Source organism: Hibiscus syriacus, unplaced genomic scaffold (genome assembly GCF_006381635.1).
Source record: "Hibiscus syriacus cultivar Baekdansim isolate YM2019G1 unplaced genomic scaffold, ASM638163v2 tig00111127_pilon, whole genome shotgun sequence".
Lineage (NCBI taxonomy): Eukaryota > Viridiplantae > Streptophyta > Magnoliopsida > Malvales > Malvaceae > Hibiscus > Hibiscus syriacus.
This window is the reverse complement of record NW_024062988.1, coordinates 42,794-114,882: the sequence shown is the minus strand read 5'-3', so window position 1 is coordinate 114,882 and position 72,089 is coordinate 42,794. Positions and strand designations below refer to the sequence as shown.

Sequence of the window (72,089 nt, the reverse complement as noted above, 5' to 3'; positions counted from 1 at the left end):
TGGAGACACCAGAACCATTTGCAGTTACTAGGCCAAGGAGAGAAATTTGTAGACATGCTCGATTTGTTAATATGGTGGCCTATGTTCTTCCAATTGTTGATGATGATATCCCTATCACTTACCAAGAGGCAATACAAAGCTTGGAAAGTGATAAGTGGAAAAGTACCATGGAAGAAGAAATGCAATATCTCCGAAAGAACAACACTTGGAAACTGGCAAAATTACAGAAAGGTACAAGAGCAATTGAATGCAAGTGGGTATTTGCAAAGAAAGATGGATCTCATAGCAAGAAAGATATTCGCTACAAGGCAAGGTTGGTAGCTAAAGGCTATGCTCAAAAGGAGGGAATCGACTACAATGAAGTATTTTCCCCTGTTGTGAAGCATTCCTCCATTAGAATATTGTTGGCCTTGGTAGCACAGTTGAATTTGGAGCTAGCTCAACTTGATGTAAAGACGACTTTCTTGCATGTGATTTAGAAGAGGAGATCTATATGACTCAGCCATAAGGATACAAAGATGGTGGTTGTGAGAAATGGGTTTGTAAGCTGAACAAATTGCTATATGGATTGAAGCAATCTTCGAGGTGGTGGTACAAGCGATTTGATAGCTTTATGAGGAGGCAAAAGTACACTAGAAGCAAATATGATCATTGTGTGTATTTGCAAAAGCTCAGATATGGATCTTTCATTTATCTTCTCTTGTACGTTGGCGATATGTTGATCGCTTCGAAGAGTCAAAAGGAGATAGACAAATTAAAGGCTCAGCTAAATCAAGAGTTTGAGAAGATATATTTAGGTGAGGCCAAGAAGATTCTTGGTATGGAGATAAGTAGAGATAAACATAGAGAAAAACTTTGTTTAACACAGAAGCAGTATCTGAGAAAGGTATTACAATGTTTTGGCATGAATGAAAATATCAAACATGTAAGTATCCCACTAGTTTATCATTTTAAACTTAGTTCTCTGTTATCTCCTAAAACTAATGAAGAACCAGAGTATATGGCAAAAGTTTCATATGCTAATGCAGTTGGGAGCTTGATGTATGCAATGGTGTGTACGCGTCCTGACATTTCACAAGCATTTGGAGTTGTGAGCAGGTACATGCATGATCCTGGAAAAGGACATTGGCAAGCTGTGAAATGGATTCTACGGTATCTCCAACAAACCGTGGATGTTGGTTTAGTTTTTGAACAGGATGAAGCACTTGGTCAGTTTGTGGTTGGATATGTTAATTCCGACTATGCTGGTGATTTGGATAAGTGTCTATCAACTACTGGGTATTTGTTTACTCTTGTTACCCCAGTAAGTTGAAAGTCTACTTTGCAATCTACAGTGGCTTTGTCTATTACAGAGGCAGAACACATGGCAGTTTTCAGAGGCTGTGAAGGAAGCAATTTGGCTTAACGGGTTGATGGAAGACTTTGGAGTTGTTCAAAGTCACATTAGTCTCTATTGTGACAGTCAGAGCGCTATTCACTTAGCGAAAAATCCTCAAGAACTAAGCATATCGATGTGAGGTATCACTTTGTGCGTGAGATCTTTGAAGAATGAAATATTATACTTCAGAAAATTACAACGGCAGAAAATCCTGCAGATATGATGACCAAGCTGGTAACAATTATCAAGTTCAATCATTGTTTGAACTTGATTAACATCCTGAAAGTTTAAGCACCTTCGGGTGTGTGACGCTTGTGAGTGCAATTAGAGGCGCTACATTAAAATAACTTCATCAAATTTGGGGAGTTAAAGAAGTTGAGTAGACTTGATAATATCAAGCCAAGGTGGAGTTTTGTTAAGTATGACTTGCAAATTGGCAAGTTGAAGGCTTGCAAGTTGACAAGTAGCCAACTTGTGTACATAGGATAATTATCTTTGGTTAACAAGTGGCCAACTTGAGCACATGGGATAATTCATCCTTCGTTGGCAAGTTGACAAGTGACCAACTTGTACACATGAAAATTTCATCTTTGGTCCCTAAAATATTAGGTTATTTATAAGTTTAGTCTTTAAAACTCAAATATAAATAGACCTAATTATTTACATTAGAAATCATTCCAAAACAAGTTCTTTCTTCCAATTGTATTCTTCATTCTCTCAGGGAATTCTAATGAAAATACTTAGGCTTATTTATAATTGAGTTTTAAGGACTAAACTTATAAATAACCTAATATTTTAAGGATCAAAAATGAAATCCTCATGTAGACAAGTTGGCCACTTGAAACAAAAGATGAATTATCTCATGTGTTCAAGTTGATCACTTGCACAACTTATCAACTTGCAAGCCTTCAACTTGCCAACTTCTCAATTTGCAAGCCATACTTAACAAGCTGCATTTTATTTATAATGCCAAACAAGTGGTCCACTCTTGTATTTACTCAATGTGGGATATTGCCTCAGGATAAAATATCGCTTTACTCAAACTACTGCAGTAATTATTTTTCCCTTGACTTACGACTCCATGATCTGACTATATTCACTTGGATTCCGAGGTAAATCCTCAATTAAACCTAAAATATCATCAAATAATCAATTAAGACTATCCTAGTCTTTGAATTTTGAACCTAAACAGGTGGTCTTCAATAAGTTATGCAGATCTGATCACCAACTCCCTCATGTAGGGGTTTGATTCACCAGGAATCCAACAATGAGCCACTAATATAACCATTGCTCAAAATCCGGTAACTTGATGTCCAAGAGGGTATCTGTTCCCTTCGAGCTGCTTCAAAGGTTGTACCATAGTCCCCCTTTACTTCTGCGAATCAACTTACTGCTGATTTTTCTGCCATTTGTAACTTAAAGGCAGTTAGAGGGGCTAGACAGTTCGATTTTGAAGGAAAAATTAAATGCCACTATATCAAATGGCTCGAGCCTAAACTTGTAATTTGGCTTCAAGCCTATATCAATTAAATTCAACATCTAAACTGTACACGACAGAACAAAACAAATTAAGCAGCCACATTTTTTTCTTCAACAGGAATTCAAAGTATAGCTTGTACGTTTAGCCGGTTTCATTTTTCCAACACACTAAATTAAGTGGCCATGCGCGTTTTATGTGCCTTTGACAAGCATAGACTATCAGAAGGCTTGAAATGATTATAGGGGTGAAACATCAGAGGGGGAAAAACATATAAAAGCATGAGTGACATTTGCATTAACTATCTATTCTCCTCTTCCAAATTATGACATTAATATGGATCAACATGTCTATATGATTAACATTGTGTTTAGTGGTGTCGAGAACAATGTTTTGAAGCAGGTTTGCATTGGCCTGTCTTCTAAATGTAAAAAGGTTGATTGATGATTGATAAATATTGCAAGTCTATGTAGACAGCTTGGAAATAGTAGTAAATAAATTACTTTGACTCATGTTTGCATTATCACTGACGTTTTCTGTTTTAATCTCAGCCTCATGTTCCCCCTATCCCCAATTTTTCTCATTTCTTTTTAACGTGGTGTCCTAGATGCTGCAATTATTTGTAGCATTGCATGCTCTATATGTCGTACGTTTCCTGAGTTGGGCCTAAAAATGCTATTCAACTTCAAGGTATATTTATAGGCTCTTTGAATTGTGAGAGTAGCGACAACTTCCAGTGGGCATGTCAAAGAATCTTAAAAATGGTTGCAGAGATTTTACCAGGGTAGAAATTCAGGGAACACCTCAACTCAGACTCACCATATCACGACTTTTCTGTCAACTTCTGTCCCTTTTATCTTATCGGCTAGGGGCTCCTTCAAATGGGCATATTATTATTATTATTTCCAGGCTGGGTGTTCATTGATTTGACAGAAAATAATAACAGGTCTTTGTAGATTATGAATTAAAAACTAGCTGAGATCCTAGATAAGAGTTGTTTGGCTCCAAGTTCTGCCTCCATTTTACTAGAACAAACATGCACTGTCTTATAGAATTTTGCAACACTCGGTGGAACTGACGTTAGTAGGAAAATATTGTCCTCCCGATAATGCCGGCATCCCTTTTCCTTTGGATTTACCATTTACATTATCAAATAATTAATTAACTGTGATTACAAAGAGATTTGAATCTAAGTACAAATTATCAAACGTAAAACAAAGAGAAAAGTAGATCAAGTGTCAACAACACCATGAATCTCCTAAATTGATTATATCTGTACGGACCTACATATATACATATGTATTCAAGATTCTTAATACAGTTTGTTATTACAGTGAATTTACGATGTTAAATTTGATTTCTCAAACAACCCAAAATTTTAATTATAATTTTTTTATTTAAAAGTCTCAAAAACACATTTAAGAATATAACATAATTCATGGTATCAGTTTGACATAAAACAATTTATATAAAGTACTTTGACTCGACATATTTTAAATAAAATATTGTAAATTATTATAAATTCAGAATTAAGACTGAACATAAATAACGTCTACATGCAAGGCCGATCCTGGTATTTTAAGGGCCTTAGGAAAAATAAGATATAATAGCACTTAAAAAATAACTTAAAATTCAAGAATAAATTTCGGTAAACGCCAAACAAATTTTTCATTAAAAATTATACGAGTAGATTCTATTACATTAACCAGCATTATTTTACCAAATATAAAAAGAGACATCACAATTTTCACTCAATTTACTCCTATTATGTCTTCAATCATCTCTTAAAATCGTTTCTCTTAATCGAAAATTGACGTCTCTCACCTACAAAACAACATACACAAATTCTCATAAGAAACGGTTTCTTCTAGCATTTTGAGATGCAAAGTAATTGATAATAACATCAACATCAATGTTTCCTATCATCTCCTTCTCAATAGCTAAAGTTGCTAAATCATTCAACCCTTCTTGTGACATTGATGACCTCAAGTACGTTTTTATTAATTTAAGCTTTGAGAAACTTCTTTCGGCTGAAGCTACGGTCACAGACACAGTTAATAAAATCCTATGAGCAATTGAAGCATTCGGATAACAATCTGTAAATTTGACAAACTTAAGAATTTCAGTGGCAGATAACAATTCTGTCGGCAAAGTCATTTGTAAGACTTTCAATTCAGAGAAATTATCATCTAAGTCAACATCCGATGAATTGCCATGAGAAAATGTAGAATGAAAATGAGCACAACATTCTTTCAACTCACATCTAATGACTTTAACTTATTCAAATCTTATAAAAATCCAAAAATACTTTCAAATGTCTTCAATTGCTCAAATCTATTCTTCAAAGAAGTAATTTCCATATCTACCACAACAAAAAAATAATTGACTCTAAATGACTCTTCAGGTGATTCAACTTCGTTATCCTCATTATTCTCTCCAAAAAATTTATTCCTAATTACACGACGTTTTGTGGGAAAGATAGGCTCCACATCCATTTCAAGTGCAAGACTTTTAGCTACATTCATACTAGTTGTAAAGCCTTCATCTCTATATTTTTCAAAGTAGGACATCACACCTTCTAATTGCCTTATGGTAGTATCAATGCACATAGACTTAGATTGTAATTTCTTGCTTACCATATTAACAGTAAATAAAATGTCATACCAAATCACAACACCAAGCAAAACTCAAAACTTGAGAGTGCATTCACCAAACTTTCAGCTTCACTTTTTGACTTTGCATCATTTTCACAAGATTCATATAATTCACATAAAGCTAATCTTATTTGGGGACATTGAAATCTAATAGCTTTGACACTTTTAATTCGACTCTCTCATCGAGTATTTGATAAATATTTCACAGTTAATCCAGGAACATTATCAAGTAAAATTTTTCATCTCTTTGTAGAACCTGAAAACAATGCATATATGCGTTGAACAACTCCAAAAAAAGAAATAGCTTTAACACAAGAATGTGCCATATCACCAAGAGTGAGATTTAGACTATGACAAGCACAAGGCATGTCTAATGTTTTTGGATTAATTTCAAGAAATCTTTTTTGAACACCTTGGTGCTTTCCTTTCATATTAGAACTATCATCATCAACATTAAGATCAAGAGACTTCAAAACATTTTGTAGTTCATTAAAGAGTCCTAATCTAGATGTATCATCCACTTTTAGAAACTCCAAAAAGAACTCCTCAATTTTAACTTTGTTATTTAATATATTAACACATCGAACTATGAGGTTCATTTGTTCTTGATGGCTCACATCAGGCGTACAATCAAGAATTATGGAAAAGTATTTAGCCTTTTTAATGATCTTAATGATATAATTTCTCACACTTTGAGACAAAAGGGAAATGAACTCATTTTGAATTTTATGTCCAAGATAATGATAATGAATTTCAAGATCCTGAATACGTCTAACATGATATATTTCATAATAACATCAAACTCTACAATCATTTCAATCAATCCCAGAAAATTACCATTGTTATCTTGATATAGTTTTTCATTGAATCCTCAAAATGCAAGATTATGTTTAGCAAGACATTTCACAACTGAGAATATTCTTTGTAACACTTGTCTCTAACACTCTCTCTTTCATAATCTCTTCTTGCAAAATTTTATCGATTGTTTGATTTTTATCCAATCTTACTCTTAATTCATTCCAAGTATTCATATTAGTCATATGTTCAACACTATTTTCATGTTGTTTAAGCCTTTGGCTAATATGTTTCCAATCACTTAAGCCATCATTTGCTAACAAATTTACATTACTAATCGATTTGAACAACTTGCAATAAAAACAATATACTTTGTTAACATTTTTGGAATAAACTAACCATTTGCTATCACTAGTCTCACCATTGCTTACCGTTTTAGAATAACATGCATATAAGAAATGTCTATAATATTTATCAACAGGAAATTTAAGTTCCATTTATCTTATGGGCCCTTTTTCAACTAATATATCCCTCGCATTATTGTCAAGATTCTCCCAATTTATAGGATCATATATATTTAAATGAGGAAGTGTTTCTTCACCAATGCCTAAATTTTCAACATTTTCATCAATTGGCACATCATTAAAGTCAATTGGATCATTCACTTCATCATTCACATTTTTAGAAATTCCAGGATTTTCAGTATGCAAATTTTCAGTTGATTGATTCAAAGTTTCATGAGAATCAGCCTTTTTAAACACAAATTTATCAAGAGCACCTTTTTGTGACTTCTTTAACTCCTCTCGCTTCCTTTTTTTTTCTTTTTTCACTTCCAGACAAATGTTTTTTAGGTAACATCTCATCAAAGAGTCAAACACAAACCAATTCTAATAAATAAGTATAAGAAAATAACAATTGCACCTAGATTCTTCAATTAGAATTGTAACCCATTGGAGTAAGATCAAATCCCAAATTCCGAATTTGATAATTGACACTGTTGACATAAATATTATTAGTTATAACATGAACACCAAAATAAAAACATCAAATAAGAGTCTAAATAACTACTGTATACATTTGTTTTCTCAAAAAATATACTGTACAAAATAGGCATGTGATAATTACTTTAAATTTTATAATTTATAATTGTAAGTTTGTACAGAATTTGAGAATTACAAATTTACAATTTGTACCATAGACAAAACTGTTGAAATATTTTTATATTTCGATATAACAAACTAAGTATAAATGAATTTTAAGATTTTACAAAGATTTTTATAAGTATATTCGATTCAATTAATCGAATATCAAATTATTACTCAAAGTCTTTCAAGATCAATTTCAAACCTTACGAAATGTGTAAAATTGTGTTTTATAATTAATATATTTATGAAACAATTTTCACAAAGTATTTTGAACCGAAATCAAGCCTAAAATCAATTTTTCAAAGGGATGCACCGATGCACCAATCCATGCATCGATGCACCAATGAATAAATTGAACATCGAATGCAGTTTATGCATCGATGCACTCTCCATGCATCGATGCACTCAGGTTTAATGAAAACATCGAATGCATTTTATGCATCGATGCACACACCATGCATCGATGCACACACCATGCATCGATGCACACACCATGCATCGATGCACACACCATGCATCAATGCACTTAGGCTTATTCAAAACATCAAATGCATTTTATGCATCGATGCACACTTAGTGCACCGATGCACTAAGTGTTCCAACTGTCAAAATATTTGAATTTTACACTTGATTCACCGATGCACCTTGTGTATGCATCGATGCACTGACGCTCCTAACTTATTTATTAATTGTTTTCACACTTAAACGACTCTATTGACTCCACTAATCATACCCAACGTTCAGAATCAATTGAAGGAGTATTTAAACAAGCTTAGAAGCCATTGATCAATAACAAGAAACTAGAATCAAGAGAAAATCAAAGAGAAAGCATCAAACTTATTGTTTGAGCACTTCAAGCCTATTTTTCATTCAATATTCATTTTTCTTTCAAGAACACTACTTGTACTCAATTGTATTCATTCTTGAGTGTTCTTTTCTTTGTTCTAGAATTGTACAAACACATTTACCTTGTGAAGTTTTTCATTAAGTTTGCAAATTTGTAATCTTCTCTTTGAGAAATAGTGTTCTCAAGAATTGGGGTATATTATTGAGGGAGTTGTAAGGTTATCTAGTTAGCCTCAAAATAAACAACAAATTAGTGAATTTGTTGGAAAATCCTTAGCGTGGATAGCTAAGGTAGTGGACGTAGACTTTGGTTGAGATAGTTAAACCACTCTAAATCGCAATGCAATTACTTTAAATTTTCTGCAAAAGCTTCTACCAAAATTTTAATTGCCAATTCACCCCCCTCTTGGCCATATTCTTCGATCGATTAACTCAATAATTGGTATCAGAGTCTCACTCATTTGAAGGTTTAGTCACCTCTTGAGTCGATTCGGGAAGAGTTATATCGATAATCAATCATCAATGGCGTCTACTTCAGACTTCGACTCCGGTCTCGATTCGATGCCCGTCAACAAGCCTCCTTTCTTCAATGGAGCTAACTATGCCTATTGGAAGAATATGATTACGTATTTCATTCAAGGAAGTGACATGGGAGCATGGAATGTTGTAGAAGTCAGATATATCAAGCCTCTCACTCATCCAAGATTGTGGAGTGAATGAGAGACAAAAATGTTCCAACTCAACTCCAAAGCCATTCATATCATATTTTATGCTCTTGGACCAGATGAATACGGAAGGGTTTCATCTTGTACAACCGCCAAAGAAATATGGGATAAACTACAAGTCACTCATGAAGGCACGAACGAGGTAAAAGAATCTAAAATTAGTCTTCTAACACATAGCTATGAAAATTTCAAGATGAAACCAAATGAAGATATCAAACCTATGACGGATAGATTTTCAACGATTTTCAATGGTCTCAAATCATATGGAGAGATCATTCCAAACGAAAAGATTGTGAGGAAGTTAGTTTACTCACTTCCAAAATCATGGCAATCAAAGAAGACGGGAATCATTGAGGCTAAGAACCTAAAGTCCTTAACTCTTGAAGAGTTAATCGGTTCCCTCCTCACTAATGAAATGATGCTTGAATATGAGGTGGACCTCGATAAGATTGACTAGACACCAAAGGAGAAATAGAAGAATAAAAACATTAGAGTTGCTCTCAAATCCACAAAAGATGAGAGTGATTCGGATGAAGATGACAATGACGAGGAAATGACATTGTTTGTCAAATGGTTCAGAAAAATGATGAGGCCTAACCGAGGAAGAAAATTCAAACGAAATGAAGGCTTTGAAAATGAACCAAAAGAGAAGGACTCGATCATTTGCTATGAATGTAAAAAGTTGGGGCATGTCAAATATGATTGCCCACAATTGAAGAGAAATGGTCAATCAAAGAATAAGCACAAGGTCCATGTAGCTACATGGAGCGATGAAGAAGGTTCCGATGAAGAGGAACAAGAAGTAGCAAACTTGTGCTTGATGGCATTTGGGGAAGATTCTAAGGTAACCTCTAACTCATTTGATTTAGATGATTTATCTTATGATGAGTTATTAGAGGAATATAATGGGTTGGATTCAGATTATGAGAAATTGTTTTTAAAATACAAAAATGATATTTCAAAATTGAAAAATAAAAATAATCTCATATCAAAGATCAACAATGATCTTGAAAGTAAAATCAAAGATTTACAAATCAAACTAGAAGAGTTTGAAAATAAAATTATTGATTTGCAAAATTTACTTTCAAGAGTCAATGATGATCATCAAAAGGAAATTGATGATCTTAAAGCTTCTTTTGATAAATTTTCTTTTGTTAAATTTGAATCAAAACATTTTGAAAAAAGAGAAAATTCAAAAATCAACTTTGTTAGAAAAAAGTTTTAGAAACTACTATCATAGAGGTCCCGAAGAACCTCTAATGAAAAAATTGTTAGAAGTATATGGGTTCCTAAAGAACTCATTACTATTAAAGATAAGGATATCCTACACAAATGGATGTATAAGGGGACTAGAGTTTTGGAAACTAATGAATATGGACCCAAAAAGAATTTGGGTACCAAAAATCAAAAATTAATCTATGTTTGTAGGAAAATGAGCATTGCTACATGGCACGGGAAACAAACTCAAACTCATGGTACCTTGATAGTGGATGCTCAAGACATATGACCGGAGACAAAAGCTGGTTGATAGAGCTCAACGCCAAAAATGGAGGAGAAGTGACTTTTGGTGATAACTCAAAAGGTCACATTGAAGGTATATGCACTATAGGTAATACCTCTTCCATACTTTGCACCAATTAGCGGATATCTTTACAAAACCTTTAGACAAAGAAAAATTTTGGACACTTAGGAGAGAATTAGGTTTAACTGACCTATCTTCACTTAGTGTTTAAAATATTTTTAGCACTTTTAAGAATAAATGAAAAATGCTTATAATAATAATTTTTATTGCATTCTTTGCTATTAGTTAGGGGGAGTTTATGTTCTTTGGTGAAAATTAACTTTATGTTCAAATGTAGTTTAAGGATTAATTTGATTGATTGAACATGATTAATTTTCAATATATGAGTTGCCAATACCACTAGAGCTAATTAATTTAGCATTTTGAGTGCTTAAAACGGATTTTTGACATTTTTGTGCTTAATGCATCGATACACTTAATAGTGCATCGATGCATCCCTTTGAATGTGCATCGATACACCATGAAGGTGCACCGATGCACTCTTTTAATGTGCATCGATGCACAAGGCCATGTATCGATGCATCCGTCGGGTTTTGGTTAAAAACCCTGTTTCTCTTCTTTGTCTCAAAACCCTTAAAACACCTCTTTGTCGCCTCTGTCTCTCTCAACTCTCCATTTGTCTCAAATCAACGTATTTTTGACAGATTTCAATCGTTCTTCAACTCCAAATCCTGCTTATATCATCAATTCGTGCAAAACAACATCACATTCCTCTCAAATTCGTAATTTTCAAGGTAATATTTCAAACTTGACAATCTCATTCCTCTCCAAAACTAAATCAATCTCACCTCGTTGAAGAAAGCTGATTAGAAATAGGACGAGGAAATTGGTCAATGGGTTTATCGACCCTCTAAGCAAACTCCGGGAGCGAGTTCTTCACGAGAACCTCCTGCTCCTAGCTCTTCTCGTGCCCCTCCTCCTCCTCCGGCACCAGCTGCAAATGATGATCCCGAACTTCAAAGATTATTTCAAGACATTGATGATCCCGACAATGCGCCGGCACCACAAGAGGATCAAGTGCCTCCATATTTTTGCTCGTTTTTGGAGACATTTGATCTACGGTTTGCTTCCATCGAATCCCATTTGACTGCTAACAACGAAGCGATGAATCATCGCTTAGACACTTTGGAAGCTCAACAAATGGATTTTTAACGGCAGATGCTTGCACGTATGGATGCTCTCTCTCTTGAGATGCAAGCACGATTTCCTCCTCCTCCCGATCCTCCGATGGAGTAGATTTATTTTTTCTTGTTATGTTTTCTTGGATTTAAAACTTGGATTGATTTTGACGTTTCTAGATTGTTTATTTTGGATGATTTAATGTTTGGATTATTGTTTTGGTTGTTTTGGCTATAAAAACTTAATGCATATATGTTTAGTTTGGTTTGAATTTTCTTATTTTTTGCATCATTAGACATATATGACCAATTTACCATTTCACATTCGATATGAATATTGATTATGAAATTAATGGCTAATCTCTCTTTTGATTATGATCTTAGTAGCTTAATCTTATTATTAAATACATTGGCTAAAGTTTTTAGAGTCTTTTTTATTTAACAAAAAGGGGGAGAAGATGTATCATAGTAAGGGGGAGTAATTTTCAACTTTTCAAATTGATTTCAAAAATAAATTTTTAACAAATCTTAAAATTACTCAAGTATTTTGTTATATCAAAAAGGGGAGATTGTTGAAAATATTTTTATGTTTCGATATAACAAACTAAGTATAAATGAATTTTAAGATTTTACAAAGATTTTTATAAGTATATTCGATTCAATTAATCGAATATCAAATTATTACTCCAAGTCTTTCAAGATCAATTTCAAACCTTACTAAATGTGTAAAATTGTGTTTTATACTTAATATATTTATGAAACAATTTTCACAAAGTATTTTGAACCGAAATCAAGACTAAAATCAATTTTTCAAAGGGATGCACCGATGCACCAATTCATGCATCGATGCACTAATGAATAAATTGAACATGGAATGTAGTTTATGCATCGATGCACTCTCCATGCATCGATGCACTCAGGTTTAATGAAAATATCGAATGCATTTTATGCATCGATGCACACACCATGCATCGATGCACTTAGGCTTATTCAAAACATCGAATGCATTTTATGCATCGATGCACACTTAGTGCACCGATGCACTAAGTGTTCCAATGGTCAAAATATTTGAATTTTACACTTGATGCACCTTGTGTATGCATCGATGCACTGACGCTCCCAACTGATTTTATTAATTGTTTTCACACTTAAATGACTCTATTGACTCCACTAATCATCCCCAACGTTCAGAAACAATTGAAGGAGTATTTAAACAAGCTTAGAAGCCATTGATCAATAACAAGAAACAACAAGAAACTAGAATCAAGAGAGAATCAAAGAGAAAGCACCAAACTCATTGTCTGAGCACTTCAAGCCTATTTTTCATTCAATATTCATTTTGCTTTCAAGAACAGTACTTGTACTCAATTGTATTCATTCTTGAGTGTTCTTTTATTTGTTCTAGAATTGTGCAAACACATTTACCTTGTGAGGTTTTTCATTAAGTTTGCAAATTTGTAATCTTCTCTTTGAGAAAGAGTGTTCTCAAGAATTGGGGTATATTCTTGAGGGAGTTGTAAGGTTTCTCTTTGGCCTCAAAAAAAAATTAGTGAATTTGTTGGAAAATCCTTAGTGTGGATAGCTAAGGTAGTGGACGTAGACTTTGGTTGAGAAAGTCGAACCACTTTAAATCGCTGTGCAATTACTTTCAATTTTCTGCAAAAGCTTCCATCAAAATTTTAATTGTCAATTCACCCTCCTCTTGGCCATATTCGTCGATCGATTAACTCAACAAAAACATGTACAAAAATACATAATTACTATACATAAAAGAAATTTACAGAATTATTAGACATCATTGTAGATTTGTAGAATTTTTTAAATCAGGAATATTATTATAATTATAAATTATAAGTTATGTTTTAATAATTAAAAATAGGAAAGAGGAGGGAGAAACAAGCATACCTTCTAATTTCTCAATTAGGTCAGTTCGCAATCACCAATTACCCTCCACAAGACCGCGAGTCAAAAAAATTAGAATAGTAAATAAGGAATCTAATATTTGATAGATGATTTGTGATTGATGAATCCATTCTTCTCTATTTATATAGGGAATTTTATTCCCGTTGCCACCATATTGATTGGAAAAACTAGGAATTTGGGAAAAGAAGAAGAAAAATTTAATGGTGTTTAATACTATGATTAATAATTAGATTGTTGTAAACTTGAAACTTGAGCTTCGGAGAATCAGTTATGGTGGACTGAACTATTGAAGGTCGCAAGAAGGAGATGAAGCGTCAAAAGTTTTTGAGAATCTGATATAATTGTGATTCAAATGTCAAAAGTAATGTTTTATTTTTTTATTTTTTAAATATGCGTGGCAGCTAGCGAGCATTAATTGAGGAAGTTCATTTTCCTTGTTGTGGGCTTGTGGCATCCCGTCATTCAACTTTGCAGTAGATAAGAATAATTTTTTTTTAAAGTAGTAGCAAATTAGCAGATTAGGAAGAATGGGCCCCCTCTAAACCTATGCCCTAGGCAGTCGCACTCCACGCCTAGGCTCAGGATCGATCCTGTCTACATGTATACACATACCCTCTAAAAAAATTAGTATTGTACTTTGAGTTTGCAATGGAATTCCTTGTGGACATTGCTCCTAGGGGTGGCAACGGGCTGGGTTCGGGCCAGATATTGGTCTCCCCGTCCCCGTCCCCGTTTAAAAAAACTCATACCCGTCCCCGCTTAAAAAATCGCGGAGATTTAAACGGGGATCCCCATCGGGTAATCGAGGAAAACCGCGGGGAAACAGGTATATCCGTTTAGCATAAACGGTTATTTAAACGGGTATCGGGTCGGGTATATATATTTAAATTAAATATATAAATATTATATATATTTTTTAAATTAAATTAAATTTATTAATATTATATATATATATATAATAATTATTTTTAATATTTATCGGGCCGGGGATTACTAAACCTGTCCTCGTCCCCATCTCCGTTTAACATAAATAGTTTTTCCTCGTCCCCCGTTTAGCATAAACGATTTTTCTCCGTCCCCGTTTAATTCGATTTTCAATTTTCCCCGTCAGGTTCGAATTTTTTGCCATCCCTAATTGCTCCCTTAATCAACAATCTATTATTGTAAAAAGAGTAAACAATCAAACATCGAACTTTACGAGCTCAACATCACACATATTCCAAAGCAATTCATATAATCATAAATATAAGCAAATATGATGTATTTAATGCAAGAGAAAGCAAATTAATCATTTACAAGAAAGAACTTAGTTTTAGTCAATGCTACTCGAAACGAGGTCACCTTATTCCTCGATGAAGAAAACCCAACCTTGCATCTTCTTCTTTAACGACCTACTCCATCAAAATTTAACAAGTATATTATATACTTAAATATCACACAGGTCATATGTTGAATGAATGCCATACACGTCGTTTAATCAAGTTAGTGTCATACGTGGTCATATAAAGAACATATGCCGCATAGGTCGTATAGTTAGTTTTATTATTTCTTTGGCATCCCATTATGAGTTGTCGTTCTCGCTATCAACTGACAACTTTGCTTTAATTCGCTCTTATCAAAAAAATTTATTTGTTCAAAAAAGTATAAAATCTACCAATAGTCATCTCTATGGTATTGATACTTTATAAAAATAAAAATATCAAAAAATAATTTAAAGTTCGATTGATATTAATACTCATTTAGAGATAAACACGTAAAAATAATTCTAAAAATACTAAAATTACAAATCGGACATGAATACGTAAATCAAAGTGAAACATCTGTTTTATCATCTTAAATTATGAATTCAAGTACCAAAAATATTATACAACATCAAACATAAAAAATACAAAAACCAATCACATAAAAAGATATTTACTATTCCTAAAAAAGAAGTGAAATAAAAGACCATTGATACCATGTAAATCGACAAAGCAATAGATAAAAGAATCTCTTATATTCTCAATCGAATGGTTATAGCTTTAGGGATGATATATTTATATTCACGAGTCTTAATAGGTATATTTGTGGGCTTAAAAGGAAAGTTAACTATACCATAAATATGAAAATGCATATAAATTAACCTATAAATTAGAAATAAATCTATCAACAATCTTTCTATATCAAACCAAAAAAAAAAACTAGAAATGATAAATATACTAAGTTTTTTTAATTTTTTTTCTTAGCTTTCACTTCAAAACAACAACAATAAATCAAAACAGACATTGAAAAAACACATAGTTGCTCTTTCCCAACCAAACTCCATTTAGCCTCATATCCACGTGTTATTCAGCCAAAGCGTTTGCACTTAAAAACACAATTTCTTCACTTTCTTTCCCACCGAAAAATATAAAAAAACGATATAATATTTATTATCCTAAAGCTTTGCAGTCTTAGTGGCAAAAGGCGTCTTTATTGGGCGTGGTTGCTTTGGTGATTATTGCTGATTGACTTCACATTAACAAAGATATCATAAAAGTGCAAAGATCGACTTTCCTATTAGACATATTTGAAAGACATGAAAAGTGATTAAAAAAGGGTTTGATTGGGTAAACGAGAGAAAGTGTTCAAATTGGGTCGGTTCTTTTTTTGAGGAACTGAAAACTATAGCTCCAAACAAAACAATAGTCTTTTAGAAACGTGTCCATCCCTTACTGCATGTACCCTAGGAATATATATATATGGATACATTTGGGCAAAGCCATTGCCATAACAGCTCACTGCTGCTGCTTTTTGGCACTTCTTTGGAGACCATCTGAATGCCGCTGGATTGGCATATTTGAAGGAGAAGCATAAATAATTGACACTACCCAAAATAGCTATAGCTGCCTAGCTAGGGCTACCTTTCTTCTAAATTCGTTTATTGGTCAGCACCGCATATTTTGACCCCTTGCAAGCCTGGCCATTTCATTCACTATACATATAAAACAGCCCCCCACCACCCCCCTTTCCCTATGTATATCTTAATTTTAATTCAAATGTTGTGTGCATAAAAGATATGCTTTTAAAATTCATGTTCCCAATAAAAAAAGCCATACCATACGTCGAAACCATGCTCATTCTCCCAAGTTGATTGACTTTTGGTTTGCGTTTGTCTATACGGGGAAGGGATAAATGATAACATGGCATGCATAGACCGAAAGGTTACACTTAGATGTAGGGTTATGCATGCAATCCCAATGTGTTGTTGTCCATGACTGCATGAATTATTGTGACTCTAGGAATATTTACAAGTGTAGGCTGGAAAATGAAAAGCATATAGTATCAATAATGTGGATCATTGAGGATAAGATCCCTGTTTTGAAGGCTTTTGCAGCTTTCCTCATTGAAAATAATTAAAAATATTCTCAGAGTAGTAGGGGTTTTTGACACAAATTCAGAGGCCCTCGAAACACTTGCTATGGTTTAAAACATAGTGGCCACTGTGGCATAGCTTGGCTTCATTCCCTTCCATTTCACTGAGAAAAATAAAACAAAGAAAGGCAAGGGTCGACCACTCACCATAGCTTCCGCCCTAAGAGGATGATGACGAGAAATGGCTTATCTTTGAAAAGACGTTCAACAAGCCAAAAATAGGCTAAATGGCACATACACCTTTACCAGTTTTAGGTATTTAATTGTTGTGTGGCCTAATCTATCTGTTTATATATTCATATTAGCACTTTTTTTATATAAAAAAAAACCTTTTCACAGGTGTTGTGTCTTCTTCTTTTGTCACTTCCTTTAGTGCATTAACACTCTACTCCACTCTTTTCAAGGAATTGGGGCGGTTTGCTTTTCTTTTTTCTTTTTGTGTTGGCTAGACCTCTCTTGTTTTGCGTGGGATTTTTATGATTCTAAAATATGTTTTTTATTAGTCTAATTTAATTATAAGGTAATATTTTTTTGAATTTTTAGTTATTTAGCGATAAATACTTAAACATTCTTACAGAATATAAATGACATGTTCAAACCTGAAACAGACCGAGAATGCCACTTTCTAGTACAGACATCTATCCAATAAATATTAAATATTTTTTACCAACAAAATTGGGATATTAGTTATAATGAAAAGTAGAATAAATATATTTGATTTATAGTTTAGAATAATACAATGGAACAAAATGATGGCATGATATATATATACCCCATAATGGGTGCATTGTGAACTGATTCACCACACCACATATTTTATTCATATAAAATTATATTAATACTTATTTGATTTTATTTAAAAAATCAATCCAAATATTAATAATTAAATAGACAATATTGAAACATTAATTTCTTAGACCAAAATTTAATTTATAACAGCTGTATTGTGCATATAAACTATAAAGGAAAACTGTATATATATGTAAGTATGAGCTAAACTAATTCCATTTAAGCACCTTTTTTATATAAAATATGCAAGTTCTTATAAAATTGGCTTGAAATAAAAATTTACCTAAGTTTAGGTGAAACCTAATCGAATAGTTTGGGGATAATTCTTGTTTATTCAAGTGCTTAATATTGGTTTATTCAAATCTAATAATGTCGTATTATATAATTGTTAACCATTGCATAGCCCACTAGTTGAGATAATATTCAAACACTAATATATATAATTAACGCATGTTTAATATTTTTGATGAAATCCGTACATAAATAGAGAAAAAATCACTTAAAATAAAAACTAGACACATAAAAGTTATTGAGTGAAGGATGCAATGATGTATAAGTAATTATTTTTAATTTATATTTTAATTCAATTTATATCATTTACAATATTAAATATAGTTTAATAAGTCTAACATTTCTTCATTAAATCAATAAATGGTTTATTATATTATAATATTTTAATGCATTATAATACACTTCAATTCGGTTCTCCAAACAAATATATAACATAATATAGTAAGGATAAAATCAAATACAAAATATTTAGAAATGGGCTCGTAATTAATATACAATATTTTGTTTTATCCATCATGACTAATACCTCACATGATAACTAGTTGATCTAGTGGACGAGGCATTAAATTCCTTAGGAAGGTCATAGAGAGATTCAAATTTTGACGTTTGAGTATGAAATAAATTGGATTAGAAGAGCGTTCTCATGTTAGACTTTTAGAAAATTTGATCTGAATTAATCGGTCAATAATTCATATATAAATGATTAATTCAATATATGTCAAGGTCACTTTAAAATAATAATATGTCAAGTTGTGTACTTCACATATAACATATAAATTAAATTATCAAGACGATGAGGATATAGTTTTGTTGCTTTCCAAGAAGTACTTTATACGACCAAAAAGTCCAAAAGCTACAACTTTTGGAATATATATATATATATATATATATATATAGGAAAACTATTTTTACAAGAATAATAATTAAATTTTTATAAAAAATTAATAATAGATATTGTCATTGAATTTTGAGGAGATTAACTCCAAAATTAAAAGAAAATTAAGTCGTTAAAGTAAATTTGTAAAAAAAAATTATGCTATTATATAGAATATATGTTTTTTTTAAATATGTACAGGTTAATATAAATTTTCTAAAATTTTAGGGGATCAAGACCCTTATGTTCTAAAAAGTTTCATATTTATTAGATTAAATTAAAAATATGTCCAAATTATTGAAATATAAATAACATAGACTACATGCCTAACTATACTAATTTTTAAATTATTACGTCAATGTTAAATGTTATTAACATCATTTAAATATTCAAATGATCTTATTAAAATATTTAATAAATCAACAGTTAAAATCGAATATTCTCATAATCATTGTTTTGAAAATCGGACGGATCGGCCGGTTCAACCGGGAACCGTTGCCTAGTCCAGTTCAATCTAGACCGGTTGAACCGCTACTAGTGAACTGGCCAGAACCGTTGAACCGTTCAAACCGGACCAGTTGAAAACCGGAAAAAATCGTCAATTTGGTTTTTTTTTTTAAATTAAACGAGCCAAGTCGAACTCGAGTATTGCTGAGCTCGACTCGAACTTGAAAAATTTAAAAGTAAGCTCAACTCGATTCAAACTCACGAGCTAAAAATTATGAAGTTTAACTCGAACTCGAAATATAATATTGAAATTTGAACTCGAAAATGCTTGAACTCAAAAAAAATTTAGAAGCTCGATTGAAGCCTAAAATTCTAGCTTGATTGAAGTGAAATAATAGTTCACTCAATGCTTACCAAAATGCTCCATGATTTTGAATGTCAAATTACCTCTATTATTTATAGAAGTTAATTGGGATGATCTTCTATGTTTCTTAGCCATATGGGATTGTTTTTTAAAAAAATTAAACCAAACAATATCATTTTGTTATGATTTTTTTAGCCCCAATTTTTTTTAATTATAGTTATATAATTATATTTATTATTTAATATATCTTACCTTAAATATTATGTTGCAGTTAATTTGAATCATTTTGTTTCACTTGATTTTATGGTTTTTAACTTATATATGTTATGACTTGCTTTGAATATGAATTGTGATATAAAAAATTATTTTTTATTAAATATTTTTGGTATTTTTATTTAATTTTTTAAATAATTATAACATCGTCCGGTTCTTCCGACCGGTCGGACTGATTCGACCGATTGAATCAATAAACCGATAGTATGACCGATTCACCAACCGATCTGATTCTAAAAACCATGCTCATAATTAAGTGGCAATCTCTATAATTGATTTTTTTTATTTATTTAATTACAGTCGTTTTAACCTGGGACATGTCGGATATGGAAAACAAGTTGGGTGGAAACTGCCAAAAAGCAGAGGCAGCAGTTTGTCATGTGAGAAGCAGACAGAGGTAATTTATTGGTAGACTTTGTTTCTTCATTTGAAGCAGAAACCAGCCCCCCTCTCCTCCTCCTCCTCCTCCCTCTCTTCCTCTATTCTTTTTTCTCTATGACTAATTTCCAAACTCACTAGATTCCATTTGTACTTCAATTTAATTTAATGCGGTGATAGCAATTAATATGCCCAATTTTTCCACTCATAATAAATGCCTATACAAAACTTGAACTGCCTTTTTTATATTAAAACATAACAAGTGTATTAAATAAATACTATCATTTATTTTGTGTTATCATAATATCATGTATATTGATTAGATATTGGTTTTTCCACATGCTTAAATATAATATTTTTAATATATTTAAAGCTTAACCCTTTATTTAATTTCCTCTGTTTCCGTCACTTCTCAATTGGTCCAAAAAAATATAGACTAAGATGAATAATTTAAATATTTATATTTCATGCTACATTTGTTATTAATACATCATAGAGGCCTCAACTCCATACATGAACTATGATACGGAAGATTAAAAAAGAAAAATAGGATAAAAGGGTGTCTTCTGTTGTAGGGTAGAAATTAGGGCGGGAAATTTACTAAAAACAGTTATAATTTTCGGGATCAAAGTCCTTTTATGAGATGGTGGGGGCAAAAAATATGAAGGGTCGGCAAGCTCCGATTAATGCTCATCAATGTGCGTGTTAGATAAGAGAGGGCGCGTTTCAAGTACAGCAGGGTTCACAAGCTCATCATTAATGCACAAAATGATCTCTTCAACGTCACCCTTGTTACTTTCCTTTGGATTAGGTGAAATCAGCAATGGAGGAACTGGTTTATTGTTACTTGTTGTTTGCGTGAGCACTCTGGCTCTATCCACTTGAACTTTCCAATCTCTTTTCCAGAGTACTACTAGCATGAGGGAAGCACACGATGCTTGAGCTGCAAGCAAACCGAGCCAGAGTCCGGCGAACCCCATTTTGATCACGAACCCCATTAGGATAGCTACCGGCATCCCCACCAGGTAGAATGAACCCAAGTTTATGTTGGCTCCGGTGGTCGGCCTGGCGCTACCCCTCAACACCCCACAACCGGTTGTCTGAGGGCAATTACCGAGCTCGCAGAGCCCCGCAATCGGTAATGCAATGGCAGTGAACTCGAGGATTTCCGTATCGTTTGTGAAAAGCTTGCCCCATTGGTGTCTCATCAAGTACGTGAACAACATCGCCGATAGGCCTATTGATACGGCACAAACGAGGGAGACGATCATGGAAATACGAGCTTTCCCGGGCCGGTTTGCACCGAGTTCATTCCCGACTCTTGTGGAAACTCCGACGCTTAAAGCCGAAGGGAAGCAATAGACTAGAGAGGTTGTTTGGATAAGGATCCCCATGGAAGCAATGGTAGCCTTGGGGTTAACAAGCAAACCACACATCAGTATCATGAACTCGTACCACCACCATTCGAGGCAAACCGAGGCACAAGTCGGCACAGCAAGAGCAAGCAGAGAAGACCATCCTTTAAGACAATCGATGCTGGGAGTCACCCAAGAATCTTATATACACCCGACAAGTAAACGAAGGAAGAGAGGAAAAGGAAGACGTTGAGATTAGTCCACACCATGGATATAGCCACCCCTGCTACACCAAGCTTGAAATGGAAAACAAGAAGGTAATTCAACGGCACGTGGAGAATCACTGAGATTGCCGAACAGTAAGTTACGGGCAACGTAATGCTTTGAGTCCTGAGGTAGATTCGAAGCGGGTGAAGAAGCGAGAGGAAGAAAAGGTCGGGAATGGAGAAAAGAATAAATGTATGAGCCACGGATGATATTTCTTGGTTTTGACCACACCTAAGAAGGATAGTTTTCACGTTCACCCACATGAAACAGATGGGGACAGAAGCTGAGAGGAGGAGAAGCACCGTTCTCTGCAGTGTTAATCCCAGGAGTTTCCATTGTTTGGCTCCATATGCTTGTCCACAAATGGGTTCCATTCCCATGGCTAAGCCAGATATTACAGAGTAGCCAGTTATGTTTGCAACACCTATAGCAAGAGAGCCACCAGCAAGCTCAAGTTCACCAAGATAACCAAGAAAGAGCATGGATATCATTGCTCTCGAATATAGAAGTAAACTACTGATGGCCGTCGGGCCGGAGATCTTCCCTATGGCTTTCATCTCTTCCAGAGCCTGAATACAAACAAAGCAAGCTAAATACTTCATTAGATGAAATAGTGATGGAAAAAAAAGTTACCCTTTTATATGATTTAAGCTGTTTTTATACCTCAGAGAGAGTAGGCAATCTATGAAGTTCATCATCATTACTGATGATGGGAAGATTCACAGTTTTGTTGAAACGGGTTTTTGTAGGAGGGAGAAAGGAGGATGTTGGAGAAGATGGCTTTGGGTTATACATAGCTAGTTAGCTTAGCTAGAAGTTAGCTTAGCTGCCTTTAAATTTATGGATAAAAGAAGTTATGGGAGAAAATGAGAAAGAAAGGAAAAAAGAAGGGAATGGATAAGTTCAAAATGAAACAGAATTGCAATGGTAAAGAACGTCGACGATCCTGTTTGTGCTTATTATGGGGTTTGGAGATGGAATGAATGTCGATATTTATACAGAGATGGTTGGGGCCTACGCTTTAGGTTCTCGGAAAGTGTCGATCTAACAATAAACCGAAGCCAATGCTGAAAAAAAAATACTTTGGAAGTTGGAAAGGGGGGCGCCCATCCTATCCTTTCTTTAGCTTTTCTGCTCTTTTTCTCTCTCTATCTCCTAGCTGAATGTGAATGTTAGTCACTTTTTGAATTCTCCTTATATGTTCAACAAGTGAGGCGGAGAGAATTCTTTGAGAGAAAGATAGCAAGATTTCAATGTCTCATCTTTTTGTTTATTATAATATGAAGGTTTGATTTTGTATGCCCTTTGCTGTCAATAGAAATTTGTTTGGGACCCTTTTTTGGTATTTTTTTTCTATTAACATGTATAATCTATTTGTATTTCTACAAGTTTACCTTGAATTTATCCAAAACTTGTTCCTCCAGTTGGAGAAATGGCAGAAGTATATTGGCTGAATAAATATTTTATATATTAGACAATGGATATATGGTACTAGATGTAATTTTGTAAGCAGATAAACTGTTTTTTGCATTTAACTTGTTCCTTTCTCGCACGTCCCATGTGATATAAACCCATACCAATTACCAGTGGAGAACCGAACATCGATCTCTCGAGACTAGTTGTTCAGTATGAGAAGTGACAAGCTTTTGGCTGATATTAGCGTTTCTGGTCCCATCTGTTGTGGCTTTTATCTCTTCACTTCATTCGTTTTTTCAGGGAAATGAATGAGTGAGACTGAGAGAGGTAAAGTAGATAACTGAACCAAATAAAAAAACACTTTAATGTTCCCACAGCATGAACTTGTGGTGGAGTTTCTTTCTCTGACATATATGGCTATTAAGTTCGCGGTAACTGCATATATACAATGAGGGAAAAAAGGAAGAAAGAAATGGTTGTTGTGGTTCCATGAAGAGATATTTACAGCAATTGAGCCTTTTTAAGTTCATATTATATAGTAGCTGCTGCGGCCTGCCACCATATATCCATTTTGCTGCAGTGCAAGTTGCAAAATCTTGTGGACGAGTCGTGTTTTTTTCCACATAGGGTAACAAAATCATGCTTTGATAGCGGGAAACTAATAGAGAGGTCTGGAGCAAATATTAAACGACGTGGGGATTTATGGATTTGAAGTGTCATATCCAGTGCCTCATTTTTTTTTACAAACAAAACAAAAGGAAAAGGGGGAGAGAATGGGTTGTTTTGTTGTTTAAAAAAAAAGGTTTTCTTTCAAGGGTATGTGGAGGTAGGTATGTTTCATGAAGGGGACCACCAAGTGTGTTAATGGAGATATGGCTGTATGGAGAAGCAGCAGCTGGAAGGAAGGAAGGGAACACCGATACACAATTACGTGCTCCATTTGCAACCTTTTATACCTTTTTTGCTAATTAACATGCCCGCTCTGTGAAGCCAAGTCTTTTTGTTTTCTCATTTTGCAGACTATACTTGACAGCTTCGAGAATCGGTTTTTACTTATTATCAGACTCCATCCGTCTGCTGCCGACGAGAGAAATGTGTCATGAAACGCAAAAACCCAACCGGACAAATGTTCGTCTCAAATTATTAATTAAAACCAAAAAAAAAAATGTGAACCCAACTTCGAATCTAGCATTTGTAATGGGGAAGTGGGGGTCCTAACCTGTAAAAATAGGAATCGACATGATGTTCTGAAATGACGAGGATGCTATTCGTTTTCTAGCATTTAACCACAAAAGAAGAAGAAAAAAACATTTCACTTTTATACCAACTAGTTGTTGAAGCGGAGTGGAGGCAGAATTTATATTGGCATATCAACAAGAGCTTTCGTACAATACCCCAAACGTATACAAATTTCATTCAAGCAAAGGATGTGCAACAGCCAACAGTGACATGACCTTTCAGTATCTGATGTTGAGATTTTTTATATATATACTTGTTGTCTAGAAACTCGAACAAATTCATAGATTCCCTCCCAAATTAAAAAAGTCGATGCTTGCTTGTTTAGTTTCAATAAGCCAAAAAAATCGAATTGATGCCTTAATTAGCAGTTGCTACACCTTCATCTGCCAATAAATTCAGCTTGACGAAACATGAATGAACAGAAACTCAAAAAGAAGAATGCAAAAGGTTTGATTTTCAGTTTTGTTCTGGACGAGGAAAAGTAATAAATATTCCAAAGTTTTATTAATACTGTTTCCAATGTTCCGTCCAAACGCCTCAGCTGCGTCAGTGATGAATAGATGGCACCAAAATCAATGCATTGAGGGGAAGTACAAATTTTAACGATATTACTTGTCATGTCATGTCATGTCATGTCAGGTCATGTCAGGGTGTTTTTAATATTTATCAGGTTGCATTGATAAAACACCAACTTGTTCCGATGTTCAGATGGCAAGCAAGCAACAACAATGGTGCCAAAATATATGGTAAAACTTAATAAAACAGAATAATCAAACAGAGAAGCGCATTTCTTAAAAATCAATTGAGGGCGTAAAATAACATGTCTCTATCAAAGATTTCCAATCAGCACAACTCACATACTGTTTGTTGGCCACAAAGCACAATCCACCTCCTTCATTCAACAAATTCCGGCACAAGACAATGCATGAGATTCCAATACATCATGACCGAACCAGAAATGGGCAATTATAATGTTTCATTTCACCCAATAAAAATTCTTTGTACAAAAAAAAGTTGATGTTCTCTAAAGAATAGATCCCAATCAGCAGTGCTAAGAGAAGTAGTAGTCCGGGACTAATTCTCGAATCACTCACTCCACGCTTTCACCAGCATTACGACCAGGTGGGCAGATTTTTCATCCCAAAATGTATTCCCCTCTTAATTTAGATCGACTTGTCTCACCCAGAATTCAATGAAAGCTACAATTTATCTTTCTTTTTATCAACACAAACTTCATTGAAAGCTACAAATATTAATTAACATTATAATTAAGTTGACATCATGATCAATATGCAAAATAATGCCCCGTCGGTATTTTATTTTCCATCATTTCCACTTTGAAGGGCAGCCTCAACGAATAATTCCGGCAACTTATTGTTCTAGAGACAATCTTGTTCTAAGTTTCTGGTTTTTAATCTGAAAAATCTAAAAGCTATAAACTTACTATTTGCAACGCAGTACACCAATAGCATTTCAAATGTTGAAAAAGAAATTATGTATTGGCAAACAAAACCTCAGATTGTAATTATTTTATCGATCAATAAAGTAACAGCAGCCTACATACAAATTCTTGATATCTGAACAGTTTAATATTTTTGATGGCATACAAAAAATAAGGTACAACAAAATACCTCATGGGAGGGCCCTGGTCTTCTGTGGAGTACTTCGAGGGATAGCCAAGATTGCCATCAGTCCACTCATGAGGGACGCAACACCAGCTACAGCAAAAGCAGGTGAGTTTCCACCCCCAAATAGTTGATCCCATGGTCCACTTCCAACAGACACCAGAACCTATTGGTAAGAACCCAAGTTTCACAATTTAAATTTGAAGATAATACAATAATTTCTATCAATGAGAACATTATATTATATATACCACATGAAGTTGGATTAATAGATCCACTCGTTTGCCCGGGTCTTGAGTGTTGTTTTTCCACATCTATTAGATATTTAATTACCTACAGTCTTAAATTCAAGTTGGACCCCTCCCTTTATTACCAATTGATTTTAGGTTGGATGCTTAACAAAACAATAAAGCTATGTTACACGAAAGGCTCAAATCCAGTCAACTTGACTTTTTAAAGGGGTTGTACTAATGAATGAGATGAACATTTCATAATACATAAGACAGCCTAATATTTTAATGACATCAAGAACAATGAATTGTTTACACCCCACATAAGAAATTTATAAGAGAAACTGAAAATCCAGTCCACTTCAATTTTCAAATGTGCATCAATCAATGAAATGATCATGTACCAATCAAGTTTGGTTTAGCTCCCATCTAGAAAAACACAGAGAAGGAGCAAGAAAGTAAATCTTAATAAAATGAGTTCAGGTGCAAAGCTATACCTGTGGAATAACAATAGCAAGATTTAGGACACCCATCGACAATCCTGTATGAAACAACACACCTTAATCTCTTATCCAAAAGCTAAGAAAAGAGCAACATATCATACAAAAATAAAAATATTGTCTACCTTGACCAAGTCCCAAAGACTCAATACGTGTGGATATCAAGGCATATGGAACACTGTAAGTAATCTGCAATCCAATACCAATAGCATCAGTTAAATACTAAAAGAAAATTAATTGAGACTTTGACAGAACAAAATTATCTTCAGACCCAGTCATTAGTTTGGACCTGTTTTAAGATGCAGCTGTCATGGTAACTGTATTGACCAGTAAATTACATTAAATAGGGGGTTAGGACAGCCACGAGTTGATGATGCTTTATGGTTTGAACCAAGAAGATCATTAAGTTGAGATTGATTAAACTGCAATTTTCTCAACGGCTATACAGGCATTGTGGAGAAAACAACTACAATCAAGATGCATTTATGATTGAAAAATTCAATTAAAACATCAAATGATATTCTGTAGGAAAAGAGAGAGCAGCTTACCGCCAACGGAAAGCCAAGAACGGAAAAAATCAGTAGCGCGGCAATCACAATGCCAGCTGGGGGTGGATCATGGCCAATATAATCCATATGGTTTGTCACAAATGATAGAATGAGCATTGAGAGAAAGCACAGGGCCATGAGAATGCTTGAAACACCCCAGATAAAACCAGCTCCTCTTTTGCTACAAAGCTTCTCCATAAGCACTGACGTAATTCCCAGAACAACGGAATTCAACATCAATCCAAATGAACCCATTCTGACCCCAGTAGCATAATTGGACCCTTCATTTGGCTCACCACCATAGATCTCTCGACCCATCCAGTCAGTGTCAAAGAGAAGAAAAGGGAACCATCCAATCCAATTCAGCGCAGTAACAGATAAGATTATCCATATAGTCCCTGAGAAATATTTAAATGTTCCAAATAATTCCCATAGAAAAGCTTCTTCAGCATTGCCACCTGAGTGTTCAGGTCCCTCTTCATTAAAGGTTGTAGATATCTCAACTGAACCTAGAGGCACTTCCTTAGCAGCTAAAACACTCACATATGTTGTAATTGAAATGAAAATAATGTCTAGATAGAAAGCAGACTTGAGATTTGCACAGTCAACATTGCAGGCAGCTGTCCGGGTAAATGGAAAAATCTTAAACCAACTACTGTAAGATCCTGTTGCATAGCCAAGAATATTGCCAATGGCCATGAATAGTGAGAAGTAAGCATTTGCCACTCGAGTTCTTCGATGATCCTTTTCTGACAAAAAAAAAACAGAAGATAATGTCAATTTTTGGTTGGTTTCATTGTTTCTATATTATACATTAAACAGTTGCAAACATGATTGTAAATTTAATTTGTTTGTGCTTACGATTGCAATAGCTAAATGTAAACACAGAAGTATCTTCACTTTCTTTGCAGTTAGAGTCGCATATCTTCAACATCAACTACCGTGTTTCTTTTATTTATTCTATATGATGGAACTCTACGTATTATTGTCATGAAATGTTATATGACAGGGATAAGTTCTAGAAAACTTGTCGACAGAGAAACTTGGCTCTATGCACATAAAATACATTCCAAGGAGTATCCCATTAGAAACTATAAACATGAAAACAATGACGGAAGTGAGATTTTATGTTAGGGGCGTCAAACTTATAAAATTCTAGGAGACGAAAACAAATTATCAATAGAAAATACAAAAAAAAACTAAAATATACTAAAATTTGAAATTTCAGGGACAACTGCCCACCCCGTCCCCTGGGTACATCACTGCATGAAGATATATTTCCTACAAGGCAATTTTGTCGAACAAGCTCGGAAGTTTATTTCCTTTTTTTTCTCATCGAGCTTTATTACTTTATCCATTCTTGAGGGGAATGAACTGATTATATAATATAGTTAAATGATCCGAACAAGCTCCATTGACAAATCCCCAAATCGGTAACAGTCCAATACTTAAGAATTAAGATAGCATTGCATTTGCAAACAAACCCAACTCAATTAAATCAATCAAATAGGCAACTATCCGTACATAAAAAAATTAAAACAGAAAAATTACCTTCATATATATCAGAAAACGAAAGGGCACAACCATCCACCGAAGTTTTGTTCTGAAGGGCTAAATTTCGAGGAAAAAAAATTAAAGGAAACGAAACTAACCAGTTAGGTCAGCAAGAAGAGCTCTACAAGGACCTTGAGTTACGTTATTAGCAACATCAAGAATCCAAAACCCGAAAACAAACGCCACGATAGCTCTCGGCCGAGAAGCGTCGGTATCGCCGAACAACCATCCGATATCGGCGGAGTGACCGATGATCAAAACGGCGACGATAATAGAAACAGCACCTGCCACGATAAAAGGTCGGCGACGACCAAACCGGCTGTTGCATCGGTCGCTCATGTGACCGACCAGAGGTTGTACCACAAGGCCCGAAAGCGGACCGCAAAGCCATATGATGCTGGCCCACTGGTGAGGTATGCCTAGCTCTTGAACGTAAGGTGTCAAGAGCGAGAGCTGTAAAGCCCACCCGAACTGTATCCCGCACGCCACGGAAGCGACTCGGAACAGTTGCCGGAGCCGAATTCTAGCTCGTACCGGCGGTCTACCTCCAGCTCGATGGCGGTTTACCTCGGGGGTGGCCATCCCTTTCCTTTGAGTTTCAGGATTTTTTCCCCTTATTCCTTTTTCTCTCTATAATCGCTACTGTTTCTCTCTCTAAAACCGGATTTTCGGGTTCTATGATCGTTGAACTTATGAGATTCCGCTTACACAGAAGTGGCGGTTCCAGCTGCCAGAGTGGACAGTAAACAGGCAGTTTAGTGTGACAAGAGAAAGAAGAAGAAATGAAATGACCTTGGCATGGAAGAAAATTACTAACAAAGCCACCCACTATTAAAAAGGTAGAAGATTGACTGAAATGGGAATTTGTTGTCAAAGTTCGAGGGCAAAATTCGGATCACACTTTTTTTTCGGTGCTTTGGACAGTATCCGTAACAAAAACTCGGTTGCTAAGATTTTTCTTTGGTTTTTCTCTTATACTAAGATATCCGTTTCGAAATTCCAGGACGCATCTACAAATGACGAAACTAGCCTTTAGAAAATACAAAACCAGATGGTTATTTTGGGGAAATCATAAACAAATATCAATGATTAAAGATTAGCTTCTTAGCTTTTGGGGTTGTTAAAAGGAGCATGTGACTAATTGCCAATCATACCCAATGGATCGCTTCAATTTATTCCGATTTGTATTGTCAGTTTATTAGTTCTCTATAATTGTTTTATTATATTTTCTTCTCTAGTCTCTCTCTTGATATCTACTATTAATATTGAGAATAATAGCTTCTGGTTTACATTGTTTTTTAAATAATTAATTTATAATATTAAAAATAAATATATTTTCTCCCAATCAAGGTCCAGAGTTCAAATCGTGGCATTCGTGAAATTAGAAAGTTAGATTAAGAGAGTCGCTTTCATTTTTTCAGTATTCGATCTGAATTAATTGATCAATAGATCGAAAATCAATGCTTATACAATAAATATATATATATTTGATATCTATTTTTTATTTAATGACAAAATTGGTAACTTTACCTCTGTGGTAGATTTAATTTATTACTTTTATTCATATTGTATTTTCGCATTAATTTAGTCTTCAAAATTTCTCAATTGTATCATTCTATATCCTACTCCTAACTTAAAACCCTAAATCATAAACCCTAAACTATAACCTCAAAACTTTTAAACCTTAAATCATGACTTAAGGTTTATAATTTAGGATTTTAAGCTAGGGGTAAGGTATGGTATGACACAATTAAATAATTTTGAGGGCTAAATTTATACAAAAATACGATAGGGCGAAAATGTTAAATTTGGTCTACTACATGGACGAAGGTGACCCTTTTAATTATACATTTAAGTTCAATTTTTAGATTCAGATTAGTATCTAAATATAATTTAATGGTTTAAATGTGTTTAAATAAATTATTTATTATTTATTTATATAGAAAATAAAAACGAATACAAAATTTGAATCATTAAAATAAATTTAGATATTTAATTAAAAATAAATTCAAATCATTCATTAACACTAAATTCAAGTATTGAAATAGACTTTTTACCTATATATTAAAGCTTTTTATTTTGGGTTGCTTTCGTGCCTGGTTGCTCTTCCTTTCGTCTTCTATACTTGCCTTAGTCCATTAAGTCACTAATTTGGTTTTCAACTCACCCATAATACCTTTTTTTTTAATAACCATCGGTATTTAATCTATTGTTCGATTAATTATAACAAGGTAATGTAGAGATAAGGGTTGTAATGCCGCGATTTTCGTATTAGAAGTTTTGGGCTAACCCGAGAGAAGATTTAATAAACTCAATAAGCTTGCGAGAAGCCTTTACCCAAAGGGCTTGGTTAGAGCCCACCGTGGCTTAAAAAGGGTATTTTTGTGTTGGGGGTTAAACTAGGAAGGATCAAATCAGCAATTTAACCCTTTGTCTTCATCCTTTGTCTTCTTCTCACCATTCAAACTTCTTCATTTCTCCTTCTTGTGGCCATGCAAAGGTGGAGACTTGTAAATCTTCGTACCTATTCCGGGTTAGTGTATGTAAGTTTATGGGTCACATTGGATGTAAAATAAGTTCATGGGTCACATTAATTTTTTTTATCAAAAGTTCATGAGTCTCATATATGATTAAGCGAACTAAATCTAAAAATTCATAAAAATATATTTTTATAGAGATTAATTTGTTCGAGTTCAAAATTGAAAGGACTAAAAATATATTTAAATTTATTAATATTAATTTTATCATTTGAAATTAAGTCTAAACTGCTGATTTTTATAGTAGAGAGATAAAAATAATAATTTTTTAGATATAATATAAATATTAAAACATTTTTTATAATTAAAAAGATAAAGTAAACTTATAAATTTAGTCCGCTGACCTCTAAAAACTTGAGTCTTCTTCCTCTAATATTTGGACCATCAAATGTTCAAACTCCAAGGTCCAGGCAGTGCAGGAAGTAATTACCAAGTCACAAATTCAGCCAGTGTTTAAATTCCTATATGTTTTTTTGAATGTCCCTCTTTTAAATCTAACAAATAATTAAGAATCAGAAACACTTGAATTACTCGATCTCATCTATCTTGTGTTGCAAAGTAGGTTAATTCATGGATTTTATAAAAAGTGAGGCTTTGTTAATTTTCAAACTATTTCACAAAATATTACATAAGAAAGAGAGGCAAAGAAATTGACAGACTAAAACGGCGAGTCTCACCAGAAAGGGAACAATGATGAAGTTGAAAATGGCTTTTCACCGGCCTTTTCTTTAAACCCTACAATAATGGGTTTTTCTTTTAAAACAAGGGTAAAGTATAATAATGGTCACTAAACTTTTCTAAAGCTTTCCTCTAGGTCCTCTAACTTTTAAAACTTGCAATACAGTCCCTCAATATTTAGTCCGTTTGCAATATGGTCAGCCAACAGTTAAATTGGGGACCATATTGCAAACGGACTTAATGTTGGGGGACCATATTGTAAACGGACTAAATGTTGGGGACTATATTGCAAGTTTTAAAAATTAAGGAACCTAAATGAAAGTTTTAGAAAAGTTCAATGACCATTACTATACTTTACCCTTAAATTAATTATTATTTTTATAGTTTACTTATAATTCAATTAAAATTAAATTTTAATAAATGATTAATTTTAAATAATCATTATATTTTTTAATATTTACATAATAAGGATAATTTTTTTAATGGAGTGTTTTAATGTGTCATTTTAGTGGTGTGTTGAGATCTGCGACGTGTATGGTAAATTTTTTCTTTTTGTTGGTATCTTAAAAAAAATCATCTTTTGCTGGTTCAAATGCACGCAGGAAAGTTACAAAATTCTACGAATTTTGAGATTGCAATGGCAAATCCTGATTTCGTTGTTCATAACAACATCAAACGCTTCCATGATAATCACGATGACCCTCATAATGATGAGGTTTCATTTCTTTTCATGATTTGCTATATGAGTTTCTCAGGTTTGTAATCGATAACGTGGATTTTTTTCCCCAAAAGCCTGGATGGATTGTCATTTGTACGCCCTTTGTTTCCTTTTCATTAGCTTATCTTGATCCTGACAACTTTAAGCCATTAGCCATTGTCACTCCCTTTCCTTACATATTAATCTTTTTGGTAATTTATCTGATTGATGTCATATCACACAATGGAAACTGATTTACAAGCAGGAGCCAACCATGGATTTGAGGTAATATGTTGAAGAGTAAGCCTTTGTAATATTCATAAACGTATTATAAAGGCTTACTCTTCAACATGTTACATGAATATTATAAAACCTTACTCTTCAACATATTACCTCAAATCCATGGTTGGCTCCAGCTTGTAAATCAGTTTCCGTTGTGTGATATGACATCAATCAGATAAGTTTCAAAAAAAATTATTAGATGTCTCTAATGAAACAAAGAAATTAAGGCCTACGAACAACAAAAACTTTCTCCATCCAGCTTTCTGAAAAGCATGCCATCAGTTACAAACTAAATATATGAGCAGGTTATATATAAAATCCTGGAAAAAAAAAAGAAACCTATCATTTGGGTCATCCTGATTATCATGGGAGCGGTTGCTGCTGCTAGCTTGGGTGGGGTTGAAGATGCAAAGGCTTGATGTTTTATTGAGAAGGAAGCACGGTTTAAATACAAGTAATAATAAATTCTCAGGAATTTCTTCTACATTGTTGCTGCTGCTGCAAACTTCTCATCTCTCACTCTCTTTAACTTTACTCAATTTTTCAATGCATAATCTTTCTGCCTATCTAACTTGTTAATAGCTATGCGGTTGCTTGATATGGGGAACTATAGAAGTCACCCAAAACAGATACTAAAATTAGTGCACAATCTTTCTCAATCTACCTAGCTGACAGCTAACAACATATATTTATTTTCCCCTAAAATATGGGAACTTTATAAACCCACCCCAAAACAAATACTAAAATTAATGCATAATCTTTCTCAATCTGCCTAACGAACCTGTAAATTTGTATATTTATTTATTTACATGTACAGTAATCAAATTAAAATTATATATATATATATATATATATATATATATATAAAGTTACAACAATATTCATAAGCACACTCAAATTTAATAATTCAACCAAATTTATAAGTTGAAATAGAAATCAATATTTCACACATATGGTCAGCTTTCATGAATACATTCCTACTCACTATTTTTGGTCATGTCTCAATATAAAGTTATATATATAAGTACACATATATTGATACTTCTAACCACGTTAGAGTAGACCACATCTATATTTTTTTTCTTTTCTAAAGAAAATATATTTGTTATTTGCTTTATTCAAAATATTGAATTATTATTTGTTATAATATTAAAAATATTAATATTTGCATATCCCATGTCCAGTGGCCAGCTTCAGCTTGGATGGTTTGAGCTTACTTTAACGGATAGGTAGCCAACTATTGGAATATATAATTAATGCATGTAATAAAAATATCAATTTCATTTTGTATCAATAAAATTTCAAATAAAATAAAATTAAAGTTAAAAAATAAATCTACTCACATGTATTCATATAATATAATATATAGGGTAAAGTATAGTAATGGTCATTGAACTTTTCTAAAGCTTTCATTTAGGTCCCCCAACTTTTAAAACAATACATCCCCAATATTTAGTCCGTTTGCAATATGGTCCCCCAACAGTTACATCGGGACCATATTGCAAATGGACTAAATATTGAGGGACCATATTGCTAACAGACTAAATGTTAGGGGATTATATTATAAGTTTTAAAAGTTTTGGGGCCTAAATGAAAGATTTGAAAAAGTTCAGTGACCATTACTATACTTTACCCTTAAAATAATTATTTTTACTTCTTCGCAATTCCCATTTTAGACATCAGCCTCGCTTTATCTTCCTCTCCTTTACTGTTTCTCTCTGGGAAAAAGAGAGTAAATAATTAGCTCTTTGGTTTCTTTAATAGTCTTGACCCAGGAGCAATACCTTAAAACCTGTTACTGTAATGGCTGTTGAGGGTTTCAATGACCAATGGGCCCTTGGTCTTCAAGCGTTACCTTCTCTCCACGGTCTACATCATTGCAAATCGAAGGTCATTTTCGTGCATTCACAGGGGAGAGAGGACAATGTAGCTATGTTCCTCCCTGTGTAAAACAACTCCCTTCCCTTGTTGCTTGCAAAAAGGCAGACAGGATGGAGCCAGGCAAAATATAAATATTTTCACATATAGTTTTTTTCTTGCTAAAAGTAAAATCTCATTCCCCCCCCCTTTTAGGTTATATTTTTTCCTGGGTGTTTTTCTCTTGTTTTTTTTCCTGGTGAGATTTCAAAGGTAGAGGAGGAGCTTACAGTTCATCATCAATCATGGGCTTTCGTACTCGTACGTTGGAATGCATTCAGGAAGAAGATGGTGGGATGCCGAAGCATTTTCTTCATGTTGTCATTACTGTTTATTTCACATGTATGTGAAAAGTTTTGCTTTGTTTCAATGTTTTCAGCGACCCTGATGGTGATGATGTGTGTTTTCCCCCATTTTCCATAAATCGACTTTGATATAGAGTCTAGTTGCTCTATTTCTGGTGTTTGCCCACATTTTACTCTCTCTTTTTTCATGTATTTTTTGTATTTTATTTTCAATATTTGCTCCGTGGATGAATTATATTAGGAAATGTTGGTGATTCTGATGTTGGCATTTGAATGCAAGTTGCAAAGCCACCTGAGAATGGAAAGTTTTTCTTTTGCCTTTAATGGCATTTAGAAAATTTGTTTCTTTCTTTAGTTTCATTGCTGCATTTGACTTCACTCTAATGGAATGATTCCATTTTGCCTTTGATGGCATTTACAAAGTTGTTTCTATCTTTAGTTTCATTGTTGCATTTGACCTCGTTCTACCAGTATTATAATGGTCCACTGAGAACCAATTGCAGAAGAGTACTGGAAAATTAATCATTTTATTTGTTTTGTGGTCCATGCATGTAACAAGCCTGGATGTTTTCTTAACCATTTCTCTTGGTCCTCGACATGTATGCTTTTGTTATGCCTTCCTGATGGATTCTTTACTAGCAAAAAAGGGGAACTTTTAATTTATCAACGCTGAGGCATAGGAGACTAATACAATTCACTAGCGTTGAGTTTTCATCGGTGCATGTTAGCATCTCAAGTAAACATTGCTGAGACAAAGTATGGGCTGGTTGTGTGCTTCCAAATTCATCTACCCTTGTTGCCTGTGTGAATACTGCCTTTTGCCTTCAAAATGTGCAACTTACACTCTGCGTGTGCAGAAACATTTCTCATTCGTATACAGAAAACAAGTTACCTAGGTTCTAGGAAATACTCCAAACAAGTCTATACATTTTGATAACCAAATGTTTTCTTCTTATTCAAAATTTGGTTTTGTAAACTATAGGCTGGAAATCTTCCCAAACTTTATATGCCCTTGTATAAACCATGTGGAACAATGCTTGATTAGAGCAATTTTTCTTCTACTAATGATAGAGAACATTTCTTTAATTAAATCATGGATTTGGTTATGTGAAATGCTTTTTGTTTCCCCATTCTACTTTATGTTACATCATGATTGCTATTGTTTCCTAAGTACATTAGTTCCCATGAAAAACTCCCCTTTCCAATGCATAGACTGAATATAAGTTATACTTGTTCCTGTGATCTTTCATCGATGTCTCCTAAAACCTTTTCATGCAACCTACTTGTGCAGTAATCAGCTTGCCGAACAAGGTAGCATCCAAACATGTTATTCTTTCACCTTGAGAAGTATTTTTCTCCAATAGTCTACTACTTATGGCTTCTTCATGGTATCCTTCCTAATATAGATTTTTTTAGCTTTCTCTTATTATTTAGATTGCTTTGTCTAGGCTTGAATTTCTTCTTCCGATGCTGTTTCGTTTGCTGCCTTCAGTTGCATGCTAGTTTAGGCTTCTCATTTTTGTGGCATTAGTACCTTTTTGCAGCCTTTAGTTGCATGATAGTATGTTTGAGATCAATTTTGTTCTAATTAAACCTCAGTTAAACATGGCCTACATCATTTTCCACTGCAAGTATGATACATGTCCTGTTATACGAAGTGCACTGATATGATTTTCTATTGCCTTGTATCATTTTTGTCGGTGTGCCGATTCAGTGTTGACATGTTTAGAACCTTCCCCATTGTCTCAGAGCTGAGTTCTGTTGCTTATTCAAATGCATAGATGTCCTCAAGTGACGATGGATTTTCACTAAACACGCACTTGTTTAGGATACGTTGCCTGTGTTTGCTTTAGCTTATGTCCAGTTAGATAATATCTTCATATGTAGGACGATAGGGCGTGCATGTTTGCCATCTGTTGTTTCAAGTATGTTTGCTTATGCGGAGTTTGCTCGGCCTGCATTTTTGTCTTAACTGACCAAATTGAAATAGTCGGATTCAGACCTCAGCCCCTGACATTTATGTAACCTCAGTTGCTACAGTATTGAATTCTTAATTCCGGTAATCGGAGTTAGCTTCAAACAAAACAGATCATTCAAGTGATGGCGAAGCTGCCGTCGACAACTCTCGTATGATTGTGTTCAAGTGATGGCATACCCTTTTTTTAACATTTTAATATAGTCTCGTAGTACATATCTTATCATTTTTAGTCTAAGTAAAGCGTACATATATCTTATAAATATTGTTATTTAAATTTGAATTGTATACATCTTATAAACGATGTTGTTCGAACTCGGATAAATTAAAAAAGCATACTAAAACTGATGTTAAATTTAATTCTCTCAAATATGAAGTGAAAAGTCACGGATCAATTCTATCAGATTGGGGGCCACAGATGGAAATGTAAAATCCACTGCAAATTTATTAAGATTTCATATAGTTTAATTAAAAAAATATTACTTATATTTATCTTTTGAAATAATACATTTAACTCATTATTAATGTATAATTGTATAAAATTACATTACATTAAATCTAAACCAGGATTTTAATAACTAAATTTATAAAAAAAAATTAGAAAACAAATCGCAACCGAATTTTTATTATAAAAAACAAAACCAACCCTTGAAAAATAAAAAATAAAAAGGAGGCAGTTAGAGAAAATCCAGCCGGGCTAACGATAAAACCTCTTCTCGCTGGCATCATTGACCGCGGTTAACTAACTCTAGTTGGTTTAACCACAAAATATTATTACAGGTTGTTATCTTCCCTATAAAAAGCCCTGCGAGTTTAAACAGCTCAGATTTCATATTCCTGGAGGCGTCTTGATACACGCCCCGCCCCTCCTTGTTTTTCTTATATTTTCAAGCAATTTTTGCTTCCATTCATTTTAGAGTTTCCTCTGGATATTGAATCTTTAAGAAGAAGAAAAATGAGAGAATGCATCTCAGTTCACATCGGCCAGGCCGGTATTCAGGTCGGAAACGCTTGCTGGGAACTTTACTGCCTCGAGCATGGAATTCAGGTCATTTTCTTCCATTTGCTTACATTATTTCTCTGATTATAGATTTATTTTTCTCATTTTTATACTTATTTTGACATTATGAACTCATCGGTGCATATTTGATTTTTTTTAACTAATTACGTTTCTGTTTTTAGTTTAATCAGACTCATTAAAATAGATATATATGGATCAATTGAAACGATTTCCGTTATGTTAGATGATTTAAGATAGATATAAGGTTTATGATTTTGATTTTGGTGGTGATCGTTTTAGAATTTTCGATTTTCAGCCTGATGGCCAAATGCCAAGCGATAAGACTGTTGGTGGAGGAGATGACGCTTTCAACACCTTTTTCAGCGAAACTGGTGCTGGGAAGCACGTCCCTCGCGCTATATTTGTGGATCTGGAACCGACTGTTATTGATGAAGTGAGGACCGGAACCTACCGCCAGCTCTTCCACCCTGAGCAACTCATCAGTGGCAAAGAAGATGCTGCCAACAATTTCGCTCGTGGTCATTATACAATTGGCAAAGAGATTGTTGATGTCTGCTTGGATCGCATCCGAAAGCTTGCTGATAATTGTACTGGCCTCCAAGGCTTCTTGGTTTTCAATGCTGTTGGTGGTGGTACTGGCTCTGGACTTGGATCTCTTCTCTTGGAGCGTCTCTCTGTTGACTATGGAAAGAAGTCAAAGCTTGGGTTCACCGTCTATCCTTCACCTCAGGTTTCTACATCTGTTGTAGAGCCTTACAACAGTGTGTTGTCCACTCATTCACTCCTTGAGCACACTGATGTCGCTGTGCTTCTTGATAATGAAGCAATATATGACATCTGCAGGCGTTCTTTGGATATTGAACGACCCACTTATACCAATCTTAACCGCCTTGTCTCTCAGGTAATGATGAGAATGCATACAGATAATACTAGTCTTTATGTTGCGAAATGTAATAATTGTTGTTCACAACTGTGGTACTTTGCCATGTATGATTCAGGTTATCTCATCTCTTACAGCCTCATTGAGGTTTGATGGAGCCCTGAATGTGGATGTGACCGAGTTCCAGACTAACCTGGTTCCCTATCCTAGGATCCACTTTATGCTTTCCTCCTATGCCCCTGTTATTTCAGCTGAGAAGGCTTACCATGAGCAGCTATCAGTGGCTGAAATCACCAACACTGCTTTCGAGCCCTCTTCCATGATGGCCAAATGTGATCCACGCCACGGAAAATACATGGCCTGCTGCCTCATGTACCGAGGTGATGTTGTGCCGAAAGATGTGAATGCAGCTGTGGCCACCATCAAGACCAAACGCACAATCCAATTTGTTGATTGGTGCCCTACTGGATTCAAGTGTGGTATCAACTACCAGCCACCAACTGTTGTCCCAGGAGGGGACCTTGCCAAGGTCCAGAGAGCTGTCTGCATGATCTCCAACTCAACTAGTGTTGCGGAAGTGTTTTCTCGCATTGATCACAAATTTGATCTCATGTATGCCAAGCGTGCCTTTGTTCACTGGTATGTTGGTGAGGGCATGGAGGAAGGAGAGTTCTCAGAGGCTCGTGAAGATGTCGCTGCACTTGAGAAAGATTATGAAGAAGTCGGAGCCGAGTCCGGTGAAGGGGATGAAGGGGATGAGGAGGAGTATTGAGGGAAGGAGTACCTTTATCCGTTTACAATTGTGATGTATTTTTCTTGTTGCATTTGGATTTCATGTTTCCAGTTGAATTGCTGCATTGGTGATGTACAAGTTATTTGGTTTTTTCTATGAATAAAGCTACCTAATAAAGAAATGTGACCACTCCCCATCATTTATAATCGGAATTTCCATTTTAAATTGCGGAAGAAGTGTTGTTTTATTTCCACATTTATAATCGGCCAATCTATGTTCGAATCAGACCCGTGAGCATGTTAAAATCTCGGTGACAGAGATGTAAATAAACCTAGAGTCCTCAAGTAGAGCATAAAGGAAGATAACACTTTGGAGCACTAGGCATAGGATGATCTTTTGAACCTCCCTATTCCCTTGTCAAGGGTCATGGATTCATCGAGGCGGAGGCAGCAAAGTTCTTCCACCATATTGGCATCTTCAGTCTCCAAAAACAGCACTTCCTTCACTTTCTCAATGCTCTTAAACGGGTTGCTTGTTTGATTTTTTGGACTGGGGAGTATTGCGTTTCTTACTATTTTTCTCCCTTCAGTTCAGTTTCTCCTTCTCTTTATATCCCATCAACATTAGGGTCTAATCATTGGTCCTGTAGCAGGCAAATCGTGGATTAGCTCAGAAGCAACAATAACTACATTAGAGTCCAAAACAGTTGCCTTCAACGACCTTTACATAAGAGGAAGGGACACACACAGTCTTTTATATTGGAAGAAAACTTATAAATTTTAAAAATGTCATAATAAAATTTTAAGAGTGATATATAAAATACAAATAAAATATCTATGATAAATTGAAATTTTTGGGTCCATCCAGGGGTTCAAGGACTATCTTAACTAGATTCAAAAATTTCAACTAGCAGAATTCTAAAGAACAACAAAGCATCAATTGGATATGCATTAAACACTGACCATAACATCTTCGACGAGTCAATTTCTTTACAGCATAAGAAGAAATACGCAGTCATGGGTTCAGCTAGTATACGGTTTAGAAACAATTAAAAGAAAATCCAGCTAAATAGAGACAACAGCCTTCCCACGACCCGATAATTTACAGCTGATATCCATTTGATACCAATTCGATACAGACTCCGTGTATGTATCTATCGAATCTCAAATATGTGAAAAGTTGTTGTGCAAACCTTTCTCATCACATAAATCATAAGCTCAATCAACTATATTAAATGCTTCTTTTTTCTGCGTTAATATTTACACATTATGTGATGACTTGTAACAATTTCTACGGCAATCATTTGGCGGATATAGGCACATGTTGCTCTTTTTTCACTGTGATGCTCGAAAACTAGAAACCAGGATCACTGGCACAGCATTTAGCAACCAATCTAGGGATCGGGGATCCATCCATAAGGTACAGAACAACAGAAATCATGGACTGCTCGTAATAAATTATTTAAAAATATCTGGAAATGACCACATTATGAATCGAGCAAAAATGTCGGACTCCGAAAACTCAATATGTGCAGCCCGTCCAATGAACGAGTTTAAGTTCTTGCCATAAGCAGATGTGTTGGAAGTGGACATCACATCGCATAAACACCCAATCTTCAGTCGTAGGAGCTCGCATCTGATCGAAGCAGGTATGCAACATTTCCAAAAATGCTTTTCCGTTTTTTGAATGATCCGTTGCTGCTGCCTGGCATGACTCGATTCTGGCCGAATGATATGGAATGTAACCGTCCCGAGAGACAAACCATCTCACGACAACCTTAAACATATATGTAATTAAGTCATACAGTTATTGGAAGAGGTATGAAATACCTGGGGTGAAGAGAAGAGGATTATATTCTTGAAATTTTCCAGAGTTTTTTGCTGAAAGAAGCAAATTAACAAATTTAGGATTTGAGAGATTAAAAAACAATAATCTTGACATTGATCTCAATACCTTACAGAGCTTGTAGAAGAAAGTGTTATAGATATCGGGGTCATCCGTGAAAGTGAGTTGATGGAAGCACTGGCTCCCTTTGAACTTCTTCAAAAGCCACAACCCAGAATTGAATAAAGAATTTGAGCTGTACAGATATCCCAAGTGTGGACCAGATAGAGATAGGTACGTATGAAGATATCTCAGGTAAGGTTCCATAACACTGTCTACAGAAAGAATTGTATATATCTAGCAGAGATTACGAGATAGTAAAACTGGAAACGAAGCTAAAGGACAAGAACCTATCTACCTGCTACTGCTGCTCTTATTATGATGTTTCCAATAGAGTGCCCCAAAAAACTAAGTTCAATCTCTCCTAATCGTTCATATCTTGAAGCTTTACCTATTTTCCTTTTAAGAAAATGGACCACTTCCTGCGCCAGCCTCAGTCCCGTTTCTCTGAAGTCTCCAGATGTTTTATCCTCATTTGCCTCCGACATGAGAAACTTGATCTCGGAATCTATCAAAAGCCATTGGTTGCGAACAAGTCGAAAATCCAGATGATGCCCCTATTATATTCAAGTTGGGTTTAGACATTAATTCACTCACCAATCTGTCACTCTAATACGAACATGCTGAAGTTTACAAGGAAAGAAAGAGTAACCCTTGAATAGACACTGATATCTTCAATTTTTCAAGTCACTTCTACAAGGCCTTTGAGAAGCATAAAATTTAAATCCGGCGTTTACTATAAACGTACTTCGTATCAAATTATTTATGGTAATATGCATTAAAACTACAACCTAAGAAAACAAGAATAAGAGAGAAAACTTGCCTGAAATCCATGCACAAAGACAACAACCTTCAAATCACGGCATCTTTTTGCAGCTTTTGCTCTTACCGGCTTTTTCCCTTCTTCAGAACTAATATCATCATGTGAGGAAACTGAATCTAAGACATCCAAATTATTCATGTACCAGTTATAACTTAAACTACGACGAGGTGCATTCATAACGCGTTCTACAATTACAATAGGAATTGCTGAAGGATCTCCAAATATTTGCATGTCTTGGATTGAAAGACTGTTAATCTGTGGGCAAACAATCCTTTCCATTAAACACCAGGGATAAGGACTATAACCATTAAATACAATAACTTACCTTCATCTGTACAATACTCTGTCGATGAAGGTCAGCCTTTATTTCTGCCATATGCACAGGCTGTATTGCACAATATAAATTTCCCAAAATTAGAAATTGATGAAAAAAACTAGTGTTGCTCTCTCCTGGGTATGTAAGGAAAGAGCAACATATTTACTCAAATGAAAATATAAACAAGTATTCACGTCATCAAATAACTTCCATAAACTTGAACCCCTCTTATGCACAACACGGTGGTTAGTCTCCTCAAAGCCTTCATTTATAGAATAATGAGGCATTTCAACCTTAAAGTAAACCATCCATATTGACCATTCACTTTTTCGATCGTTAGCCCATATATAGTGCAGGACTTCCATTATCCTTGTTTTATTATCCCTGGAACGAAATGAAATTTCAACACCTAAATAAGCACCCTTTCTGTGAAAGCTGTATTAAGGTGTTAAAATCATCTTTAGGGATGGAATGATAAATAAAGTGTTCATATATACTGAGCAAAACAACCCTACAATATTGGGCAGAAATTTGTTGACTAACAACAGCAACAACTAGAAATAAAATGTGTAGGCTAACCTGTGGAAAGTAAGAAAAGTGCTCCATAAAAATAACTTCCGATCACCATATAGATTAAACATTCTAGTTACATCATCCTTGGATAAGTTCTGAGGCAATTGAGCACTTTGGAAATCTGATTCGCCATTAATTTTCTGATAAAAGAGAGGAAGAGATTGTAATTTTAATCTATATAAAAAAACTATAAAATCGTAAGAAAGTAAAAAATAGGAATAAGACACTGATGCTGGGTAAAATAAAGCAAGGACCTCAGGACCATTTTGTGGCTTGCCTTGTCCGGAGACTTCATTATCAGCAGTAACCTGATTTTCTTGCAAAAAGGAATTAAATAACCTTGTATCATTCATTGTGGATGTAAATTTTGTCAAATAAATCGCTTGGTTAATGGCATTGCCAAGTTTTTGTAGCTTTACAATCAAGGTTTCACGAGCATCTAATAACGCCTTTACAATCATGGCCTGTTTGAGGTCACTCGAATCCGCTTGAATCAACTCCTGCTCGATCACAGGATCAGACTATCAGTACATAGAATATTGATTATCAAGGACAGCAAGTAGCCACGTTAAAGAAATATGATGATTTTCCAAAACGGTCAAGTAAATCCTTGAGAAGTTTTAATTATCTAACGCCCCCCCCCCAAACCAAACACGCACAAAAAAAAAAAGTATTAAACATATTGAATGTCTACCCTTTTTCATGCCAAGAAAAAAATTATATTGAATGTATAGCCTTAGTCAAGCAGATGCACAGATAGACCAAGTCGTGATTAGGGATGGATTGTTGTTGTATATCCATATTCAATGTTTAGAACAAACCAGAGTCGAACCACCAATAGTGTCACAAGCAACATCATCAGCGGCTGTATAAGAAATGCTGAAAAAATTCAACTGGTCAAGTTATTTCTACATATCAATAGAGCACAACTTCATAAATAAAATCACCCCTTTCCCTTTCTTCATTTCCGCAAAGAACCACCCATCTCTAGAATCGATGACAAACTTGGGTACATTCATTGAGTCTTGGATAGAACCAGCTTCTAGGAGAGTGATGTGAATGCTTACATCCACAAGAGCAGCATGAGACGCATCAAAATAAACAGGGCAATAGGAATGAAGTCCTAAAAGAGCTTTAGAAGGGATTTGAAATTCATGGACAGCGGCAGGACAACTATCTGGAGAAGCCTGAAACTCAGAACTGAATGCAGAGCATTCGGATCAATTATGGGATCTTTTAACTTGAAGAAAGAAAATAGCAACACCTTCATACAAAGAATAGAAGCAAAAGCTTTAAATTTTAATTGTGCAGTACTGATAAAACAGGACTAGTCACCTTACCCATTCTCCATCAGAGGAGCATATAAAAGCTCAAACTTCAAAATAACAGCTGATGAGGAAGGCCACTGTCAGAGTCAAATAATGCTACATCAGCACCATAATAGGATATAAGGAAATATTAGCAATAGTCAAAGCAATCAAAGTAGAGAAGCTTCTATGCATGTCCCTTTCAATACCAAAATCAAATGAAGCAAATACTGGTGAAATCATAACTTTGAGGAAAATCCACTGTCATTTCTATTTGTCCATATGGTTGGAGTAGAGATTTTAATATCTATTAGCAGGAAAGGAGCTACGCATCAAAACCTATCATAGACTAACATAAGGTAATATATTTATAAATGAAGGTTTATAGAGTAAGCTCTGCAATTTATGTGGTTTGCTCTCCGGCTAAAGGGAGTGTCATGTGTGCATATTGGATACGTGCAAAGAGAGACCGTCTACCTCATTTTCCTTGAGGTAAATCAAATGCAGCCATGATAAATAAAAGAACATCCTGTCTTGCATATTTGATTCGAAAATGCTGCGTCACAAAACTGTTGTCTTTTTCATCAATCTTCCATACTCCATATCCACCACTCTCACAACCAAAGTTTGGAGATTGCAATATTTTTCTAGTCTTAATTAGGAAAAAAATTTCTGTTTGAGAATCAGAAAACTAATACATTATACTTTGAGAGCATAAACAAACTTTAAAATAAGGAGAAAACAACATATAGTTCCAAATATATTCACCATTAAACAAGATGAAATTCAATGATTGGCCATAAGTTAAGCATCAAATGAAATTAAATTTGTTTGCTTCAGCTGCATCAAAAATACTGGACCAATCAATCAGATAGCATAGCATATTCTTTCATAAACTGCAAGGTCCCCCTATTTTGGTCTCTAGAGGGACCAGTTCCGATACAAAACACTAGAATGTATCAACATTTCAAATGTTTATAATATAAACAACAACAAATAGCAAATTTATAACCTTAAGCTAAATGTTTTAGAAGAAAAAAGCACCATAATTTCATGAAATTACCTCCATATTGCAAGACTCTTGAAGGTGTGGCGGCAGAAGCAGGTTCTTCATTGTCCATCTGACAGTAACCTTGAGTTGATACCATCTAAACACACAAATAACGTAAGGATGATGGTGTGCATGATTCAAAACAAGCAGGAAAACACAAGAACTCCCTCATACCCTTGCTGGAAAAGATCAAGGTTGTAAAAACTATGGATGTAAATTGCAATCTCGTGGACAGTATCCAATATGACCACCGGCTGTAATTTAGCCTCTTTCCTTGCCAACTTGTCTATTTTTTCCTTCCCCTCAAATCCATTTCTCTATCGTTCAAATCACTTGATCACCCCTTGATGTTGAAACACATATAATCAAGTATCCCAAATCTTGCTTCTCTCCTTTGTTTTCACTCCCAAGTAAATTTTCATGGAATTTACGTTTTGATTCTTATAGAATTGTCAAAGAACAAAGCAACCGCACGTTAAAGAAGGGGACTCTCTAACAACTCTCTGTACCATCAAATGTTTTTTTTTTTTAATTCTCCTTGTAGAAAACTAAAACGGAAAACTGCAAACAAGGAATTGTAATCATACTCGTTTTAAGAAGTTCAATTCAGAATTCAAATGTGATTATGCCAATAACACACAACATTATAACAATGTTGCTGTTTAAACCTATGTGGAATTATAGTTTTTGTTTGAAAAGAACAAGATATTATAAACACAATTGAATTAGGTTGTTTAGAATAAAATTATGAATTTTAATTTACATCCTCAAATAAACTAGATAAGAACAGACATGAAGAATTGCAAATTGGCGTTTAAATTAAAAATATTTTATTTGTGTTAATATATATATATTTATAAAGTTATTATTTCATATACTGAAAAATATACTTAGTTCTACTTAAATCTTATATAGTATATTTTAATTATTCTAGATTGTAAAATTTAAATTTTAACATTTAAATTATAAATCTTAAAACTTATCATTTCCGACAATAGATAAGATACATAAAAACATTAGAATCAATCTTGTGAAATAGTTTTTTCATTATCAGTGTATGAGATAATAATTCATATAATCTAATATATGTATTGTTTGAACTTTCATTTACACAATGCTACATGTTTCATTTAAAGTTAATGATTTTATTAGTGTTTAGAGTTTAGGGTATTAAAAACTAGGGTTAACTACATGGATGATCACTTGTGTTTATGGTTTGTGTACTTTTGGTCATTAATTTCAAAAAACATAAGATATAATTACTTTTGTTTTTATTTAATTAAGATATGGTCGCTTTTGTTTTTATTTAATTAAGATGTAGTCATCACGAGTTAACTGTTGTTAACAATTAACGGAATATGTGACGTGATAGTTGATATAATCGCATATTTGGTCCCTGTCATTTACATATTCTCTCAATTTAGTCATACTTTTAAATATATTTTAACATAAAACATATATTTTTAAATGAAAATAAAAATAAAATATTTTTAAATTAAATTAATAATTGAATATAAAAATATTTTTTAAGTTAATATATAAAAAATATTATGAATTTAACTATTTATACCCTAAGATACAAAATATATACATCATGTTGTCTACTTTAGACGAAGCAATGGTTTTAGCTTAATGATTGGATACATGTTTAGTTTCTACTTTAGACCACGTTGTTTACTTTAAACCCTAAGATGCAAAATATATACACCATATTGTCTACTTTAGACCCTAAAATACAAAACATGTACACCATGTTGGATACAAAATATATACACATCACTATTTGATTGGTGGAAATAAATATATTAAATTAAAATAAAATTAGTCCTCCAACCGAATGATGACACTTGGCGTCATTTGATTGGAGGATTAAATTTATTTTAATTTATTAAAAGTATGAATAAATTGAGATAATATGTAAATAACAGGGATCAAATGCATGATTATATCAAAATATTTAACTGCTGTTAAAAGAGTTAACTCGGGTGACCATATCTTATGTTTTTTGAAATCAGTGACCAAAAGTGAGCAAAACACAAACATAAGTGATCATTCGTGTGGCTAACCCAAAAAATACTTATATATATTATATGAGATTGATTCTGCTACATATTATAAAAATAAAAGATATATTAATTTAAAATTATGAAATAAATATAAATTGACGACTGATATTTTTTTTTGAATTATGGTTTTTTAATTTTTAATCATAATGATTAACCTACACAAAGAAAAGATAACGAAGTAGCAGGTGCCATGGCAGCGTTAGCAATGAATAAACAACCATGGGGCTGCATGTTATTTAAAGCTCCTCTACCAAACGAGATGCTACAAGTTTTACACAACGTATCGAGAATGTTACTGCTGTAACAAGTTTGTCTCTCTCTTTTTACCAAAAGATAAAAATTGCAAGGATATGCTTTTCATGTACAGACTGAGAATCAAACTGTGAATATCTGTTGACTTAGGGCATCTCCAATGCTGCGTTATAATCCCTGCTTATCTACACTGTGGAGAAAAAACTTCCTCCAGTGCATCGCCAAAATCATCTCTAGTTTGGAGAAACGCTACAGTCCGCGCCAGACTATAGCGTCACATCTGGCGCGGTACTGTAGCATGCGCTACAATTTTCTTTTTCTTTTTTTTTGATTTTTTTTTAAATTCAAGTAGATTAAATTACAAGATAGATAAAAATACATTAGCTGACCCTATTCCCATATGTAATGGGGTAAGGGGCAGGTAGGATAGTAGGTTGCCCCCAACGCCAGGTTGAGAGCAGCTTCCGTGGGAGACCCTGGTAGTTAGAATTATGAATTGCCCACCATGGGACTCGATCCCACGACCACAAGGTTAAGAGCCTAGGGGAGGGGGAGAAATGTTGTTTCTGGGATTAGTTAGATGATGTACTTAGGAGCATTCCTGAGGACCAAAGAGTTTTCATAGGGGGAGACTTCAATGGCCATATATGTAGTGCAACTGACGGGTATGACGATGTTATGGGGTTTCGGTTTTGGTAGTAGGAACGAGGAAGGTTTACATTGCTTGAATTTGCTACTGCACACGATATGGTGGTCACTAACTCCTGCTTTAACAAGAGAGATGTGAACTTGATTACGTTCCATAGCGGGGGACATTGTACCCAAATCGACTACATCCTGGATCGAAATCGGGATCGATGGGCTTGCATTGACTGTAAGGTGTTCACTGAAGAGGCATGTGCATCACAACACAGATTGTTGGTTTTGGTGTTTCGCGTACGCCACGGGCGGAGCACTCATAGGAGGGCTAAACTTAGTAAACCTAGGATCATTTGGAAGAACTTACATGGAGCGACAACTGATGACTTTAGGAGTAAGGTTTTGTCTAATACAAGTTTTGGAACTAAAAACTCAAATAATGCAGATATGTTATGGAAAAATATAGCAAATTCCATATGAGAGGTGGGCAAAAACACCATTGGGTTTTTGACAAGGAAGGACAAGGAACATAAAGAATCATGGTGGTGGAACGATGAAGTCCAAACTAAGGTGAAGACAAAGCAAACTTGCTTCAAGGAGTTTCTACAATGCAATGAAGACGAAGAAAGATCGAGAGCTAAACAAAGATACAAGGAAGCAAAGCAGTAAGCCAAGAAAACAGTGGTTAAAGTAAAGGATAAGGCATACGAGGAAATGTACAAGATATTAGACACCAAGGAATGACAAAACGGCATCTTCAGGCATGCGAAATCCAGGGAAAATAGGAAAAATGATCTAAGTAGCATTAGGTTTATTAAGGAAAACAATGGTGTTCTTTTAGTGAAAGATCATGATATTAAGAGGGTTTGGGGCAGTTACTTCTTTGGCTTATTTAATGACGGTGTCTCTCACTATACAGATAATACTGTTGATGGGTCAGACGACCATCATACTGTGGACAATGACTGCCCTACAAGTAGGATTGGGTTTGAGGAAGTCAAATGACTCTTAGAAAGATGGGGAGGGACAAAGCTGTCGGTCTAGATCAAATTCCTATCACTGTGTGGTTTGCCCTAGGAGAAGAGGGAGTTAAATGGTTGACCAACATCTTTACTATTATTTTAGAGACTGTCAATATGCTAGAGGAGTGAATAGAGTTTACGGTGATACCAATCTATAAGAATAAAGGAGATCCCCAAAGTTATGACAACTACAGAGATATTAAACTACTCAGCCATACCATGAAACTATGGGAAAGGGTGATAGAGGCTAGGTTGAGACAGGTTACTAGGGTCTCGAAAAACCAATTTGGCTTTATGCCAGGCAGGTCTACTACGAAGGCGATTCATCTACTTCGACGGCTTATGGAGAAATATAGGGAAAAAAAGAGAACTTCACATGGTGTTCATTAACCTTGAGAAGATATATGATAGCGTTCCCCGCGATACAATCTGGAAGACCTTGGAAACGAGACGGATCCCAACTGCTTATATCTGGACAATTCGTGATATGTACTGTAGATCTACTACTTACGTCATAACTACAGTTGGCGACACCGAGGCATTCCCGGTGGAAATCGAACTCCACCAGGGGTCGGCTCTTAGCCCTTACATATTCGCCTTGATTATGGACGACATCTATTGTGCGACACTAGACGGTGTTCCATGGTGTATGCTTTTCGCTAACGACATTGTCCTAGTTGCTGAAACAAAAACTGAGCTGAATAGTAGATTGGCTGCCTGGAAGACTGTTTTGGAAGAAAAAGGTCTAAGGATCAATATTGAAAAGACATAGTATTTATGTTCAAACTTCAGTGGGAACCAAAACAATGAAGATGTAGAAGTATGCATAGAAGGACACATTATCCCCTCAAAATACATAAAGATGGGGATGTAGATGATGACGTTACACTGTAACATCCCAAACTACGGGTTAATGATCAAATTGTAAAATTTCAGAATTTGGTGATTAAAGTGGAAAAGTTAAAAAGTTCAATGATTTATTTGAAAGTATTTCCTGAAGAGTTGTTAGTAATTATTGAAAGAGTTAAAGGGCAAACAGGTCATTGAACAAGAAAAAAACAATTAAATAAAATTTAGTGGGTATTATAATACTCATGTGAAACATGTGTGAAGAGATAAGTTTCCAAACTTATCTTCTTCATCTTCTTCTCTTCTCCAATGTGCCCAAGCTAGAGCAAATGTGAGTTTTATATTTTTTTTGATTATTTGTTAATTTTAAGAGTGAGTTTTGATCATTAGATGATAACTAAGCTTAAGGAAAGCTTAAGTTATCTTAAAATTAAAAGATGAAGAAGTTGTGTAAGATTAAATAAAATGGGGTTTAAAGTGAAATTTTGAATAAGAATGTTTAAATGAATTTGGAATATGAATTTGACTTGTCATCTATGAGAATAAGAAGTTAGAAGTGTTAGAATGAAGTTTGGATAACATGGAAAATTTGGTATGATTCTTAGCCTTAAGAATTTGGATGAAATATGGAAGATTATAAGGTGTTGGAATGATAGGAATTAGTTAAAGTTGTTATAGATGAATTTAGTAGCATAATAAGGATTTTATACATGAAAATTTGGGTGATGTATTGATGATTTTTCGGATGAAATAGCTTATTATGGGCAAGTGCATCGATGCACTATGAGTGTGTATCGATGCACTATGATAAATTTTGAAGGTGCATCGATGCATTAAGGGGTGCATCGATGCATGAATATTTCAAAGCTATTTTGTGTACCGATGCACCCATAGTGCATCGATACACCCCTATATGAAAAGTGGAATTTTGGTTCATTAAATTAGCCTAAGTTATTAATACCAAGTTATAAGGTTTAGGCTTTTGATAATTGTTTCGGAAATTATGTTTATGTAGATATTGAGCCTAAACAAGTTCCGGAACAATCAAAGAGTTAGGATCGAATCAAAGCAAGGCTAAGGTGAGTGCAATTTAATTTGTACTTAGGTTATTGAATAAACATTGGCTTGCGATGAGCCAGTGACGGAGTTACTATGGTAAGAAATAACTTCTAAAATTTATGTGATTATGATTTGTACATTAGTACATAGAAATGGATGTATGTTATTATATGTTACATGATTTACATGCTTAAGTGAAAATGCAACATGTGATATATGTTATATGATATGACATGCAAGTTTACATGAACAAATGAGAAATGATAAAAGCCATATGAAATGATCTACATGAATACATGCACTTGTGATATTATATGATATATATGTTTACACATATATGTGGTATGTGACAGAAGAGAAAGAACAAGTGATATGAAATGTATAAATGATAATGTCCATGTTATATGATATGAGAGCTAGTGGTATAGTTGGCATGTCAAAAGTCGAGGGTTCTACGTGGTCCTTCGGGACATATATGTATCCTTTGGAACATTTACAGGGTCTTTTGAGACAGATTTGATCTACTAGAATATGTATATGGTTCTTAAGGAGTGGTCATTCGGGACAAATACAGTACATAGATCCTTCGGGACAAATTTCATAGCCCCTAGTAAGACCCCATACGAGGTGTGGTGACAGCATAGTGCACAACCTCAATGTACTCACATACCTTAAGTTCTCACTGGTGTACATGGGCTAATAAAGAGATTAAACAAATATACTAAAGGTGATATGCATATGTGATTTATTATGTGGAATAAATTACAAGGATATATGTTTTAGTTATATGAATTGTATTACATGAAGTATATAATTTGTATAAACGATAAGTATATGATTATATGATAAAAGGTATTAATGATAATAATAGGATAATGATAAAGAATAAAATAATCATATATGTACATTGGTGGATTTGATATATGAATAGAAATATGATAGTATATGTGCATGTATGTAATTTAATATATGAAATGTTTTTATGATTTTTATTATATGTTTTATATACCTCACTAAGTAAACTACTTAGCATGTGATTGTTTCACACGTAGGTTCCGAGAAGAGGAAGAATGATAAAAGTTATGCAAGACATGTCAGTTCCTCCTTTCTAAAGATCAGATCAGAAAAGAAATGTATAGTATGTATTTTGTAATAAGGATAATGGTTGGCATGTAAATGAAGGTTTAAATATGATATGTTCTAATCGGTTTGTAAAATCATATAATAGAGTTTTGTAATATTTTAAATGTATTTATACAAATGTAAATGTATAGTAATGAACAGTTAAATTTTTACGAGTTTTATGAACGTTTTTACGAAAGTAACTGTAGTAGTATTGTAGCAGTGCATCGATGCACAATTTTGCTTCGAAATTTTGGTGCATAGAGGCACTGTAGCAATGCATAGAGGCACTGTTCATGACAATGTTCATCACTGTTCACGGTACTGTTCATACTGTATTTCACTGTTCATAAATAAGTTTTTATCTCAAAATTTTATACCAAACACAATTGAACAATATATGATCGTATTTTCTTAATATAAGTTCAAATGTTCAGGTATTTTACAAGAATAAAGGTTTTGAAATGTCAATGTGACATCTCGAACTCGTATCCAGGTCGAGTACGGGTTAGGGTGTTACATACACATCGTATAAAGGCGGGATGGCTAAAGTGGATGGCTGCTACTGGAGTTTTGTATGACAAGAAGGTGTCTTTAAAACTTAAGGGAAAATTTTATACAATGACAATAAGACCAACGCCTCTGTATGGATCAGAATGTTGGACAATCAAGAAGAATCACATAAGGATGATGGAGACCGTCGAAATGAGAATGCTTCGATGGATATGTGGTAAGACTCTGTGGGACATGACACCAAACTCAGCTATTAGGATGTCCTTGGGGTGGTGCCTGTATCCGAAAAATTGAGGGAGGGAAGACTACGGTGGTTTGGGCATGTCCTTAGGCAACAACCGTCGGATGCGGTCAGGAGGGTAGAGTCGATTATAGTCGACGGTGCCAGGAGGAGAGGACGACCAAGGCGGAAGTGCGAAGACTGCTTGAGATCTGATTTGAAGGATTTAGCCATTACCGAGGACATGACCTCTGATAGGAAATTATGGAGACATAAGACCATGGTAGCCGAGTAGTGTAGGTCACAAACATAGGGTGTAACATCTCTGTATTCTTTTTAAATGACTTTGTAATAATTTCCATGACTTCTACTTTATATACGTTTATGTCATTATAATTTATGAAGGCTTAGAACTAGGGTAGCGGAGTAGAGTTGCCTTAGTTTAGGTTTTCACCCATTTAACTTTATTCCTTCTCGTAGCTTGCTATCATTGACTATTGTGTATCATTCTCTTCAGGTTTCCTCTTTTTAAATTTAGTCGGATCTTACGTTTCTGTCTATATACAAAGATTTTTACGCATGGATTGATTTGCATGGATTAATTCCCATTACAGACGTGCATATGAAGACTGTTCAACTATGTATTTATTTATTTACTTATACATGCATTGCATTTTATCTTTCTTTTTAATTTTTTGATTGTCGGAGGTCTTCCACGGAAGCTGCTCTCAATCCTGGCGTTGGGGGCAGCCTACTACCCTACCTCCCCCTTACTCCATTACATATGAGAATAGGGTTTTGTTGTTGTTGTTGTTGTATAAAAATACATTGAAATTAGTTATAAAAACATACTAATTTTGTTTGTAAATTTTTTGATTTTTTTATTTTTCTGATTTTTTTAAATTCAAATAGATTAATTTGCAAGATATAGTTAAATATTTTCTTATGTTTTTTCGCATTATTATTATGAAATGTATTTTTCTTATTTATTTGTATTTTCATAATGTTATTTATGAATGTTTTATTTATGTTTTTTATCTTGATATTTATTATAAAATATATATGTTTTATTTTATATTTGAAAAATCAATATTATAATAGTTAAATATTGTGAATAAAGTAGAGTTGATAGTAATATAAAGATAATACTGAAAATGAATTACTATAGTAGAGATGGATATACTGTAGAGTAGAGACGAGGACTGGAGTGGCCTTAAGTGTATTTTGAGCACTGACATAAAGTCAAATGTGAACCGGACCAAAGGAAATAAAAAAAGATCTGACATAAAGGAAAAGTGGTCCCCTGAATAATAATTCTATTGAAAAAAAAGAGAGTAAATGATCTAAAAATAGAAATACACGTGGAATTCAGTTTCCTATTTTGTTTGTTCATACTTTAACATGTACATGGATGAAATTATTCAAAAAAGAAAAATCAAATTATTTAGTTGATTCGGCCACCATGGCCACCCCATAGACCCCTCTGCATCAAACTCAACTTTAAGTCACAATTCAAAGAACGGCACGTCTCAGTTGAAGGGAGTCGTATTTTTGTTTTCAATTGTCATCCTTTATACAAAAGCCATAAGTCCATAAGATTACTCGACATTACTCGTACACTGCTTCAGCCAAAAAAAGTCTACGCCCACAGACCTCATTTATTGTTCTTCTTTGTCATCTACAATTCCTTGTTGTGAATTCAAGAGCTTTCGGATTCGGAATTTGGAGGGGTATCGTGGATTACAGATGGCTTTCCGTGATTGCTGCTGTGGCTGGATGGCACATAATTGAACTCGCGCAACACATGTGTCAAGAAAAAGTGCAAGTTGAGATGAACGAACTGGACTTGTAAAAAATGGGAATCATTATGATCGTAAGTGGTGGTTTTGGTGATAGTTTATAGGCGGTAACCAACGTGCCAGGTAGGCCGTGTTCATGAGATTGGGCATTTGGATTCCAGCTCCAAGTAAAGGTCGCCACGTTTTTCTTCACTCGTCAAATAAGTGGGTGAATCAAAATCCCACTTGCATTAAAACTAAAAGGAAAGCAGGGGAGCTCTGTTTCAGAGATATTTGTCCAAAGGCTAGTGACTGATGTAATAGATTCCAACCAACAGTACAAATATCTAAACTACTGTTAACTAGTCAACTTGAAATAAGCAAAGCTGGTTAAGTTTTGAGACAAATTATAGGAGCTGGTCTTGTCATTTGGACATTTTCTTTTTCAATTCATACTTGGAATGTTTCTTTTGGTTCCTAAAGTCAGATGCGAATATTTACTCCTTTGAGAATTCAGACATTAATATCATAGCCCATCACCTATAAACTGTAGCGTATGGGTTTTAATGACTGCTTGTCCTGATGAGGATATGCCTCTTTTTGAAATTTCCAACAAAATCAATCAAAATGCCGTAAGATAGAAAGAGACTAAATTCGGACACGACGACAATTTTCGTCATCCAAGTCTTGAGGAGGGCACGTGAAAGTGATATCACTGTATGGGGATTTAAAAGTCATGCAACTTATAATTATACCGATCAGCCCCATTATCAGCACGCTTCATGGTTGTGCTAAAACTTTTCCATATTCCATGGCTAATGCTTGGCTACCTAATTATTTATATATATCCCTATATTGCCTATCTGTTTGGAAAAAAAGATCAAAGAGTATAAGAGTAAAATAAAACACGATATTATATTGCTTGGAAGACGAGGTGAGGCCTAATTTCTAAGTACATGTGTTCCTCGGTGTGTTAGGGGAAAAGAAGTGACCTACTTGTACTAAATACAAGTGGCAAAGTCAAAAGTCAAAACTCAGATTTTCTGTGCATAGCTCTGGAATCACATTGGATGGCTAACATCGAAATATCATATTTCCCATAACCAAAGTATGGGGAGTAGGGACAGCCCATACGAGTTAAAACCCAAGAGCACAAGCGACGACCATCCAACGTGCCCAAAAACAGTGTCAATGATTCCACTGCCCCACGGCTCCAAGCCTCCAACCTTAGCCTATATATGTTTGCCTTTCTCTCTAAACTCATTACCATTTCTTACAGGCTTCAAAGCAAGTTGTATTTTTTCTTTTCCTCCCGTCATTTGAGGCTTGTTTTCAACTCATTATCATTTGATCCTCGAGGCTGAAGAGATGGCCAAAGAGATGCAGAAGACTAGCATGTTCATTGAGAGAAACCCTGGAGATTATGAGAATGGTGATATCTCCAAGAACTTGGATGATGATGGTCGAGTCAAAAGAACCGGTAGTTACTCGTATTTCTTCTCCTCAAAGGCTTAGCATTATTATACTTGTTTTGATCATGGTTCTTATTTAGCTTTGATTTTTTTTTTATTTTGAAGGGACTTGGCTTACTGCAAGTGCTCATATTATCACTGCTGTGATTGGATCTGGAGTCCTGTCTCTTGCATGGGCCATTGCCCAGTTGGGTTGGGTGGCTGGACCGGCTGTCCTAACGGCTTTCTCCTTCATCACCTACTTCACCTCCACCCTTCTTGCTGATTGCTATAGGGCTCCTGATCCTGTCCATGGAAAGAGAAACTACACTTACATGGATGTTGTTAGAGCTTATCTAGGTACTAATTTCAGCTGTTAATCTTCACATTAATTCCATAATAATTGATTGTTTACAGTTCCAAGAACATACCTTATTTTAAAGAGAAACTACTTCCCCATGTAGATAATTCAATTCAATCCCACAGGAACCATTAATGAAACATCAAAATCAATGCTTATCTTTTGTAGGAGGAAGAAAGGTCCAACTCTGTGGATTAGCTCAGTATGTAAATCTTCTGGGAGTAACCATTGGTTACACTATCACAGCATCAATTAGCATGGTGTAAGTTTGAGTCTTGAGTATTAAATTACCTTCCTTTGACTATGCTAATGGTTTTGTTAATTGTTGTGTTCTATTTGGTTGTAAAACCAGGGCCGTCAAAAGGTCAAATTGCTTCCACAAGCATGGCCATCATGTAAAGTGCCAAACATCCAACAACCCTTTCATGGTCATCTTTGCTTGCATCCAGATCGTTCTCAGCCAAATCCCAAACTTCCACAATCTTTCATGGCTGTCGATTCTTGCTGCCATCATGTCTTTCGCTTATTCTTCCATTGGCCTTGGACTTTCCATCGCCAAAGTTGCAGGTAACTTTAACAGCTGATAAAAATGACGTTGTTTCTGGTTTATTCATTTGATAGAGTGACTTTAATTTCATGTAAATCTAACTCTTCCGTTAATTAACATCAAGGTGGGGAACATGTAAGGACAACCTTAACCGGAGTGACAGTAGGGGTGGACGTGTCGGGATCTGAAAAGATTTGGAGGACATTCCAAGCTATTGGAGACATTGCCTTTGCCTATGCTTTTTCTACCGTCCTAGTTGAGATTCAGGCAAGTATTTGCATATTGTCAAATATGTATAAATCACTTTTCGAGTAATATAATGTAAGATCCTGATATCCAAAGATTCCTATGGACCAGAATGTTTCAGAATTTGGTCCATAGATTCTATTGCATTTTTCAAAAGTAGAAAAGTAAGTGAAAGCTTTATCTTTCCAACTTTTCTTTTATCAGTTATCATGAACCTATTAGAACAGCAGATTTTGACGTCCAATATAGTTGAGTATCAACTGTTTTTGTCCCATCTCAAAAACCAATAACCTTTCCCAAAGTGAGAAAGGGACATGTACAAAGAAATTTTAAAGTCATACTTTTTCCCTTCATGAATTCAGGACACGATCAAATCCAGTCCACCGGAGAACAAATCAATGAAGAGAGCAACAACCCTTGGTGTCTCAACGACGACTCTGTTCTATGTCCTTTGCGGACTTGTCGGATATGCAGCCTTCGGAAATGATGCACCAGGAAATTTCCTTACTGGCTTCGGCTTCTATGAACCCTTTTGGTTGATCGACTTCGCCAACATCTGCATTGCCATTCATCTTATTGGAGCATACCAGGTCGAACAAACACATGCATACATATGCATTTACATTAACAAAATTCAATATCATTGATGACCCCGGTCTAACATGGTTAACAAATATATCCAGGTATTTGCCCAACCTTTATTCGGATTCATCGAGGGCTGGTGTGCCAGACGGTGGCCTGAAAACAAATTCATTACAAGAGAACATGTTGTTGATGTTCCATGCTATGGTGTTTATTACATCAACTTCTTCAGGCTGGTGTGGAGGACAGCCTACGTTATTTTGACAGCCGTGGTAGCCATGATATTTCCTTTCTTCAACGATTTCTTGGGACTTATCGGGGCCGGCTCGTTTTGGCCATTGACGGTCTACTTCCCGATAGAGATGCACATTGCTCAAACGAAATTGCCCAAGTACTCGTTCAGGTGGATATGGCTGAAAATACTGAGTTGGGTTTGCTTGATCGTTTCACTCATTGCTGCCGCTGGATCTGTTCAAGGACTGATTCAAAGCCTGAAGACATACAAGCCATTTCAGACTCAGGACTGAATGACTCGCCTATAATGCTTTGATTCCGTGTAAAATGTTGGAAATTTGTGGAGACTGTAATTTATTTCCCTTTTGTTTTCTAAATGTGTTGCCTTCTACAATTGGTGGCAAAAGCAGCTTTAAAGCTCCATCTAAAATGAGAGACAGATGTAAGAAATTATAGTGATGCATGAAATCCAACATTATGTAAGAAATTACCAGATTATGAATATGTCCATGCAAAATGCCACATGTTTCAATTAGGTACTGGTTTTTTTTAAGTTTCATGGGCCGGGTTCGGGTGGATTAACATGGATAACATTAAGTCATGTCCCTCCCAATTTTCTTGTTCATTCGTTAAATTTTATTAGTTTTAAAAATCAAACTAAGACTTCATTCATTTTGTTCAATTGTTCTTTAAACCGGTATTAATTTGGTTACACCAACACTTAGTCCTCTCCGATAGTATTGTTCTTCAAATGTCATCAAACATTATAGAAATTCTAATCCCATTAGAACCCATATTTTCAAAACATCCCCTTTGAAGAGACAACTCCAATTGATATGATTTTGACACCTTCTAGATTTGATAGTCAAATAGTAATTAGTAAGAGGTAAGTCGACAGAAAAAAAAAGTACGAATAAAAGAATAAATATAAGGTGTGAGATCTCGAGTCTCATCCTACATGTTATCATCGTCCTATATGCAAAACTTTAAATTCAGCTCAATCGTAATTTGATATAGAAATATCATCTCTGATAGTAAGAAAAAAAATTAATCAAGCAAAATGTAAATTGAACACTCAGTCATTGAAACACGCATTCTCATGATTAAGAGATTAAATTAATACAAAACAAAGTTTAGGACTAGAGTACAAATTATAATAAATAAAAGGTTTCAACAAGTAATTTACTCATTATAATAGGTGGGTATCAAAACTTGTGTATAGAAGCATTTCCATCAAGCTTCGAAACTGGTTAGAGAAGTTTTCAAAATTTAAAATTAATTTTGAAATATCTAGATCAAAAATCGAAATTAATTTAAATAATTATTTAAATATAATTTAATGACCTTTATATATTTTTCTTAATTATTAAAACTCCTCAAAATATCGTTATTTTGCGTAATAATTTCAAGATAGAATAAACTCGTTATATCCTTATGAATAGGGCCTTCGATTTTCGCTAGAGCTGATTACGCTCTGTTCGGTTACATCTTGCCGTTTAGCGTAGTGTGTTCTAGGTCTAGGTCTCGTAGTGTGTAGTTTTAGTTCGGCAAAAGCCTTGTTCTAGGCGGTGACGAAGAAGTGAAAAGTTGTAGTGTAAAAGTTTTTGGTTAAAGTTTCAATATCGTTCGATTATATTTGTCTTCGTATAACGTTGGTACGGGTACTCTTTTTCTTTCATTTAAAGTTGGAGAAATTTTGGAACGAGACTCGATTATTGTCAATGAAATGGTATGTTTCACTTCTTTTAATAACATACAAGCTGCCTTTTCAAAAATATTTTTTTAATTTTTTAAAATCATGTAGCTGTATAATTAAAATAGTCCAAATATGACATAAAAAGTTCATATGTAATCAAATACTTAGAAATTAGAATATTTTACCATTAAATGGTGGTGTAATTACATAATACAAGATTAAAAGTAAATTTTGAAGGGAAGAAGTAGGGTAAACTATTCGTTTAGTACCTAAACTATTCGTTTTGGCTCGTTTTAGTACTTAATTTTTTTAATTTTGTTTAAAACCATATCTAACATTTAGTTTTTGTTATATTTTAGCACTCCGATGTTAAAAACTTAACGTGTTTAGTACCAAAACTATCAGTTTTGGTCTATTTTAGTACCTTAACTTCAAGTTTTTTTTCAAAACTTAACATTAAATTTTGAATGAGATAATAAAATGAAACAAAAATTAAATTATAGGTATGATTTTGAAAAAATTAAAAATTTAGGTGCCAAAATAGATCAAAACTGATATAATTTAAGCGCTAAATGTGTAATTTACCAAAAAAAATATTGTGTTTATTATTTTGTATGGATTTGGTTTTGTCTGATTTCCCAAAGGGTGAACACGTTTTACTTATTTGCGAGGTGAGGTGAGGGGAGGTGAAACTGTGAAAGTGGAATTGCTTTGTTTTTTGTTGTTTTCAAACTATAAAGCAAGCAATAAGTTCAAATCATGGATCGGACCCATTGGTAGTCCCCCTCAAAAGCTGGAGATGCATTATGGCCCAACTGTATCCAACTTCAAAGCTTTGAACTTGACAATAATAATTATATTTACAGGCCCCTTCCAGAGTGCTCGAGAATCACGTTGTTATTGTACATGCATGCGCTCTAATTTCTTTACCACTACTCTATATATATCTCTTTTGGGTTTAAAACTATAACTAAATACCAACAACTGGTTGATCTAGTAAGATGAAATATTAGGTTCATTAAGTAAAATAAGAGGTTCCAATCCTGGTATTTGTAAATAGAGCAAACTGATTTGGGATGTTCGCCCTCGTCTCTACAATACCCGACTTGAATTAGTCGGTCAATAGACCAAATATAATTAATTAATTAATTAAAAAAAATAAAAGTATCACTAAATGTGTTACTGTTTTGGCTCAAAAATATCAATTAAAATCTACAAGGTCAACAGCAATAATTTCAGTAACATGGGCAACAGTCGAGCCTCGTCTCTTCCAGAACAGCTCATCTTGGATGTGGGGCTAATTATTGCCAAATATTGACAATTTGCACCATTTTTATTATCACGTGTATGTTTTGAATGTACCATTTTTATGTTTCTCTAAAATGACAAATAAATGTGATGATATGTATGGCAATGAGAGCTTAGCGATAGAAAGTCAAGATGAACAAACCATTTATGGTGGAAAATGACACATGCATTCTTAACCACGCCCTTCAACTACATCTTCCCAACGGACTACTATTTTATCTATTTTCTTAAAAGATTGGTTAAAGAAATCCTAATTTGATTGTCCGTAAACTAATACATTTTGTTGAAGTTAGCCCTCGTGTCTTTTTATCAATTAAAATTTTATTAATAAAATATTCAATTATTAAAATTATAAAAATAAATCATTCATAATTTTAGGAAAATCATTTAAGTAAATTTAAAAAGGGTAATCTATGCAAATATCACTCATCTTTATGCTCGGGATCGAAAATGCCACTGGCATTTCAATTTTGCCAATTTTAGCACGGACATTTATGTTTCACTTCAATTTTTTCACTCTGCCGTTAATCCGTTAACGGCGCGATGATATGGCGTTCGAATGCCGTGACAGCGATGACATGAACGGTTTATTAAAGTTTTTTAGTCCATGTAGGATCATTGTTGGTATTTGATTGGTATTTTATGTTATATAAATACCTAATTTAACCCTATATTACCCCATTTGCTTCATTTCTCCTCTTATTTTCAGCAGCAGAAGAAACAGGAAGAAGGAAGAAGTTCGGCGGTGGAAGAAGCAGAATAATGGAGCAAGCCCTTGCATATCCAGTCTATGGGTGTGGATATCCGGCTCAACTGAGGACATCATGGTCCAATGATAATCCCAGGAGAAGATTTTTTAGCTGTAAAAACTATGAGAGTTTTATTGTACCCGGTTATCGATGTTTTTGCTGGTTTGACCCTCCTATGACTCCACGAGCACGTGTTGTTCTTGTGGGATTGTTGAAGAAAATCAAAGCAACTGAAATTAGGATGAGGAATGAGAGAATTGTTTGGGGTGTTATTTTTATTTTAGGGTTTATATTGGGTTGGTACGTAAAACAAATGGTGATGGTGAAAAAAATTTAGGGTGGAATTTGTGATGATAGTACTTATTGGTTTGTAATGGGACGAAAAATTGAGGGTGAAAATTTTAGGATTAACGGGTTCTTGCTTGTTAAATATGATGGTGCTTGTTAGATGGTTTTGTAAAATTAGCTACTAAGCTTTGCTTGTTAAAAAACTTGGTGTTTTGGTGCTTTGATGCTTATAGTTTTTTTATCTTTAAAATGTCAAACATGAATGATAAACAAAATAAATTTCATTCAATAAGAGTTGTGGTTGATAATCAACACATGTGTACAACAACATAAAGTCCACATAAGCACTTAAGTATCAACTTATAAAACCCAGTAAAATATGACACAAAATATCAATGTGAATAAACACATGAGTTCAAAAGACATAGTTCATAAACTTATGTATTCAATCCAAAATATCAACCCAAGTATCTAAGTTCTGAAATCATCCAAATAAAATTGGAGAATATCAACCTATAACATCCTTGGTCGTTTTGCAAAAATATTTCGACATTCTTCTTGGGAAGTCTGCGTTATAGTGCTTAACTTGCTTAATTGTTGGATGGCAGTTACATCTTCTTGTGAGGGTGGCATCCATCTAACTGACATTACATTTTCTGCTTGCTGGTTGGTTGGATAAAATGTGTGGCCTGGAGTAGGAATAAAGACAAATGGAGGCTGAGCTTATGATGATGATGGTGGTTGTGATGTTGCAGCTTGTGATGATGTTGCAACCTTTGATGATGGTGTAATCCTTGTTGTAGTTCTTCTCCTAACCTGTAGTCATAAGTGTACCAAAATCTCAAAACATAATTGTAATTGTGATATAAGGTTAAAAAAGAATAAGAAATATATACATGTAGTTTTCTCCGGATGTGCCTTGATTCAACCCTTATTTCATTAGTTTCTCTTGTTGAGTTGAAATTAGGTCTCCTAGGTGGCATGTTGCCTCCAACTATCCCTTTGCAAGTCCTTTGGTTATGTCCTGGTTGGCCACACTTGGAGCAATACATCATCAGACCTTTCTTGCTCATTATAGCATGAGAATTTGTAGGCTCATTCACTTCATTTCTCATCTTTTTTTTAGGTCTTCCTGGTGGTCTTCTAATTGTTGGTGGTATAACTGGTTCACAAGTGGTGTCAGTTAGCCACTGATTGGGGCCTCTCATGGGTTGAATGAAGTGACTATAAATTTCTCGTTGAGTGGTTACAAAATAAGAGTTGTGAACATAAGCTTTAGGCCTTTGATTATTTATCACCATTACAGAAACATCATGTATGCATGGGATTCCTATCAATGAAAGAAATAAAAGTGGTTAAATTAATAAAGTAAATGATAACAATATTGTAACATAAGACACTTGATACAAACCAGTGAGATCCCACTTCCTACTTGAGCAGGAATGATTTTCTAAATCAATAGCATGCTGATTAGATGGTCCAGCAGACACTTGATATTTTTAACCTCCTGCGTGTGTAGGCCAACACCTACACATAAAAATGAATCAAGAATAAATAACTTAATTAGAAACAAACTTAACAGTACCTACACATTAGTAAGAATAAACAGTTTAACAATACCTAGTGGACTGTTGAATTGCAAGTTCAATTTTCTTTTGGATTCTTGGACACAAACTTCCAGTGTACTTGTTTGCAACTTTATTTTTATTGGAAATATTTTCCATTATCTTGGTCCTAATCATCCCCATTAAAGTCAAAATTGGTTTATCGCGAGCTTCCAGAATCATCTTGTAACATAACCAAAAAATAGCTTAGAATCATATTATAATATAATCATATTTAAATAATTTTATTCATTTTACCTTGTTAAAACACTCAGACAAATTGCTGAGAAGCATGTCTGATTTACTCCTTGGGGAGAAATGAGATTTAGACCATTGGGCAGGGTTTTTTGCATTCAACCAATCAAAGGCTGGTTTTGATAATGCTTTCAGTTCATCCATTGCATCTTCAAACTCTTTTTTGTAGGTAGCTCTAGCTGCCTTCCACATTGCATCCTTTAAGTTATTTCCTTTGAATTGAGCATTATTCTTAAAGTTGGAGTACAAGTGTCTCACACAAGTCCTATGCTCAGCATTAGGTAAAACATGCATCATTGCCTTAACCAGTCCCTAAAAAACAAGACGCAAAGTATTAGAAAAATTGTTCATAATATAAAGGAATAATTAATTAAAGGGTAAATCAAAATTACCTTTTGTTTGTCTGACATAAATGTGATATTATGGGAGGTTTCAATCTCCAAATCAGTTGCCAACAGTAACAGAAACCAAGTCCAAGATGATTCAATTTCACTCTCAACAACAGCATAAGCAATTGGATAGATGTTGTCATTACAATCAATACCAACAACAGCCAAAAGAGTACCTCCATAATAGCCCTTAAGGTGACAACCATCAATGCTAATTATAGGTCTACAACCTTTGAAACCTTCTTTGCATTCTTGTAAACATATGTACATTCTTTCAAACATCCTATTATCTAATCTTAGAATGGTTGTGCTTCCAGGATTAGAATACCTAATTTCTCCAAGATAATCATATATCTTTGAGTATTGACCCTTGTGACTCCCAAGGACCATATCAAGAGCTAAGTGCTTAGCTCTCAAGCATTTACTCAATGACACTTTATACACATGATATTCTAATACATCCTGCCTTAAAGCTTTAATTGGGTACTGAGGATTAGCCCTAAATTTTTCAAGATATGTTTTAGCCATCCACTTATAGGTTGCATTTTTATTTTTAAAACCCATCAAACAATTATGATCTCCTACATAAGACTTAATCTTCCATGAGGTGTTTGTTTCATCTTTTCGATCAACCCTTGATGCTCAAATATACCACAGACACCCTTCCTTGCAAACAATATGCACCCTAACACTGTCAATTCTTTTGAATATGATATCAACCTTATTTTTAATCCCATACTGTCTGACAACCTCTTTGAACTTCAACTTATCAACAAAAATCATTCTAACTTTAAACTGTGGGTTTTCCATATTAGTTTCATCATTAAACTCAGGACGTTTATGTTTTCCTTGACCATCAGAGTCGGACTCAGAATCAGATTCAGTTTCAGTATGCAATGACTCTACTTCATCAGTTTCATTTTCATCATTCAAAGATGCATTAATATTTCCCTCATCTCTATTGTTTAACCCATTAAAATCTCTTTCAAAATATACACCCACATGTACCTCATGTAAAGACCCCTCTTCCTCACATCATTTTCATTGTATTCAAAACCACATACAGAAGAATCAGTGTCATCAGCAACATATTTTGTATCTTCTTCAGAGTTTAACTCAGTCATGAATGTTTTATAAGTTTCATGAGTTTCATGCATTTCAGTTATAACAGTTTCATGAGTTTCAGTTGTATTGATATATCTGGTTTGAGTGGTTTCAGTGGTTTCGTTCGAGAAGTTTGCTTCATTTTCTTCTAAGTACAAATGAATGTGCCTATTCCTGGGCATATCTTCTAACATGCTAATGAAGCAAATGCCACAAACCAGAATAAATTTGTTCTTAATGGCTTAACAATAAATTTATGCTCGGATTGTTTCCAAAACAAATGCCACAAACCAGAATAACCTAACTCTTCCACAATATCATACATTTCAAGCATTGACATACTGTCCACACGACACATATCAATAAAACTTACCTCCTTTCAATTGTATTTAAAACCAGATGAATTTACCATAAAGCCACCATGGTGCATAACAATTGTGAAATATTCAGATTCTCTACCATTCAAAATGCATTAAAAAATCAGTCAGCATTAAAAATTAACTTTACAATACTAGTGGTCCCCTTATACTACTTTTACAACATTGATAGCAAACAAGCAGACAAAACCAGTAGATGGGCCATCATTAACTTGTAAAAAACTAAAATTTGAGACCACCATTGATGACAACTATAGAACAATTAATCATACATGCAGCAAATTTGATGCAACAACCACCGACCATAAAAAAAGTTTAAAAATACCCAACATCCAGCAATATACATTTATATGGATAAACTATTCATTCAATACAGTCATATGCATCGGCATAAAAATCATGCGGGAAAGCAACAACAATCATATTTTATACTCTTTTCGAATACAACAAATAGTTACATTGATATGCACTGCAATAAAACACTGTTAGTTCTTTTGGAATACAATAACTATGCATTCAACACAGTCATATATGCACCGGAATAAAAATCATGTAGGAAATCAACAACAATCATATTTTAGACTCTTTTGGAATACAAAAAACAGAAATAAAACCATATTTAAGTTACATAAATAACGAAGAAAACAACAAATAGTTAGAGATAGAGTGTTTTCATAAAAAAACCTAAAAGTATTTCAGAAAAACCCTATAAGTATTTCAAAAAAATATTAAAAAAAACGTCAGAGGCTTTTCAAACGCCATTACCGTATTTCATGCTCGCCATTCCTTTCGATCACAAGAATCGTTTCTCCATTTTGCTTTTGCAGTGACAGATGAAATGAAGGAAATGTTTTTCAGTGATAGAGAATTTTTACACTCTTTTGGAATACAAATAAACGAAATGAATGAAAACTTTTGGTTATTCATCTGATGGGTTGTATTTGGGAAACCAAAGCAAAGTTTTAATTTTTTTTGAATACTAATGAATTGTTTAATGGGTTTCGGGAATAATAAAACACAAAACTATAAAACTACACCGTTTTAGGAATACAAATAGTCATTTGCAAAACTAAGTCGTTTTACTAAACCGTCCATGTCATCGTCGTTAATGGATTAACGACGGAGTGGCAAAATTGAAGTGAAACATAAACGTTCGTGCTAAAATTGGCAAAATTGAAACGTCAGTGGCATTTTCGATCCCGAGCATAAAGATGAGTGGTATTTGACATAGATTACCCATTTAAAAATTATATATTTTTTATTTTAGAGGGTCCATCGTAAATAAAGGGGAATTTTAGTATTTATCAAAAATATTAATTATTAAATTATAATTATTGAAAATTTTATTAATATAATATAATATAATATTTTTATTGTTATAATTATATTATTATAACATATTATATTATATTTTTAATTTAATAATATATAATAAATTTTTAATAAAATTAATCTTATAAAAATAATATTAATATTATTAATAAAAAACATTATACGTTTTTATTTTAATTATATATAATATTATTTATTAATTTTATTAAAATAATATTATAAAATTATTGAATATTTAAAATATACTCTTTAATAATATATAATATTATATTGTTTAATATTTTAATAATATTATTTTTAATAAGTAATTAATATAATTAAAAATATATTATTATTATTATTTTATTAAATAATTAATATAATTTATAATACTTTTACTTTAATAAAATATAATAATCTTAATATTTATTTATAACATTATAGTTATAATATTTGAATAATAATATTGATATAAATAATATTAAATAAATTATTTAAATATTTTAAAAATATTATTATTTTTTTGGTTAATAAAAATATTATTTATTATATTTGATGTTTACGATAAAGAGTTTCTATAAAAAGAATTTATCAACAAGTGAAAAATGTGTTACACAATTTATCAAAAATTTAATAATATTATTATTTAATAAGTAATTAATATAATTAAAAATATATTATTCTTATTTTAGTAAATAATTAATATAATTTATAATAATTTTATTTTAATAAAATACAATAATCTTAATAATTTTATTTATAAAATTATAGCTATAATATTTTAATAATAATATTGATATAAATACTATTAAATAAAGTATTCTAATATTTTAAAAATAATATTATTATTTTGGTTAAAAAATAATATTATTTATTATATTTGATGTTTACAATAAAGAATTTTTTATAAAAAGAATTTATCAACCAATGGAAAATGAGTTACACAATTTATCTAAACACCGTAAAATGATTTTCAGAAAATATTTTTAAGAAATATAATTAATTTTACGGAAGTTATTTTTTAGAATCTGTTTTTTGTTAAACAAGCGAACCTTTAATTTTTCATTCAAAATGTGAATCATAAGAGATATATTAATTTTACAAGATTCATTTTCCGAAATCTGTTTTCCGTGAAATAAATAAACCTTTAATTTTTCATTCAAAAGATAAATCATTGTCATTTACATGTATGATTTTCATCATTCGTAAAATTATCACGTATATAATGATAATGAACTTATTAACTAATACAAAATAAGTACATTAATGAATAACTAATAATAGAAAAATAAATGTTAGTGATAAGATCTCCACCCAAATTCCATGGAGACTTCAAACTATAAAAGATGACAAAATGAAAATTTATTCATCCACATCATAATCTATGAATTAAAGAATCCATAACCAACTCTACCATTGCTAATGAATATTAAAATATGATATTGTGGTGTAATTTATAAAGCTTCAATATCCAATGCTTATCCAATTGGTAATTGGTATGTTTTGTACGTATGATGTTTGATTTAAAATAATGTTGAACTTAGAGATTTTTAAATTATAAACATTAAATTATCTATATTAGCTTCTAAATATTCGTATTAATTTCCAAATATTAAAAAGGATATTAAGTTGTTTTCATATATTTAAATAAATAATTATTTATATTCTAAATTTTAATAAAATTTAAAAATTACATAAGATTTGGTTTCTTTATTTTTATTTTAGTTAAGATGAGGTCATTGGAGATTAACGGCCGTTAAACCTTTAATGATTTACTGACGTGAGTAAATATATAAAATTAAAATTACATCATTTCCACGTAGATAATACATGAATTAAGTTTTGGTCACTTTCCTTTAATATTTGTACATTTTTGCTCACTAAATTTAAAAACATAAGTTTTGGTCACTATGTTATCGTTTTATTAAGTTTTTTTTATCACTTATGTTATTGTTTTATTAAGTTTTGCTCACTTGGATGTTGAATGACATTAGTTTGATGATGTGTCATGTTAGTAAAATAGTTTAATTTTTATTTTAACCCCTACACTTTAGACAAAATACTTGTAACAACTTAATTCAGTCCAACCTGAAATACGAAGGATTAGAATGTCACACGAAACCACCTAAGTGATTAACCATATTTTTTTGAAATCGTTTGAACACATTCTTAAACTCAAACAAAATAAAAATATTGAATACAAATACTTTTACAAAATATAAATTAAGTTTACAATATGTGGGGAGCTCCCATAAGTATACTCAAAATACAATAATTCCAAATAGAGCTTATGACCCAAATAAGTAACAAAGGTCTATGACAGTACATGCCCACTATAATTGTAATATCCCAAAAATTTAGACAATGACCAAAATGAAAATTTTGAAAGTTTGATGGTCAAAGTAGAAAATTAGGGAAATGTTTAGGGGATTAAGTGATAAATTTCCTAAAAAGAATTTTATTCCATAAATAGATGGTTAACTCTTAAATGTGGAGTTTTATGGAAATCATACTTTTGGATTTGGAATTTTAGTAAAGAAAAATTAGAAATGGTTAAAGTCCGATAAGGAATCGGTAATTCGGATTGAATTGAAATTTTACAAAAATTTGAAGGATGTTATAAAATGGTTGGAAATATTATTTTAATATTTTATATCAGAGAAATTTGGTTTGTAAATGTGCATTTTTTTCAGATTTAATCGAAACAGTGGAATTTAGTGACTAAAACATAATTTTTGAAAATTTAAGGGGAATTTCGGAAATGAAAGTCAAATTAATTCATATTTGACTTTGTAATATGATAAGGATCAGATGGCTTGGTTTTATGGTGAATAAGAAGATTCATTAAGGGTGATTTGATCTTATGAATATTATATTCATTTAATGTGGAATGAAATGTAAATTAACATGAGATGTTTCCCACATTTCATCCAAATTTGTTCATCTACTTCTTCAACCAGACGTGGGCTTCTTCAAAGGTAAGAGAAAACTTCAATTCAATTTTCAAGCAATTTCCTTAGGATTTTGAGTATGCTGAAAATAGAAAATTATTATATGCGAAAAACGCTATCATTTGATACCAATATTGCATGATAATATTGTTGGTTGTTCAAGTTCATCTTGAGTTGATGAAGGGGATGTTGATTTCTTATGTTTTATGGGTTATGAAGAGTTAAGTGATTTTAAGGAATTGGTTGTAAGAATTGATAAAGAAACTAGGGATGAGGTTAAAGAAAACAGTTTATATTTTGAATTTTACAGTAGGTTTGGAAATTCACCAGAAATTATATAAAAATAATTTGAAGGTTATTTTTATATATTATGTTCATATATTGATCTAGTTATGCTTAAAACAAACTTTGATCAATTTCAAGGTGTATAAAAAATATATGAATTTTTAACCAAGGAAAGGTCAGAAAAATGGGACAGTAGATTCTGCAAAATAGATTTTGTTGGTCAACTTTGAAAATTCACTGTAAATTGTAAAGAATGAATTAGAATGAGTTATTTATATGGATAGATTCATATTCGAGTCTAGTTTTCAACGGAAGAAACGGAATTAAATTCCAGTGTGTATATCAATACATAATACTGATTCTTTAAAGGTAGTGCAAGTTGTCTGAATATGGAAAATTGATGGGTTGTTGTATAAGTGTTGTATAATTGATATACTATGCTGGAAAATGTTGTTTTGGAATTGAAATGAGTGTTAGATGTGAAAAAAGACTATTTTGGAAGTTTGAAAAGGTTTGTGATTTAAGTACAACACTTGCATAGTTGGGGTACTTAAATGTAATTATGCCTTTGTAAAGCATTTGAATGGTGATAAATTCAATGCAGAA

General features: G+C 33.6%; 3 protein-coding genes and 2 pseudogenes across 7 annotated transcripts; 2 read left to right on the top strand and 3 right to left on the bottom strand.

Moving 5' to 3' along the window:
- Nucleotides 1-20,991: 20,991 nt before the first annotated feature.
- On the bottom strand, nt 20,992-22,891 carry LOC120154262 (annotated as a pseudogene).
- A 2,705-nt stretch (nt 22,892-25,596) lies between these two features.
- LOC120154294 (sucrose transport protein SUC4-like) lies at nt 25,597-30,011 on the bottom strand. 5 transcript variants are annotated; one of them, XM_039166089.1, is made up of 7 exons: nt 29,285-30,010; nt 27,633-28,381; nt 27,423-27,524; nt 27,210-27,273; nt 27,082-27,125; nt 26,361-26,520; nt 25,597-25,972 (listed from the first exon to the last, which is right to left on the bottom strand). In XM_039166089.1, exons 1-6 carry the CDS (start codon nt 29,766-29,768, stop codon nt 26,362-26,364), a joined length of 1,602 nt encoding a protein of 533 aa, XP_039022020.1. In that variant the 5' UTR covers nt 29,769-30,010; the 3' UTR covers nt 25,597-25,972; nt 26,361. The 5 variants fall into 5 exon arrangements, with proteins under 5 accessions (XP_039022020.1, XP_039022019.1, XP_039022021.1 ...); XM_039166088.1 differs by having other exon boundaries at nt 25,597-25,928; XM_039166090.1 differs by lacking the exon at nt 25,597-25,972 and having other exon boundaries at nt 26,227-26,520; nt 27,633-28,385; nt 29,343-30,011.
- Nucleotides 30,012-38,442: 8,431 nt separating this feature from the next.
- On the top strand, nt 38,443-40,321 carry LOC120154287 (tubulin alpha-4 chain-like). Its single transcript, XM_039166081.1, has 3 exons — nt 38,443-38,625; nt 38,894-39,499; nt 39,597-40,321. The coding sequence occupies exons 1-3, from the start codon at nt 38,533-38,535 to the stop codon at nt 40,248-40,250; spliced, it is 1,353 nt and encodes a 450-aa protein (XP_039022012.1). The 5' UTR covers nt 38,443-38,532; the 3' UTR covers nt 40,251-40,321.
- Nucleotides 40,322-41,542: 1,221 nt separating this feature from the next.
- On the bottom strand, nt 41,543-48,483 carry LOC120154273 (annotated as a pseudogene).
- An 8,559-nt stretch (nt 48,484-57,042) lies between these two features.
- Nucleotides 57,043-59,484, top strand: LOC120154296 (amino acid permease 6-like). Its single transcript, XM_039166093.1, has 7 exons — nt 57,043-57,225; nt 57,323-57,556; nt 57,726-57,819; nt 57,910-58,124; nt 58,229-58,371; nt 58,713-58,940; nt 59,034-59,484. The coding sequence occupies exons 1-7, from the start codon at nt 57,114-57,116 to the stop codon at nt 59,457-59,459; spliced, it is 1,452 nt and encodes a 483-aa protein (XP_039022024.1). The 5' UTR covers nt 57,043-57,113; the 3' UTR covers nt 59,460-59,484.
- The last annotated feature ends 12,605 nt before the right edge of the window (nt 59,485-72,089 follow it).

Excerpts from the sequence above, each read along its gene's own strand:
- LOC120154294 (XM_039166089.1), bottom strand. The coding sequence starts at position 29,768 with ATGGCCACCCCCGAGGTAAACCGCCATCGAGCTGGAGGTAGACCGCCG. Across the intron at positions 27,274-27,422 it reads GTCCTAACCCCCTATTTAAT|ATTACTTACAGTGTTCCATA; the intron begins GTAATTTACTGG and ends ATTGGATTGCAG. Across the intron at positions 27,126-27,209 it reads GTCTTTGGGACTTGGTCAAG|GATTGTCGATGGGTGTCCTA; the intron begins GTAGACAATATT and ends TGTTTCATACAG.
- LOC120154287 (XM_039166081.1), top strand. The coding sequence starts at position 38,533 with ATGAGAGAATGCATCTCAGTTCACATCGGCCAGGCCGGTATTCAGGTC. Across the intron at positions 38,626-38,893 it reads GCCTCGAGCATGGAATTCAG|CCTGATGGCCAAATGCCAAG; the intron begins GTCATTTTCTTC and ends TTCGATTTTCAG. Across the intron at positions 39,500-39,596 it reads TTAACCGCCTTGTCTCTCAG|GTTATCTCATCTCTTACAGC; the intron begins GTAATGATGAGA and ends TGTATGATTCAG.
- LOC120154296 (XM_039166093.1), top strand. The coding sequence starts at position 57,114 with ATGGCCAAAGAGATGCAGAAGACTAGCATGTTCATTGAGAGAAACCCT. Across the intron at positions 58,125-58,228 it reads TTCCATCGCCAAAGTTGCAG|GTGGGGAACATGTAAGGACA; the intron begins GTAACTTTAACA and ends ATTAACATCAAG. Across the intron at positions 58,941-59,033 it reads ATCTTATTGGAGCATACCAG|GTATTTGCCCAACCTTTATT; the intron begins GTCGAACAAACA and ends AAATATATCCAG.